General features: G+C 32.5%; 2 protein-coding genes and 1 long non-coding RNA gene across 3 annotated transcripts; all 3 read left to right on the forward strand.

Annotated features, from left to right (window-relative positions):
• Positions 1-381: 381 nt before the first annotated feature.
• LOC124361406 lies at positions 382-33,111 on the forward strand. The gene is made up of 6 exons (XM_046815456.1): positions 382-681; positions 4,132-4,198; positions 5,891-5,973; positions 8,346-8,455; positions 12,735-13,132; positions 32,917-33,111. Exons 1-6 carry the CDS (start codon positions 610-612, stop codon positions 33,066-33,068), a joined length of 882 nt encoding a protein of 293 aa, XP_046671412.1. The 5' UTR covers positions 382-609; the 3' UTR covers positions 33,069-33,111.
• Positions 33,112-40,335: 7,224 nt separating this feature from the next.
• On the forward strand, positions 40,336-45,833 carry LOC124361407. The gene is made up of 3 exons (XR_006922301.1): positions 40,336-40,528; positions 44,551-44,589; positions 45,674-45,833. It is a non-coding gene; the product is annotated as an uncharacterized LOC124361407 (long non-coding RNA).
• A 12,466-nt stretch (positions 45,834-58,299) lies between these two features.
• On the forward strand, positions 58,300-70,256 carry LOC124358988 (CDGSH iron-sulfur domain-containing protein 2 homolog). Its single transcript, XM_046811286.1, has 3 exons — positions 58,300-58,503; positions 66,580-66,665; positions 69,436-70,256. Exons 1-3 carry the CDS (start codon positions 58,407-58,409, stop codon positions 69,631-69,633), a joined length of 381 nt encoding a protein of 126 aa, XP_046667242.1. The 5' UTR covers positions 58,300-58,406; the 3' UTR covers positions 69,634-70,256.
• The last annotated feature ends 1,833 nt before the right edge of the window (positions 70,257-72,089 follow it).

Consider the following 72,089-nt stretch of genomic DNA (forward strand, 5'->3'; position numbering starts at 1 on the left):
TTTAAGTAAGTAGGCCTACTGCGCTTAGTTACTGTGTCTGTATGACTATACTGGGCAAAACAGGGTAATGTTTTACTAAATGCAAACAACAATTACAAGTAATTAACATTTCAGAGAATTGTTGGTACTTTTTATCTATTTAAGCCTTAGCTCTTGGCTATGCTGGCTTGTCTATGTCACTTTGGCTGTTATTCCTGTTTGATGGGCTTCTCCGGGATTTGAACCCGTGATCTGTCAATTAAAGAGTCGTGACTATATTCAATACCTACTGATAATGATCTACTAAAACATTTTACCGTACGGTATTTTTAACTTAAGATTACACATGTTATTGTTTACCTTAACTCATGTACATGCATTAATTGTTTGTAAAATCAAAACATAACAATTTGCTTTACAGTGATAAAATGTTGTTGAGCTGTAAATATGATTGGTTTCTCCAGTCGGCACTCAGAAATTTTTTTAAATACAGGCACGTTTAATCTAGAGACTAAAAAGAGTACATTTATAGAGGTTTATGCGGTTTAAATAGTTAATAGTATAAAGCTTGTTGAGTTTTTTTTAGTTGTGAATATTTTGAACTAAATTTTTCAATATTGGCATGGTGCGATGCAACCTATATCATCTTTCTTTGGGTTAGAACTGAGGGCAGCAGTGAAAATTATTTGCAAAAGCTTTATAGTAAGTAAATAAAACATTTAACAAACATTTAACATTACTTATACTACATAGATATCCGAGGTGTTAGAAAGTCTAGGAACTCTTTAATGGTTTATAAAAGTGAAACTCTGGTCACCAACAAACTATATTTATACACCCCCTCAAAATCTGCCTGCGATGATTCGAAGGATACGGTACATCTAAATTAAGCCGAATTGGATTTCATATCCAAGATATAAATGCAATTGAAATGATATAATCAAAATTATGCTGGGGAACTTGCACAAATGTAAGCTATCTGAAGTTCTTGAATGTTAGATATTAGCTAAATAAGTGATTTTAATTAGTGCGTATAGTTCTAAAAAAGGAAAAAAAATAATTTATTCTATAGAAGAATTACAATGACGAGTCCTAAGCACCTGGATTTTCCTGAAAAGTTTTTGCTAGCCCTCCAAGTCCTCTAAACCAGTATATCCCAAAGTCATGTACTTTAATTTCTGAGGTTATAATTTGTAAAATAATTGGTTCACCTTCTACATGTAATATTTATCTTAATGTTAGAATTGCAGGATAGAAAATGTCTAATTTATAACCAAAATTAAAAGAGTTTATAGCTTAATGATTAGTTTTCTCAAATCTAGTGTAAATCATACAATATGAAATCAAGATTTGACCAATTCCTATTTGTTTGTACTAAAGGGATGCTGGATAATGTATTTCTTTGGGGTATATGATGTGCAAGAAGGCTAAAATTGGTTTGTGACGATCCTATAAGTTTTTCACTTAATTTTTACGTATGTTACATAGTATTTTATGTTATGATTATAAATAATAAAGGAATGTAAGGAGAAAAATTATCATCAGTTGGAAATGTAACAAAAATATACCTCTTAGCGTCTTCCTATGGATGACTGATCGACTACAACTTCGACTGCACCACGACACTTCACCCCACTGACAGGTAGCGAAAGCTACTAGGGCTCTGACCCTAGAGACACAAGGCAAAAGCCTAACCGGCAGTGGCCTTGAAAGATGTGGGGGATCCACCCCTCCACAGTCACAGCGACTTGGACTTCACAACATAACCTCAAAACCATAACTAACCTCTTGCCATTGTTATTGTTTTTGGGGGTTTATTTATACTTTAACCCTATAACTGGCGGTCATTTCTTCCTGTAGTGCCGGGCTGTTTTTGAACTTCATGCAAGGTTTAAAAAAAACAATTATTTTAAATATATATATATATAGGCTATATATTGTAAATATATAGTGTTTTACACTTTTATCTTACACAATTGATAAAAATGTGTAACACTGCCTTTTTTAACTATATCATATAAAAATTAAAACCTAGAGAATACTTCTAAATAACACTTTGGCTCCCAAGAGTGGTAATGTATTGGCCAATGGGGCATAGTCAGATTTGTAAGCTAAAGGAATAAATATCTAAATAGAAACTGCTTTTTGGCGAATTAAACATTTTCAGATCTCCTTCTGAAAGTGAGAATGGCAATCTCATTTTGTGGTACACCCAATGGTGTATTTAATGAAATAATAACCCCCCCCCAAGCAATCCGTAGTAAGATACTCCTTTATTTGTACTCGCTTCCCAGATTATCAATATCATGGTTTTCAAATTAAATATTGTTAAGCTTTGTATTTGCATATCTGGAAAACGGTAACGTATAAGTTAAATTACCATCGTTTGCAAACAGCTTTAATATAATACAAACCCTTGTTAAACATTTTTTAACACTGATAAAAATTCGAAATTCTAGTTTATACGTCTCTTTTGGAAGTTAATGACTCGTCGTAAAAGTACATCCTATTAATTTTAAAATTTACTTTTTCTGTGATCCATGTTACCATTTTTGGTATCGGACGGACTTTATGATGGACTGTGAAAAATACTCTTTTACTTAAATCGTTTAAAAATGTCCAAAGAGATCATACTCTATGAATGTAATCTTGATATTATAGCCTATGCTATGTAAATGGTTTGATAAAACGAAGAAAAACTACAGGTAAACACTAATAATTAATGTTTTTGTCTTTTATATTACTCAACTTAAACATAAACACTACATTTAAAATTATATAGAATAAACACGTTCCGACGTTTCGCCCACTCTCTTGCCTCTGTCTGATAGAATTCAGCTCGATGACCCAAGGTTGTCGTGTCACTAGAGTCCGCTAGTTATTTTGCGTCTCACCATGCCGGAGAGCATTTCGTATCCTTTCCAGAATATAAGACGTATTTATCGTGTAGGCGTTTCTGTCAGTTTATTGTTTCGTATTACAATGGAAGTCCTGTTACAAGTCCAGAGATAATAGTTTTCGTAAATATGCCCCCAATATCGTCCTGACCTGGACGTCGCCGTCAATTCAGCTTTCAAAAGATTGCAACTGTTGACTCTGCCAAGCCTCTACATTTTAGAAACGACGTCATATTGTATGCTTAAATGCACCTTGACCAACGGACGGGATGTTCACTCGTACGAGACAAGAGGCAGAGAAAACTACCGAACTAGGAGACACAGGACGGTAGTTCATGAACGTTTGCCCTCACAAGCAGGAGTTCATCTCATCAACAGCTTGCCAGATGAAATTAAAAATTCACCTACGCATAAAAAATTTAAAACTCGTTTGAAACGCTGTTTAGTGTCCAACGCTTTTTATAGCGTGAACGAGTTTATGACATATAACTGGGAGACCGCACAATCAGAAGACTTGCTCTCGAATTGAGGTGGGTAAAAATTGGCGATGAATGGAGCAGAGTGAGTGTCAAAATGTATGTATGAATGAGAGTTCGATGTAACATGTGTGTCAAAATTATTAGATACTTGACGTTTGCTATACAAATGTACTATTTGTCTCCGCAATAAATACTTGACTATTGACTATTGACTAATTCGTAATGCCACTTTAAAGCCAGGCCTCACAAGATTGGTGCAAATAAAATACAAATCCCGGCCTTTGCATAAGGGGAATTTCAGTTCCTGTGAGAGACACAAGATATCAGGAGACCTCACCCTGCGAAGCACTCGACATGACCTAGAACTTCACGTCCGCAAAGTGAAACTTGAGATTGGCAGTATAAGTTTCTCTGGGCCAAAAAGGTTTAGCGACCCTTCTAGTATTCTCAAAGGGTTGTCTTGCCTTAAATTTAAGCATAATTTGAAAATTAGTTGTATGAATAAATACTTAGGTTCATTCTCATAGTTAAGTACACTGTCACCGTTATAAATAATGTTTACTTTGAGTTAATAAAAGAAACAATGCATGAACTTAAAAAACGCTTGAAAATAAAGGCATTTTTATTTATTTATTCTATCTATAGTCAGTAAGAATAGAATAACACACATAACATAATGTAAGATTATAATCAATGTTTGTAACAGATGACACCTTTTAGCACAGGTTGATAGTAGGCTAAGTTAAATTACATTTAATATTTTATTTTATTTACAGATATTGAGTTCAATAACCCTTGCTGTAAATCTCTATCAGCTTGATTATGAAGGGCCTAGACAAGAGTGTAAGTATATCGCACCAATTTCAATATTTATCCCGCTATGATCTGATAAAATATATTGTATATGACGATTATATACAACGTTCTTGGTCTACTATGAGTTGGTGATCTCATCTAAGGTAGAAACAATATATTGAGTTTAGCTCCAGTTTCCCTTCGTCTTAGTGCAGCGTCTGGGATCTGACGTTGTCAAAGACTTGACTCCTAGAATCTGGAGTCATGTTCGTATGAATAGATAAAAATATAAACCACGAAGAATTTCAAAATGAACTGTCTACATCTTACAAAGAGGTCTCTGGTGTCGTAACGGTGTAGAGTTCATTTTGAGCCGACGTTACTTCGTCGACGTTTTTTAATCTTTTCAGACGAACATGACTCCAGATTCCAGGAGTCATGATTCCAGACGATACACTAGCATGGGAGTGAACTGGAGAGAAACTCAACACTCACGTTGAATCAACCCTTCCCAACACAAGTACGTTATGTTTAATATATTGGGAGTCAGTTTGGAATGGGAGGGGGTTTCGGTAAACGGTGAATACGAGTATAAAAAGTTAATGAATTGATTATTTTGTCAACTGATGGATAGTATATTTTTGTTACAGTATTTTGTCGTAACCATGTTATCAGGGCTGTATCTATCAACACAACGAATATCTTAGGCTAAAAGCAGTGGTGGTTCATGTCTCGTTTTAGGGTCCGAGCATTTATTTAATGCTTTTTAAAAATTAACACAAAAATTAATTTTAATAACCTCTTATCAACATATCGTCTTTTTAATTGCTTGATAGTTTTAAAAACTTCCATTGTTACTTTTTTACGATATACTCGTATATTTTATTATTTTCCGCTCTGTATAGTATAATATTGCCATCAAGTATGCTCGGATAAGATAGTAGTGTTGTTAAACCTAGTTTAAATTTACTATTTTATTGGCTATCAAGTTTGGTTTACAAAGTAATCTTGGATGTCAGAATACTTTACGAGTTGTTTTAAGTTAAATATTTCAATGTTTAATGACTTCAACTTCAATCTTCCCAAAATGACTTCTGAAGTAAACTTAAAGAACTCAGTATTAATGTCATGTTTATCCTTTCCAAAACACAAGTGTGTAATCCTTTTGATGATTTTAAGTTATCTTCTTGATATCGAAATTGCTATACTTTTAGACTTTTTATCAGGTAATCTAGCTGTTTTAACATTTTACGATTATATTTGTTTACGAGTGTATGGACTGTACATATGAAAACGCAAAATGGACCATTTGAGTGAAATACAGGACTCAAATTTAGCGCCTTTAATACTCTGTAATATAGCAAAGCTTTTGAAAAGGGGAACTATTTAGAGACAGTCCAGTATCGTAAAATATATCCTGCTCGTGTCTTGGCGAGGAACCCCTCCGGAAATCGGCAATTGAGCTGTCCGAGCCAAAAGCTTTAGTAGTTTCTTCTATAAAGGTGGCCATATTGGAACAGTGCCAATACTAAAAAGAAAGGAGGGAATACTAGCTGTTGTTGGAATTCCGGTAAGCCGTACAGAGGCTCACGAAACTCTTCTTACAATTCTGAGCGAATTAATAATGTCTTCATTATAGTATCATCATCGTTTTCTAAAATAAATGTTATGAACCTGATATCAGTTATTGTGATACATGTAAGAAGTAGTGAAGTTTAAATGTAAACTAACATGTTTCAGCCATACTTGCGTTAGGAGTGGTTTTCCTGTTCCTGACCCTTCTCACTGCCTCAGCTTTCTTGGGACACTCAGGGGCAGATCGAGTAAGTGTACACATTTTCTGATATGTAGTTCTAAAGTTAGGTGTGCAGAACATTTCTGTTGTCAAACATTTTTGTCTTGGTATAGTAATGAAACATTATACTTATTAAACAATCTCTAATTATTTTATTATTCTTCCGCCAGTAAGCGCAAATTCCAGTGATGCATACAAAACCATTTTAAATTTTATCAAAACGAGTTTAGAATGAACAAATCTTACATGCATGTATAGAAAAGTTATAAATAACTCAAATATTGTACTCATCAGATTTCCTCCACCACTAAAATTAATGTAGGCTTACATAGTTACAGAAAATGTGTATAATGGTCTTGTAACTATGTCCCCTGCTCTAGGCTATCGTCAACCAGCTTTCCTCAAGATTCTGTTACGGCCACATTTGCAGAGTGAGAAATGTACGTAAAACAAAATCATTTATATCGTGGATATTGTTGTCCACTAGCTAGTCCTTACCACCATCTATCTAATGAAAGAATTGCCTCGCTGATACTATAGGCCAAGTACCTTTGGAATGGATGATAAAGTTGTTACTGTTTCAGGATGAGCGTTTCGAATAGTTGTTTTAGTCGTCGTCCTCTGAATTGTCCTATACAAGATGAAGGAAGACCCCCGCTGATACTATAGGTTAAGTATTAATACTAGTGTTGGAATGGATGATCAAGTTATAGTTGCTGTTTCAAGAAGGGTTATGTCCGGTTGTTTTCTCACTCTGTTTTCTAGTCTTAGCCGTAGTGTCGTTCACGGGATTGCTCTGTACATGGTGAAGGACCTCACTGATACTACAGGTTAAGTTTGACAACTACCATGGCAATGGATGATCGAGTTATGGTTTCTGTTCCAGGATGGGATAAGCTGGGTTTTGCCTTCATCCTGTAAATTGTTCTGTACACGGTGAAGGAAGATCCTCGGTTATACAAATTTGATCACTACCCTTGGAATAGATGTGTAACAAACTAACAGGTTGCTGCTTCAGGATGGGTTACGTCTAGTTGTTTTAGCCGTCGTCCTCTGAATTGTATATCAAGTATGACCACTACCGTTGGAATGGATGTGTAACAAGTTAACAGGTTGCTGCTTCAGGATGGGTTACGTCTAGTTGTTTTTACCCGTCGTCCTCTGAATTGTATATCAAGTATGATCACTACCGTTGGAATGGATGTGTAACAAGTTAACAGGTTGCTGCTTCAGGATGGGTTACGTCTAGTTGTTTTAGCCGTCGTCCTCTGAATTGTATATCAAGTATGACCACTACCGTTGGAATGGATGTGTAACAAGTTAACAGGTTGCTGCTTCAGGATGGGTTACGTCTAGTTGTTTTAGCCGTCGTCCTCTGAATTGTATATCAAGTATGACCACTACCGTTGGAATGGATGTGTAACAAGTTAACAGGTTGCTGCTTCAGGATGGGTTACGTCGAGTTGTTTTACCCGTCGTCCTCTGAATTGTATATCAAGTATGACCACTACCGTTGGAATGGATGTGTAACAAGTTAACAGGTTGCTGCTTCAGGATGGGTTACGTCTAGTTGTTTTAGCTGTCGTCCTCTGAATTGTATATCAAGTATGACCACTACCGTTGGAATGGATGTGTAACAAGTTAACAGGTTGCTGCTTCAGGATGGGTTACGTCTAGTTGTTTTAGCCGTCGTCCTCTGAATTGTATATCAAGTATGACCACTACCGTTGGAATGGATGTGTAACAAGTTAACATGTTGCTGCTTCAGGATGGGTTACGTCGAGTTGTTTTACCCGTCGTCCTCTGAATTGTATATCAAGTATGACCACTACCGTTGGAATGGATGTGTAACCAGTTAACAGGTTGCTGCTTCAGGATGGGTTACGTCCAGTTGTTTTACCCGTCGTCCTCTGAATTGTATATCAAGTATGACCACTACCGTTGTAATGGATGTGTAACAAGTTAACAGGTTGCTGCTTCAGGATGGGTTACGTCTAGTTGTTTTACCCGTCGTCCTCTGAATTGTATATCAAGTATGACCACTACCGTTGGAATGGATGTGTAACAAGTTAACAGGTTGCTGCTTCAGGATGGGTTACGTCTAGTTGTTTTAGCCGTCGTCCTCTGAATTGTATATCAAGTATGACCACTACCGTTGGAATGGATGTGTAACAAGTTAACAGGTTGCTGCTTCAGGATGGGTTACGTCTAGTTGTTTTACCCGGCGTCCTCTGAATTGTATATCAAGTATGACCACTACCGTTGGAATGGATGTGTAACAAGTTAACAGGTTGCTGCTTCAGGATGGGTTACGTCTAGTTGTTTTACCCGGCGTCATCTAAATTTTATATCAAGCGTAACTACACGATGGAATGGATGATAAAGTTTTTGCTGTTTCAGGATAGGCTATGCCCGGTCCTTTTGTCACTCTGTTTCCTAGTCTTAGCTGTCATCCATTGGATTGTCCTCGGGGTCCTGTCCATGCAGAAAGGAGACCCTCATCTGATGTGGTAAGCGGGACACCACAGCTGATTTTGCTAACTCAGTAAAATCTATAATAAGGTAGAAAAATGAAATTGTGTTTATAGTTTTAAAATGCATTGATGTTTAACATTATAGATTAACAGAGGTAGTCATGAACAGTAAGTAGTATAAAACGTTACTGTTATTGGCTGAGCCTTAACGTAGTCTATTACCCGAGGGACTTGAAAAATTAATTTCAATCTCTGTATGTCCCCACGTTATCTTGAGAATGAACTGACCTATAGACTTGAGAATTGACATGAATCTTATTTTTTGTTTCAAGCAACATCGATGGTAACTATGATGGTAACGAGAAAATCGAAGAATAAATGAACTAAGTATAATCGCATGACATTGTAACAGGCAATAGTAAAACATTTCTTTGTTTGAAGTTTATTTTTGACGATGGAAGGATTGTGAAGGAAACAGGATTTTTCCGGACACTTGCCATCGTTCAGTGAAACAAAAAATCAGTAACACTACGTTTCGGTATCTGCAATCTGATCTCTTCTTCTGGTTAATAAGTAACCTGGTAAAACATGTACCCTAACTATCAGAAAGGAATTAAATATAAACTTGAACCTTGCATGTAACCTCAGCGAAGCCTGTTTTATGGTACAATGTGGCGTAATCCTACATCGTCCTTGTTGTGGTAATCAGAATTCGTGGAATATGTTTTCCTAAAAACAAATTATGTCCCTTGAAAAATTAAAAACTTAACGTTCCGTGGTTAAGTTTGATAATAGTAATAATATATGTTTTTAGGGTTTTGAATGAGTTCAATCTTCCAAAATTAATACGGATATATTTAGAAAACCCTCTAAAATGGCGATCTCTTCGCGGCATAACTGTCCAGTTTAATATGTATGTACTCGTAATGGCCTAATAATACTGTACAGAGACGTACCGAATTCACGACATGGTTGTTTTAAGGTTTTTCGGTCAATTCAAAAAGTAAGGATGTAATAAGTTACAATTCGGCACGTGTCTATGTTTCTTTTTTATGTATGTGCACGTATTCAATACCAAAGTACTCGTTTGTTACCTCAAAGTTGCTGTGGGAAGCTTCCTAGACTACATCAGGGTTACGAGTAACGCTTGTCTAGAATTTAATGTAATAATGATGTGGAGCAAAGAGATGGAACGACGTAACGCTTGTCTAGAATTTAATGTAATAATAATATATGGAGCAAAGGGACAGCAAAATATGCCGAGATAGTTTTCTTCCAATAACCTCACAGTAGCTTATCTCACAGATGTTAAAAACATAACATTATCCACAGTTAGGCCCTAGTCACTTCCCTTGGTCCCTCAAACAAATCACGTTTTAGAGACAGAATTTTACATATTTTGTCCGACATCTCAGAAATTGGTGGTCTAATTGGTCTAGGACGTATTTTATTCAATTTTTCAGTTAATTTGACATAAAATCCAATAATTTTAACAACTACTAATAGGCTATTAACAACAAAAACATCAGTTTCGCTCTATTTCCGTCCTTTCGTAGAAAACCGGTCAAAATATCTCGCTAGACATACAAAGCGTTTCCGAACATCTTTATACGAATTTTTGTCATTATTTTGATGAGAGAAAACCACCTGTGCAGTTTGCCGGGTTACTCGTGGGACACCCTGTATAAATAAGGCGGTGGTTGGTATATAAGGTAGTCTAGCTGACAATTAGTACATAGAAAAATGTAGTTGAAAATACATTCGGCCAATCTTCCGTGAGAGAAGCAGAAACATGTGTCAACACCTGAGTGAAGCCCGGATTGAAAATCAGTGAGAGCAGACGTGTAAACCGCTCGGATGGCCAAGGAGGTATGTACAGTGAACTAATTTCACAACAATCAAATTGTACGGTTTGTCCATTTCAACCTTGTTTGGTCTACGTTTAGATTAGATATCGATATCACCTGAGGCTAGATATCGGCTTCCAGATATGGAAAACTAGTGCAATCGTTTCTGTTTTACTTAACAACGGTATATGTCAAACAAAGTTATGTTACCCTGATGAAAAAAATGAGGCTACAGAGCACAGCAAGGGAGACGGAACCGAAGATTTACGAAATGTCACCCTGAACAGAACTTGTCTCGTTCCAGTCTTATAGGTAAACCGCTTACAAAAAGACGCTGGGCGATTTTAGTTCGCGCAGGGTGGGGTAAATACCCCCCACCGATGTGATGCCGGCCTCTCCCAGTATCCCCATCACTCGACCCTCGCCCGTTCGATCTAAGAAGAAAGAAAGAAAGAAATTTATTTCTTAAAGAAAGTAATATATACATCTAATATTTTTCTTGTTAGACAGTCAAACCAAAAATAATCTTCTAAATATTCTTTTAAATGTAAACAAAATACAAAACAAACATGTTAAAAACAAAATAGAATATAACAAAGCCTTTCTCGTGCTCAGTCTGACCTTAAGACAAAACACATAACAATATTTAAAACATACCATACTATGTTGTAACAAATATAAACAATAATAGCATTTATTAACATAAACTTTAACTTCCTTTAAGAAAAATACAGGGCCTCCAAAGCAGAGCTTGTAATGAGATCCCATCCTTGAATTTAAAATGGATATTTTTGATCGGTTTTATTATTGTATTTTCTTGATGGACTCACTATACTTAAATTCTAAGTAGAAATATTTATATAAACTTTACAAAAACAAAATATAATGGTCAAAGTTGTGCTACATTAATAAAAGAAAAGAAAAATACATGGGCTATAACATACATATATACATACAAATCACATACATACTCTAAGACAACACGCATACCTACATCTGCATTAATTTTATACTTAAACTTAAAGGCACTGTACATTTCTAGGATAAAAATGGAATACTGTCATATGCATATATTATACAAAAACATTTTAAATCAAATAACATAATTCAAGATCATAAAAATTAAGTAAGGAAGTATGTGAAAAAATAAAATAAAATAATTTATGTAATAGTTACAAATAATTTCAATATTATCTAAACTAAAAAGCCAAACTCTCAATTTAAAAATAAATTCTGTTTTTTTTTTAATCGAGTTCCTTATTAGCATAAGGCACGTAGTTATATAGTTCAGGTGCCAAAAATGAATAAGTTTTGTTAAAATAAGTTTTTATGCCCACTTCTATCATAAAACACATTGAGCACTTTGTATACATATAAATATCTCAATGGGAGTATTTTTAATTGATTAAATAAAGGACGTGATGGATCTCTAATATTGCTTTTCGATATAACTCTTATAAAGTGTTTTTGGATTGTAATCAAAGGTTTTAAACTTGAAATACAATTCCCCCCCCCCCACAACATACAATGCCTTACTGTAATCTACTTCTTACAAGTGAAAAATATAGACTTTTCAGTAGCTCATTATTAAAAATATTTTTCTTAGAAAGTAAATAAGTCTTATTACATTGATCAATTTAGAATTTAAACTTGTTATATGTTTTTTTCCATGTAAATTCTTTGTCGAGTGTTATTCCTAGATATTTAATCTGTGCTTGCTGTAATACTTCACAGCAATCTAAATTGCAAGTTATGTTATCACATAGATATTTGTATATTATTTTCTTTTGAAAATTTGGATAACCTCGTAAACAAAACTGCATGTACCACCACCATTTCAGAGCTTCTAAATCCTTATTCATAGCGCATTAGCGCACTCTATATCAGATCGCTTGTTTTCTGTATAACACAGTGCTGTATCATCAGCATATATCCTCTGACCTGACCACTGCCACTTAGCGGTTAACCTCACACCAAAACGCAAGCTCCCTGGTTACATCTATGGCTACATTAGGCTGTCGAATAATTAATATTTTACGATTGTATAGACCTACACAGCTGATAGAACAAAGACGAGGAGATGCCTGCCCCACTCCACACCACTGAAGGGGGCCCCACCTGCACATGGCTGCTTAGACATCTGCTTCCGTGCAGGTTTCTTTAAGAGCGGTTTATCTATATTTACTCAACAACCGGCCTTTATATTTGAACGATAGCCTACTATAATAAGCTAAAAACATTTTCTTAACACGAATAAATTAAAAATAGATCCTAACAATTGCCACGGCAATGAGTGAAATAATTTATTATACTTAATATTATATATATATATATATATATATATATATATATATATATATATATATATAATAATATATCATATATGTCATATGTAATGTAATTTTTGTAAAATTCTGTGCATGTCTCCTCTTTGGATTTCTTCGAATAAATTGTCACCTTTTTTATAGGACCGTGTGTCTCCAGAATCGTTGTGCCGAGTCCCTCTGGACCATAGATTTGGGATATAGGATTGTACCCACGAACCACCAAGTGAATACGTTTCTGGAAAGGAAAAAAGTACCACACCCTTACTGGTCTATGGTGGAAGGACGTGTTGCCGCTGAGGCAAGGGAATTCGACACGGGACCCGTGTGGTTCACTTCTGGACCTCACCGAAGAACACATTCATCTAGAGACAGAGGGGTTTTCGAACGAAACTCTGACCACGACGATTATGACGATCTGACTGTGACTAACAGTCCGGCGGACTTCTGGCAGAGATTCACCGAGAGAGATTACGAGAGTCAGGACCCATCTTCGGGCATGTCATTGTTCCTCACCCTCATCTTCTACTTGGCGCTCTTTGGTAGGTTTATAAATGGTAGAAAGAGAACAGGTGTGCAAGACCGGCGCGGTGGCGGCCCAATTTCGCCCGCCACCGCGCATGACGTCATCACAGAGCACATAGCGCTGCAGCTGCCACTTTCTGTGGTTTATGCTTATTGTACGACTCTAATTCAATATATATATATATATATATATATATATATATATATATATATATATATATATATATATATATATATATATATATAAGTAGATATGAATGTGAGGGTTCTAGCTCACTTTTGGGACAGTCAGAAAATCAACGTAAAATACTGTTTAAAGGACAATAAACTAATCTGTAACTCACGAATGAAAAATTAACCGAATCTATAGCTGTTTTACTGTTCAATGTTTGCTTCTACATTTATAAGCTGTTTTAATGAAAAAATCCAGAAATCTTAATGAAAAATCTATAAACGGAAATAATGAAATTTGCTAACATTCGCTCAACAGAAAATAAGACGATTTTTACTGAATTTCTCTAATATCGTTCTTAATCACATCATAGGCTAAAAATTTCTCAGAAACCACAACCACATAACAAATCGCGTTTGTAACAGCATTTTGAAAATCCATATTGATAATTATATCGTTCTTTGAACTAGAAATATTTGTCAAACTCTTTGTTGTATCAATGACATAAATGGGTCTATTTGCTATAAATTCTTTGGGGTTGTAATACATTTCCATATTTTTGTAGTAAACTTTCTTAAAATCTTGATACATCTGATACATGATTCTGAAAAGACCACCGGAAATGTTTAAATTTTGTAATTCATCTGGATAATAAGAACCGTTCAATTTTACTCTGATATTTTTTACATCCAAACTATCAAACTTTGAAGGATTTTTTTCTTGATTATTCTGTCTATCTGTTTGAAAACCAATGATAACGAACTTGGGATTGAAGATATTTCTATAAATATTTGTGATATCGAACGAATAAGTTGTTCCGGAAATACCTTTTTGTTCAATACATTGCCAATCTAGAAAATTAAACGTGATGTTTTGAGATTTTATAATTTCATCAATCAACCTAATTTTACTCGTGGTTTTGTAATCAATCATCGGAACTCTAATGAAAAACTCGTTAATTGTAATTTTGCCATCAACAGGCATAACATTTCCAGTTGCAGTCTTCAGAATCACATCATCGTCTTCTGCTCTTATAAAACTTAGATAAAATCCTCCTTTATAGATCGGAATAGTAACATTTTCAAAAAATCCTAAGCCGAAATGTGCTAAATCACCGACCGCTTCAAATTGTCCAAATTTAAAAGTTGATTCAAAACTGTTTGAAAATACATCACTTTTGGAATAACAAATAGTTCCTTTAATTGTGCTTAATTGGCCACAGTTTTCGACTTCTTCTATCAATTTATTGTGTTTTCTTACTTCAATCTTAGAAAATAAAAACGGTATAAAATTATCGATTAATCTAACATTATCAGTTCCAAGATATGCTTGACCATCTTGTTTTGTTAAAGTTCCAGAAATATAAAACTGGAAGTTAGACGAGCAAAAGTTATCTCCAAAATCAATATTAAACTCAGTTCTTTTATTCGGTTCATTCAAATGTTGTTTACTAATTGGATAGAAATTTTTAAACTCCGCCCTTTCAATATCACTAGCATACTTTCTGTAGTCCACCATTTAATAAGAGAAAATTTAGAAATTTTAAACATCGTGTATCATTTTTTCATCGATCTAATGTACGTTTTTATAAGAAAAGATATAAATTAGAGTCATTTTTTAATGATCTACTTCGTCATATTCAGGATTCTCTTCCTTAAATTTTGCAATTTCGGCCACATATTTCAATAAAATCTGCACAGGATAGTAACCGCTATCTATAATATTGTTCCAATCAACTGTATCTTTATTTTCATCCAAAAACTTTAGACTCAAGTGTTGATAGAGACAAAGAACAGACATATGATCTTTTAATTGATAATGTATATTTTCTTGAATGAACTCTGGGGACAGAGTTTGATATTTAGCAATGTTATACCAATTCAATTTGTTTACGTATAATCTCATCATATCTTCGGATAATTCATATTTTTGAGAAATGTCATCCCAATGTTCTTTTTTCAAATCTCTTTCGTGTTGCATGATAAAAAGATCGAAAGCACTGTAATGTCCCGCCATCTCTATTTATTAGGAAAAAATTTCAAAATCAAGTTTTTATAAATTGGCTCTTTTTTGCGTTACATTCAGCACATTTTCCAGAAACTCTTTTAACTCCATTGATGTTTGCATAGTATTTTATATCATTTGTTGCAGTTTTTGCCTTACACGTCACACAATATATGAGCGCCATTTATTTAGGGAAAATTTATCGTGCATAAAACCCTACGCGAATACCTATTTCAGTAAGATCTTCCTCCATATTATTAAGTTTTTTTTCTAATTTTTGAAATTTGACAGCATAAGAATCATTGTATTCAACAAATTTATGACCAATATTCTCAAAAGTTTTCGTAGCATCTAAACTAAACTTATCAAAAGACTCTTTAAAATTAGTAAGTTTTTCATTAATTTCACCAACATCGTCTACTGATCTTCTATTTCTGGCTTCTAACTTGTCATAGACTTCTGTTGTAAAATCTTTAACATGCTGTTTATGATTCTCGTAATTTTGTTTTAGTTCATTAAACATTTTAATAGGATCTTCTAATTGAATCATTACAACAACATCAAATGGATTAATTCCTTTACTAACACCGCTAATTCTTTTTCCTTTAAAATCTAAGGCATTTTTAACATTCGGATCATGTAAATCAACAATATCGATGTTTTCTGATAATTTTAGAGGTTTTAAAATTTGTTCTTTAACAACAACATCATGTTTGTCAATACCAGGTCGAACACCGACAATTCTTTTTTTATTAGCCAAACTAACATAATTCTTTTCAACTTTGATCGCTTCAGTAATTTTATCAGCTTTTTCGATATGAGACATTAAATTGGTAAATAATTTTTTTACACCATCATCAACTTCTTTTTCCAATGTTTTTATTTTATCAGCAACTTCATTTGAACTCATGAAATTTGCAAGTTTGTTATCATATTCTGCTTTAAAATCTTCAATCTCGACAGCAAACATATCTGAATCTGGAAGGTTTTGTAATAAATTTTCTAACTTGTTATCAAACTCATTCCTCAAACTATCAAAATTCAAACTATTATCTACATTTTGAATACTTTCGATTTGTGTTCCAAACACGTCAAAAATATTTCGTGAATCCATATTTATTAAGCAATAATTTGTTGACAACTTCTTTAAAATCTTTACCAGTACTCAGTTCATTCAAAACAAAAACACATAAATGACCACAAATTGGGGGATCTTTATAGTCTTGAATCTGAGAATCATTGTAGTAGACGCTTGATTTTTTCAAATATTTAATCAATTCTATAGGTGGTTTGTCCTCAATTCTTCCATACGAATCAAAATAACATGCATTCTTATCATTTTTATAATAACAAATCCAATGCGTTCCACTTCCCATAATCGAGTCTAAATTCACAATTCCACATTCAAATTTCTTAACTTTTTCAGGTAATGTATCTCTCATGAAGATTCCTCTAAAATGTTTAATATTTTTGCAGATTTCTTCCAATTCCCCGAATGTTAAAGGTTTAAATTTTTTTTTCAATGTTTGATTTCACGTAATTCAAAGTTTTTTCATCTAATCCAGATCCTGTAACATCTTCCAACTCTTTATCTAACCAATTTAAAATGTTTCGAACAATAGGAATCACATCCTTTTTAACGATTGGAGCAGCTTTACGAACATAAGGAACAACATTTTTAACAACTGGAATATTTTCTCCAAAATCTAATAAATCTTTCAAAAGTCCACCATTTTTAAGTTCTTTCAACTGATTATAAGAAAATTCTATTCTGGTTCCTTTATTGTTTTTCTTATGTTTTTCGAGTTTATTGTATTGTCTATTTGTTAAAAATATCTTATCTTCGCCATTTTTTAGTTGATCTATTTTAAATTGAATACTAACGGGTATTTTCTTCTTAAAAGCGGATTTTATTTTTTCTTTCTGATTTTTGCTGAAATTTACATTCACCTCCATTTATATAGTTAAAATTTCAAGTTCTCTTCGATTCCCATTCCTAGTTTTCTCTTCAAAAACATTGCTCCAGCTGTTGGAAGCGCAACAAATCTTTCACCTAAACTAGCATCTTTTGATAAAAATCTATCCATTGCCTTATCTTGCAAAACTTTATCTGCGATATGTCTGGAATTTGTGTCTCTATGTTTTGCATAAAAAATATCGTGTTCCATAGCAGCTTGATCTAATTTATTTATACCAGTATCTCCTCTTTTTAGTCTTTTTTCGAGTTTTGTGCCAGGCCCCAGATACTGATAAGTTGGTACGTGTAATTCAAAAGGTAAATTGTTGATAAAATCATTCAAAAGTCCACTACCCTCAATCATAGATGAACTTATTGCCGGCAAAACTCGTTTTAAATATTTAATTCCATCAGGTTTTTCAATCATTTCATCAAGTTTGTTCGAAATAAAATCTTTAATCGCTTTCTTTTCGTTCAAAAAATTGTTGTTTCCAGCCTTTTCTTGAGCATAAATATAATTAATAATTCCATCGAGTTTTGTCAAATCGTCGATATATCTGTACTCAATCTTATTATCATTGTATTTTCTTACACCTGATCCTTCGATTCGTTTTTCCCAAATTGGTTTAATCAAATTGAGATATTTTTTACCTTTACTTGACTTTGGTTTCTTAGTTGATGGATCATTATTTTTGTAAATTGAATCAGATTTCCATAAAATTTCAGTATACTTTTTCAAGTCTTCTTCAGAATATAAACCGTCTTTTGGAACATCAGTGCCTGTTAATAATCTCCATAAACCTTGAGTTCCTTCATATGTTTTTTCATTAATAATGATATCATTATGCTCAAAATTCACGGGCAAATTTCCAATCATAAAACTTTTCTTTTTTCTGTCCCAATACAAACCAAATTTATCATCCTTTGCTCTAGGAAGAAATTTTTTACCAATTTCACCAATTATTATATCCGTTGTTCCAGGACTTATTGGTTCAACTATGGTAGAGTCTTCAATGATTCGAGGTCTAAATGGTGTTGAAGATGGTAATTTTGGCAATTCAAACTCAGATTCTGGTATCGAAATATCAGCAAATTGTCGTACAACTGGAACCAATTTCATTAAATTTTGATTATCGCTTAAAACATTTTCAATTTTGCCCTCAACATTTTTTATTGCAGAAGTTACAGGTTGATTAATTTTTTGAATAAATTCTTGTTCTTTTTCATCAATTCGAATCTGTTCTTTAAATTCTTTGATTAATTTCTTTTCGATTTGATCAAGTTTTTTCGCTTCTTCAGAAGTTACGTTCGCCATTTATTTAGGAAAATTTTGAAACGTGGAACGTAAAAACGTGAACGTGGAACGTAAAACGTGAACACGGAACGTAAAACGTGAACGTGGAACGTGAAACATGAACGTGAAACATGAACGTAAAACATGAACGTGAAACGTAAACACGAACGTGAAACACGAACGTGAAAACGAGAACACGAAACGTGAACACGGAACGTAAAACGTGAACGTGGAACGTGGAAACGTGAACACGAAACGAGAACACGAAACGTGGAACGTAAAACGTGAACGTGAAACGTAAAACGTGAACGTGGAACGTAAAAACGAGAACACGAAACGTAAACGTGAACGTAAAAACATGAAAACAACTAGATTATCACACGTTTATATTGGAAAATTTATTCAAATATTTACCACTTTTAGGCTTCAAAGTTAGATTAATAGTTAAAAATCCGTAGTCTTCCTTCCAAATTTTATCACACAATTCATTAAAGTGGTTAAAACTCATATCAGATCCCACATAATTGTTATAAATCTTTCTCGAATAGTGATCGTCTTGCTTAAAAACACACAACATATTCAAATTATTTCTAATAACTTGTTTATCAACCTTTGAAAAGCATTGGGAAAGATAGATACAAGATATGTTTTTGTGACGGGACATTACGAAATATTCCTTAATAACGTCTTGATTTTCTAAAATACAATCATCAAAAACGATTAACGAATTGGGTTTACATTCGCTTAACGGAACTATGTCCTCAGAAGCATTATAAAAATGTGATATTTTTTTGTTTAAGTTTTTCTCAATATTTTCAAATCTTTCTTGTAATTTTTTATAGGCGTCTTGTTCTAAAGATTTACTAAAAACATACAAATTGGAATAAGGAATCAACCTATTGTAGATAAAATTCAATAATAAAGTTGTTTTTCCACATCCACTTGAACCAACAATTAACAATCTGATTGGTTGATCTTTCTTACTTTCTTCAAACGTTTGAAGTTTTATCTGATCTTTTTGCTTTAAAAATTTCTCCATTTAAATAGAAGATTTTCATCTTGAAGCAACGCTTGCGAAAATGAAGCTGTTCAAGTTGACTTCAGAAAGCTCTAAATTAGTTTTAAACTTGGAACATCCTATACACTTAGAGGAAGAATCAAATTATTTTATCGGTTTAAGCGGTTTTTATTCTGACAATTTTGTAATAAATATTAGTGAAAGTTCTCCTTATTGCATAGGATTTAGTGAGAAGAACATAACAAAATACTATGGTTTAAACAAAGGATATTATACTTTCGATCAAATAAAAAATTCCCTTAAAAATTATCTGAAAACATTCAAACAATCAGAAAAATCTTTAAACTTTGACGAAAACAAGTTTGAAATGCAAAAAAATTATCTCTCTAATAAAATTCAAATAAAATCACCAGTAAGAATAATGTTTTCAGCAATTATTGTAGAATTGTTAGGGTTTGTTCAAGAAACTATTGAGCCAAATCAGGTATATTTAGGAAACAAAACGCCAAAATTTAGACCGTTCGATGTAATTGAAGTGCACTGCAATCTCGTTGAACCTAGTTTTGAAAATCAAACCGAACATTTACACAAAGAATCTGAAATTTTGTACACTTTTTTCCCAAATGTTGCTTATGGATCAAAAATCAGTGAAAAACCAAATGAAATCGATTATATTCCAATTAGAAAAAATATTAAAAGAATTCAAAAAATCGTTCTAACTATACAAGACTCTGAGGGAAATTTATTAAATAATGAGAGTAAAACAACAATATATTTAAGATTGAAAAAGGATTAAAATGGACCCCCAAAATATAAAAAAAGCTTTGAAAACATAGATTCTGACAAGGGTATCGAATCGCGACTCTTACAAAAATTACATCCAGACACTGTTTTCATTAATGAATCTGGGCTTTATTCTCAAAATAAAAATTACTAGTTAAATTTCTTTTCTATCTAAATGGAGACAGTTGTAGACCTACTCAATAATCAACTAAAATTCAATAACAAACATATCTTTACGATTGTTGACGAAAACAATGTGATCTGGTTTAAGGCTAAAGACGTAGCAAAAATTCTAGAATATGAAAATACTATGCAAACGATCAGAATAAACGTTGACGAAGATGATAAAAACTTCTATTTTAATCTAAATATAAGGGGGGCTATAAATAGCTTACCTTCAAACTTCCAAAATAACACTGTTTTCGTTAATGAATCTGGACTTTATTCTTTAATTTTGAGATCGCATAAACCAGAAGCGAAATTGTTTAAAAATTGGGTTACGAAAGAAGTATTACCTTCCATTAGAAAATATGGTGAGTACAAACTCAAAAACGAAAATAAGCAGTTAAAAGATGAAATAAAACAGTTACAAATTAAAGATGAAATGAAATCATTGAAAATAGAGAATCAAGAATTGCGAATGGAATTAATGAAGAGAGATATGGTATGTAAAGATTTTGATAAGAAAAAACACCATGTTTTTGTGTTAATTAAGAAGAATCACATGTGGGAATGGCCTTATTACGTTATCAGAGCTCAGAAACGAGAAATACCAAACCGATTAAAACATCTAAAAATAAATTATCCTGAATTAGAGATTTTGTTCATTGATGACGAACCAAATTCTATCAATCTGTATAACCAAATGAAAGAATCTTTGAATATTTTATACAACGGAAATCATTTTACTACAAATATGGCAGAATCTCGACTGATTTATAGAATATCTAAATTACACGATGAAAATGTTTCTAAATTTTACTAAAAACTCTCGATTTATTATATTTTGTTTGTAAATGTTTAGCATAACTAGGTAACCATCGTAGAATTTTTTTTCATATTCACAAGGCGTTTCGTTTTTATAACTTTCGCTGAAAATTTTTTTAGCACAATCTTTGCAAAAAGCATCTTTTCTATCTTTACTATACTGCCAGTTATTAAATTCAGAAATATTTTTAATTTCTTTACAAAAGTAACACTTTTTCTCTTCTAAAGTTAATTTGTTCATTTTATCATATAATTCCTTACAATAACAGTCTTTTCTATTCTCTTCTTGACACTTTGTACATTTCTTTTGAGACTCCACTTATATAGAAAAAATTATTACACGATGAAAATGTTAAACTCTTGAATTATGATATTTTGTTTGTAAATGTTTTTGATAATTATTTAACCATTTTATAGTTCTTCCACATTCACATTGAGTATCTTCATAATATAATCTATGGTGATTCTTCTTTACACAATCTTTACAATATGAGTCTTTCTTATCTCTACTATAGTGATCACTATTAAACTCTGAAATTTTTTTAGTTTCTTTACATTTAAGACATTCTTTCTCTTCCAAAGTTAATTTTTCTATTTTATCATACAGCTCTTTATGATACTTCCTATAACAATCTTTACAATTATAAATAATTCCATCTTTTCTACTCTTATCTTTATAAAATTCTTCAAAACCTTTTAATTCTTTGCACATTGAACATTTCTTTTGGGCCTCCATTTATATAGAAAAAATCTTTGACTTTCTCAATTCATATTCATAAAACTTTACGGTTATTTCTTCATTATTTAAATCTTTTATACTATAAGTTACAGGATCTGTGTTATTAATTTGATAAATCACAAAGATTTCTCTTGACCAATTGTTCTTATATTTGTTCGAAAATGTTTGTTTTTTACTAACAATTCTTACATGATCATTGACTTTAAATTTAGTTTTCGTGTGAATTTCAGGTGGAACATACTTGAAAACGGTCTCTAATAACTCCTTTTCTGCATCCTTATCTACGTCTTTCGGTTTCATTTTGATTGTGCTGTGAACTGTATCGTTATAATTGTTTACGATTTTTTGAAGAATATCGATCCATTTAAAGTTTTTATTAATCTCAAAAATTACTTTCATTCTCTCATTTTGAGTTCTGTTATATCTCTCTACAATACTTGATTTCTCTTCGTTTTCAGTATGATAAATCTTAATGTTGTATTTTCTCAAAACATCGTTAAATTCTTTATTTTTAAACTCTAAACCCTTATCTGTATGAAGTAGGTTTGGAGGTTTGTGATTGATCCTTATGGCATCTTTTACTATATCTTCGAAGGCTTTTGAAACATCTTTACCGTTTTTTCTTTTGATAGCTCTTGACCAAGCATATTTTGAGAAAGTATCAATAACATTTAACATATACTTAAATCCATCATTTTGATCTGAATAGTTAGACATTATAACTAAATCTGCTGCCCATAAATCGTCAATTCCTAATGTTATAATTTTTCTCTTTTTAAACTTTTTTCGTACTGGTGCATGAATTTCTCTAGCTTCAATCTCTATCTCATCTTTAGTCTTCAATTCTTGCTTAACAGGTTTTGGATTTGGATTCTTTATAAACTTACTCTTGTTTGTCTTACATTTTGAACATTTTGCTGCAATTCTATACAATCCGTTTTGAGTTTGAACGATTTTAGAATCTATATTTTTCGTTTTTTTCTTGCATTTGTGGCAGTGAATTAAATCATCTTCCATTTACATATCAAAGTTTCCAAGTTTATTTAATTCGTCTAATATATCAGATTTTGCTTCATAGCCATACGGTACTGTATCGATCTTATTTTCTAGGACAATTCTCTTATCATCTTTAGCGTTCAGTGCCAGCTTGTTTATGGTAACAGTGTACAACTCATGTTTATAGCTTTTGATGACTGTCATCTCCCTAAATTCTTCTTTATCTTCGAACAAACATCTCTTCAAGTTTTCGATATTTATTGTTTTATTTACAACGCTTCTCTTAATTCCTTTACACCTAACTGGGTTTTTATCTAGATATTTGTACGAGTACATCTTTGATCTTAAACCACAAAATTCTTCTAAAACTTCGCTATTTAACTCATCTTTGAATTTCCCTATTACCTTCTTATTTTTAGTAGTGAAACATTCATGATCTTTTGGATAATCACTTGTATCAAAGTCATCTATATTTTCTTTAATAATTTTAAAAGGATCTCGTTTCAATTCTAGAAAATAACTGTCTGTATCCATGTAACACAGATTCAAATCTGGATCAAACTTCTTTAATTTGTTGTAATAAAACTCGTACATTAGCAATTTTGAGAGGTCGAGAACTGAAAATCCTATGTAAATCGGTTTGTTAAATTTAACCTTTTGTTTGTACATGTGACTCGCTATACAGTTGTCGTCAAAGATGTTAAAGCATTTGAAGTTCGTTTTCTTGGCCTGTTTCATTGAAAATTCTTCATTTCCTAGTCTAATATCACATCTGTTTCTCACATTTTCCATAGATTTTCCAAAAACTGAGTTGTTCATTAACTTGTAAAAGTCCTTCTCAAAGTCACTTGTAGCTTTGGTTCTCATGTTTGTGTTAAAATCAATGTAATCTTTCATAAAAGGCTTCTGATCGAATGCAATAACTCTATTCACATGTTTCAAAATCATACCTTGTTCCAGATAGAATTTCAAATTTCTCGAATGAACAACGTATTCAGTTTTATCCAGTAGAGTTGTGCAAAGTTTGTTTTTAAAATGTTCTGGAGCAAGAGGTAAATCCTTGTGATGTTCGTGTAAATTTGTTGGATATTCTAGATCGACTTCAAGAATATAGCCATAATCTTCGTCGCCAGTGAGTTCCAAAATTGTTTCTTTCCATTCTGCTGTTGTATACGTTTTAGGATCCATCCACTTGATTTCGTTATATGGTAAATTTTGCATAAGTCCATACCCATAAAGGTTGTTTGCATCGACGTACAACAAATAGTTTTCGGGCTTTGTCTTATCAAAATCTTTCAAATATTTGTTATTTGCTTTAACATATCGTTTAATACATTGAGAAATGCCTCCGCGAATACCTTTTTCGATCATCAAATACATATTATAATCACTAATTAACTGTAATTCTATCTTCGTTAATTTTAACATAGCGTCCCATGCAAGACTGGGAGCTGTTAGATAGTGTGCTGGATCAAGTTTATAGCAATTCAAACAAATATTCCTAAAATTTTCAAAGATATCAGCGAGCAATAGAACATCTTGAATGTTATAGAGATCAGAGTAATTTCCAAGATGTTTATCTTTTAATTTGTTCCAAACATTTAAGTAGTGTTGAAAATCTTTCTCAGATATGCTCTCATCTGTCAAAAGTGAATAGAAATCTTGAATTCTCAATTCTTCTGTGTAATCAAGTTTTTCAATACTGTCGATAAATTCATAGGGAAATATTCCTTTTCCAGATAGAATTTTAAAGATTTCTTCTTCGTCATTTGGTTGTCTATCTAGAATTGCGTTCAGACCATCTTGTATAAAATGATTTGTATGTTTGAAATCATCTTTTTTGAGGTTTTTAGCTAACTTTTCTATAGACGATGCCATAAATCTGAACGTATCTACAAAAGAAAACTTGATGAACTTTCTTGGTTTATCATCTTCAAACTCATACCCATATCCTGAATTTACTGAATAATTTATGTATTTTTCATCGGTGTTTGCGATCAAATCAACATTACCATACTGTTTTGCCAATTCTTTTATGTACAAATGAGCATCGTAATTTGACATATTGTGGCAGAAAACGGGAATATTTTGAGGAAATTTGAGATTCAAGTTACAAGATAAATGAGCAGCACCTCTAAATTTACCTGTTAAATGACAATGATCTCGTACTTTTTTTCTTGTTTGATTTTGAATTTTTTCTAATATGCTTTCAAAATCCATATAAATAACGTAAGGATGAGAAAATTTCTTTTGATAATTAGTAAATGATGTTGTTTGACCTGGAAACGGCATAATTGGCTTACAAACTTCGTGTTGCTTGCAAATTTCTAAATGATCTGTTAAATCTCCAGATTTGTAGAAATGGCTTAAACATCTTCTGCATAGAAATTTTTTATTTTTACACTTAGATAACTGAGAAAATACAAGTTTGTTTAAATCTGTTATCAAAACATAATGAGATTTTTCATCTTGTTTAACATACAATAAATCGATTTCTAACTCGGCATCATAAATTTCTGAAATTTGTAACGGAACAATATTGAGTTTTTCATCAAAACTATAGACATTTACAGACATTTTCGGATAATTATACTTTGCTTTACTGCTTCGTTTTTCAAATATTTGTATATCTTTCAGAGACATTGGATACTCGAAACCTGAAAATATCTCGTCATTTACAAATTTCTCGTATTGCTTTGCTCTGTCAGCATTCTTTTCAGGTTTTTCAATAGCGCATCGGATAGAATAAACAAAACAGAAATCATCTTTATTTTTGATATTTACACAAGCTTTCTTATCTTTGATTTTCTTTGGCAAATCGATATATGATCCTGCGTTCATTATTTCGTGTTTATTAAGGCTCAAAACTAGTTGTTTGCAGCTTTTAAATGTCCATCCAGAACCCTTATTTGGATGATTTGTCTGTTCTCGATGTGTTAATTTATTAAATTGCTTAGTAATAAAGTCGTTTACATCAAAGATCTCGTCTGCTTTTATAGTAAAGTACATTGGACAAGTTTGTGTTTCACCGTTCACTAAAGTTCGTTCGTATTCGCATTCCAAAGAGAGATATCCTTTACTATTTTTCACAGTTTCTTGAAATTTTTCGATTAAACTTTTAATTTCTGGGCGCAAAATAGAAAGATATTTGTAAATTGACATGAAATTGTCGTTCAAATTTGTTAAAATGTATTGCTTGAAAAGACCATGTATTGAGGATAAAACTTCTACATCAATGATATTTTCAGGTTTCTCATTAAGAGTTTTGTCAATTTCTTCGATAATTTCAGACTTAGTTTTATCGTTTGTTTCAATGGACAATTTCTCAGCGATTGATTGAATTTTTTCATCTTTAAATAGATTGAGATCTTTTTTACTTTCCTTAAAATTTTTCTTTAGTTCACGCAATTTTTCTATATTATACATGTTTTGGTGATCGGCAATTTGATTCTCTTTAGCCCAAGTCCTCAAATAATTTAGTTCTTTATTATAAATTTCTTTGTTCTTCAAATGATTTTTCGACTTATAATGTCGGGTAAAATGATGTTCGAAAACATCTTTTTTGCAGTACGGGCAGGATATCTTTTTCCTCTCCATTTAAATAGGGAAAATTTGAATCTGCCAAGTTTTACTTTTTAGTAAAATATCTTTTTATTAAGCTGAAAAATAGCAATAATTCAGTAGATTTCTAAGGATTTTTATCAAAATTTGATAAAAATCAGCACAATTTATGGTTGAACAGCCTTTGATTCTTCTATTTAAAGAAGAAAAATTTGTTTAACTAACACTTTGAAAAGTACAGATTTTTACTACAATTTGATACAAATCAGCACAATTTATGGTTAAACAGCCTTTGATTCTTCTATTTATATAGAAAAAATTTCATTTAGAGATTTTTTAAATTTCAATTTTGTAGTGATTTTTCGAGAAATATCGTTCACATTATCAACTTTAAAGCTAAAAATTCGCAATAATTAGAGAAATTCAGTAGATTTTCAGGATTTTTCAAAAAAACTCTAGTATATATGCACCTTAAGAGCTGTGGTTTTGACCCTAAAAACACGTTTTTAGGGTCAAAACCCCGGTTTTTTGTGTATTTTGGAAGTATAGTGTTGATTTTTCACCTTAAAAGTGTAGAAGTATTAATTTTTTTCTATGTAAATGGCACTGTTACAAGAGTTGAATAAGGTTGGTGATTTAACATTCAAAGAATACAAGAAATTAATAGAATTAGAAGAAAATAAGAAATACAAAATTGTGAATTTGGAGAAAATGAAAGATAAATTCGGGTTTACAATAATTGCCGAGTTGGAAGATTGTAAAGTACACTTGCCAAACAGATTTTTGACTGTTTTGGATGAAAAAAAGATTAAAGAATTGAACAAAAATGAAAAATTACACTTGGTTGTTACTGGAAAGAAGACTATTAAAGATAAAGACTGTGTTACAATTAACTTCGTAGAATAAAGATTTCGAAGATTTCTGGATTTTTTCATTAAACAGCTTATAAATGTAGAAGCAAACATTGAACAGTAAAACAGCTATAGATTCGGTTAATTTTTCATTCGTGAGTTACAGATTAGTTTATTGTCCTTTAAACAGTATTTTACGTTGATTTTCTGACTGTCCCAAAAGTGAGCTAGAACCCTCACATTCATATCTACTTATATATATATATATATATATATATATATATATATATATATATATATATATATATATACATAGGATCACTAAAACATGCCTGTGTAGCTTTTATATGAGTACATGCTTCATAAAGTATTGTTTTGCACAAGAATATAACAAATATAACCTCAAACTGCACAAAAACATGTAACAATAAACATAAACATCAGCTATGGCAATCGAGTGAATTCTTAGGAAATCATCTGCTCCTTGAATGCAACTCAGATACAACTCTGCAGTGGCACACTTATTTCTCTTTCACCTTATGTTTCATTATATAGCGAGTGCATAGGACAGTAATATGATATACTTGAGGGGGGGGTAGCATTCATGCCCAACATTTTTCACATTATTACTCATCTCCGTACGAGATGAAGAGTCCCTAAACCTTTCTATTTATGTTCTAAAATTTAAGTTCCAAATTTCTGCGAGGGATTCTAACTATTTTTTCTATTATAACCGTACCAGCTGTTTGTATTCCAAATTTTCTAAGTATGTTCCTTCTAAAACAAATTTATTCGCAAATAAACAAGGTGTGCGTATAAGACCTAAGGACTTTGTCTCAATGAAAATTGAATGAAAATGCTCAAATATCAAGGTTTATTAAAAAAAAAACATTCCTATTACACAAAATTATAATATTATAACTGTAACTCCTGTTTTACTCCTACCAATCTCATAATTAGGGGAGAGTGGGGTAAAACCGGGTGGCTAGTCTTTGACGGCTTCCTGAATCCAAGTTTTTTGGCAGAAATGAATGAAAATTATTACTAGTAATCTTAGACTAGTTATGTATCAAAATATGGCCGTAAATATCAAATGACACGAAAGATGTTTTAATTACTTAGTTTATAGTAAAAAAAGTGAAACTACCCGGTTTTACCCCACTGGTAAGTATATGGTACACATGGTAAGTATATGGGAAATATGAAAAACTACAATTTTTGATATACAGATTTATTATTGGAACTAAATGTAACAGGTTTGGTTTGAAAATAAAGTAGCTACTTTTTTGTATATATATATGAAATTAATTTCTTATGTAAAAAAATTATTCTATGTAAAAATAAAAACTTGTTCAGTCCTTTTTAAGTGAAATTGAACTGTCATTTTACTTTTGCAAGGGTTTACACAAATCACATATAAAGTTATCGTCCTCTTCTTCTGAACCACAGCATTCTTCGTGTGCCCACCCTAGGCATCCTGAACACTGTATCCAGCCTTCGTTGCTTTTAGAATTTGAGTAAATGTCGTTGCAGTAAATACAGCCTAGATCTTCCTGAAACCCATCTTCACTAGATAAATCTTCTTGATCAATATTTCTCTTAGTTGACACCTTTGCCTTTTTGTTTTGTTTTTCAAACTTGCTCTTGTTTGGTTGCCCATTTTTCTTTTTTTCTTTTAGTACCCTTTTACCTTCGAAAAGTTTTCTTTTTTTCACCATTCTTCCCTCATTTTTCTTTTTCTAATGCGACCTCTAACTCTCTTTTGTATGGCGAGGAAGTTAAAATAGCAGTTTTCCCCTTTCGTTTATCGCTTCTTTTGGTATTGTTTCGGTCGTAGTGAGGTGGTGGGATGATATCTTTTGGTGAAACAATGAAAATTGGTTGTTCAGGTGACACTTGACATTGGCCAGATTTGGGCATGGGATCTAAAGTCTTTGAACAACACGGTTCATCAAAAGGGTGAACAACCTTGTCTGGTGTGGTTTGTGAAAAACTATCACTTTCAGTTAGGCCTTCTGGTGGTGCTACAGGTGGGCCTACTGCCTCTAAATCAGGAGGTTGAGGACTTAGGAGATTTAAAGAGCTAGCCTCTTGAGGTGTCCTGTCTGTTGTCTCTGCTGGTGTAAATAAAAAATCCTGATACACATCCCTGCCAAAAGGATAAATTCCAGTCTTTTTGAATCCGTTCACAGCGGTCTGCATGTTTGCCACCTGGAGAAAAGCATTGCCAAACAGTTTAGACACTTGGTAAATCGTCACTGGCCTGCCTGGGTGCTGAGCTAGCCATTTTCGGACTTCCTGTTGGTAAAATGTACTAACAGGGGCCATGAAAGTAACATCTAAAGGCTGCATGCGATGTGAACAGTGAGGAGGGAGGCATAACAGAACAACATTTTTAGCTCGGGCATAGTTTATAAGCTCAATACTCTTAGTGTGAGTTGAGTGACCATCAAGTATCAACAGAACTGGTTTTTCTTGGGATGGGTTGGAGGACTCAACAAACTTTTCCATCCAAAATAAAAATATTTCAGTTTGCATCCAGCCACTTTCGTGGTACTGAGCCATGGATCCTGGAGGTGCGTCATCCATTAGCAGTGGATTTTCCCTTTTTCGTGGAAAAATAAACAAAGGGGGCATAAAATTCCCTGCCGCACTCATGCAAATTTCAACTGTCACCAAGGTTCCTCGTTCAGCTGAGGCTATGCAGCCTACTTGTTTTTTACCTTTTAGGGCCAATACTTTTGAAGGCTTGTTGGGTACTGTCGTTACACCAGTTTCATCTACATTATATATAGAACTGAGAGAAAATTTGTACTGTTTGTTTAGGCCCTCCAACAAGTCAAAGAATGCTGAAACTGATTGTCTATTAAAACTCATTGCTCTTGCAATGGAGGTTTTCTCGGGATCTCTCAGAGAAACCCTCTCCTTATGCCTCGCTAAAAACCCATACAGCCAGTCTTTACCTGCCAGTTTTGTCTCATTAGAAAATTTATGTTTAATTTTATTTTGCACAGCAAGCTCATAAGCTAATCTACGGACATCAGTCAATGTAAGGCCGAAAAGCCTCTTTTCTAGGAGCAAAATATGTTCAACTAGTAAGTTTTCCTGTTCCTCAGTGAAAACTGTTTTGTAGTGTCCTAATCCACCTTTAGAAGATGCCTCAGTAGCTGATAACTGATTTTGTTTTGCCTTTTTTACTCTATCTTCTAAAGTAGACTGAGGGACTTGAAATAACTTGGAGGCCTTAAGATATCCCATATTGCCTAAAATTACCTCTTTTATGGCTGATTCTATACTATTCTGATCCCATGACTGCCGTTTGGTCTTCCTGATGTATGTTCTAGGCATCCTTCAGCATCAAACTGTGACAAAAATTGTATTAAAAACAAAATAGGTAATTGCAATTTAATTGTTATGTTAACTAATTTATTTATTTTGGTAATGTAACAGCTGTTAAGTTCTGATCTAAATACAGATGTTTGTTTTAGATGTTGCTCTTTAATAGAAATAATTGACATGTAGGCTAAAATCAGTTTTATATAAATACAATTATATAACATTTAGCTGTTGGTGCGCAATGCTTAAAACGTGGGGTAAAACCGGGTACCACCCGGTCCTGCCCCATCCGTCATACCCGGTTTTACCCCACATGTCGATTCAGAGAAAAACGTAACTTAGCTTCGCTAAATCAAACAGATTTGGAACGACTTTATGTCTATGTTTACTTCAATAAATAAGCTACACATTAAAGTACTTAATTTTAATAATTATCAAGTAGTAGGTCAGCAGTATGCAATCCAATTTCACCAAAAGTTGAATCGGCAAAGTACTAAAATGCGAAATCACACACAGCAACTGTATAAAACGTCAAAGAAACATGGCGAGGCGTCCTCTGCTTCTCCTTCCACTACGGATATTAGTTCTGGCATTAGGCGATACGTAGCAGCACTGGCTAGGCCAAACGTGAGGTACCCGGTTTGGACCCTACCACCCGGTTTTACCCCACTCTCCCCTACCTGGTTTTGGACTTATTTATTTGTGTTCAAATATGTTGGGGTAATTTTCAACGTAATTCTGAATTGTTTCCGATTGGAAAGTAGCAAAGAGAAATTACTTATTTTACCTTTACAGTTGTGAGTGACGAAAAAAGTACTCTTCGATATCAGAGTTCCGCATCTCTGCTATTTATTGTATTAAACTATTGAAAGCCCATGAAATACTAAAATTAATACAATGAATCTCTGTATAGACTACACTATTTCAGAAATATAAGTGGTCTTGAGCTTCAGGGCTCTGCCTCTCTGTCCTTAAATGTTACTGAGCAATTTCTGAAACTCTGAAAATTAAACCTATGCCACCGAAGTCTTTATATAAATGTCACTCATTCGGTGATCGCTTGACCATACAATGTGCCGGATAAGATGCCGATGACGGGAACATCTTCCAATGACCATAATGTATTTCAAGAATTTCGAGGATCAAATATTACATGGGTTACGACCTTGTTACCCTCTAAGAAATGAGTGCGAAGGAGCATGGATGATCTAGTACAGAGGAACTTGTATAATTTGAAGCCCAATGGACCAATCAAATACTTAAATTAACCAAGACTTCGAATTATTATGCCGACTTCATTATTACGGTCTAGTAATTTTATGGGATTAAAAGTTCTAGATATTAAAAATGTCCGAATTATCCAAGTTCGACTGTAATGTGGATTGTTTTTTAATTCACTTCAATCATGTGAATTAGCCGCTGAAATAGTGCGAAATTATTTAATTTAACTACTATTAGTAGAAGCACATGATCTATCTTAAATCTTCTCAAATATAGAATCGATCGAACAAATATTTTGTCCTTCGATTGGCTGGACGTTAGCGAAAGCTATACCTCGAGAAGAAATAGAGCTTATACACTTCAAAATGTGGGTGAAACTTTATTTCCTCATAGGAAAGATTTTGTTCGGCTATTGTAACCGTCCCTTATTGAATTTAGCTGAGCGTTGGTGAAGTCTTTCAGTCAGGAATGGCGGAGTTTTTTCTGTCTGTCTGTCTACACTTAGGATAACTCGAGAATAAATTGAAATGAAGAGAAAGATGTGCATGAAACTTTATTTATTTACATAAAAGATTGAGTTCGATGATGGCGAATGTCTTTCAATGGGATTTGGCTGAGCATTAGCGAAGCTTATTACTCAGATGACTGGCGAAATTTTCTTCTGTCTGTTCACATGATATCGAGTAGGGACTTTTGGAGTTTTTGCATTAACTTCAGTCTCTCATTGCTACGATTGAGTTAGATGGAAGTGCATGGGCTTTATTCTATCCTTAGCGTAGCTTGTAACGTGCACCGTGGTATGGTGGGAATTGGCTAGATATTTCCATTGCGTTAGTATAATGATGTAAGGCAACTAATGAAATTTCCATTGTGAATTTCCAGTATATTTCTTCATCTGTGCTACAGTCATCTGCAGCTACAGCGCCCAGCTGTATGATGAGTACAGAATGTATAACGATAACTACGCACAGGAAGACGTAAAGCATGAAGAAGAAGAAGTACAGACGCAGTTAAGGAGGGAGAATGTACAGTAGAGCTCTGTGTCAATAATCAATAAAATATCAGTGCAGGTTGTTACTAAGTTTTATTTTTCCTTGTTATTTATTTAATTAAACAGTAGTTGCATGTAATTAGCAACGATTAATATATTTGTATTTTGAAACGCTAGGCAATTTTCAAAAAAGGATAGACATATTTTACTATGATGTTTTTCATACGGTGATTGTGTGTAAATAATAATAAAAACATGATGAATACAATTTTTAATTCTAAAAAAGTTATTTAGAACGTAATATAATAAAACACACATTTACTGCTTTCAATTTTACTCTAAATGTTTGATTTTTAAATTTTAAAACATTTTTATAATCTACTGTTCCTTAAGCCAAAATAAAATCAAAACCCTGCATTTCTGGAGAAAAACCTGGAAAACATTAGATCTAATTTACATAAAAACTAGCAGTTGCCCGCGGCTTTGGGCGGTTTTGCAATTGTGTGAGCGCTTCTGGGTCGAGTGAAGTATATTTTCGATGCAAATGTTGAGTTTGCCTTCTTCCCACGATGAATAAAATATGCTAAAAAGTGTATATTTTTGGTCATTTTAATTTTACTCTGGTCTTAGTATTTTTTGTTCAAAGCTGATTTTTCCTCTCTTCCGATCAAGAAAAATATATATACAAACACAGCTCCGTGAAGCCTACTTTTGTCAAAAGACAACTAATTTAGGTTTAAATGTAATAGTAAAAGTTAGACTACATTGTCTCTTACATCATATGGACTGCTAGAAGGTACCCGCTGCTTAGCATGCGGTTTAGAACGGTAACAATATAGTATGTTAATTACGTTTGCTTGTACAGAATCCTTTAAAAAAAATCTATTTATTAAATTCTTTACATCGGGTTTGACATTTTATTTTATTCAATGTTTTATAGGTGTATGTAGAAGGTTTTTTCAATAATAAAATACCGCATATGAAAAAAATCTCGTTTAACGAAATCATTATTTAACCCCTGAAAACTTTTTTGGAAGATTTGAAATGAAAAAAGATTAAAGTTTGATTGCACTTGTAAATATTTTAAAGATTTTAAAATCAATTACCCTAAGTAGTTCTTCGTAGTAACTAACTTAGCCTACAAAACTTAATTTTAAATAATTAATTTCAAAACAAATTTCTTGACATGAGAGTCAATGTTAGTAAAATAATGTAAGGTAACACGAAAGGCCAACCATAAGCTTGATAAAAATTGCTTCCTGTTAGGATTAGAGCAGAGGAGCTAGGCATAAGTAGTGGACGGCGCGGCCGGCTTGGTGCAGATGACGTCACGGCCTCACAGCCAGATGCGCGTGAGCCCTACCGTCTAGTTCTAGTTACCGTGCAGTTTAGTAGGTAGGCGTTGCAACGTGTGTACGACCATAGCTGGTTCGTATGAATTATATTTCCGACGCCAATGTTGAGTTTACTTCGTAAGCACGACCGATAAAATATATAAACAAATTTATATTAAGGCCTTTGTACATTACATATCTAATACTTATTTTTGCTAAAAATGTACAGTTAAAAGTATGTTAACAATGGCGCTACACATTTGTTTCTTTATAAAACTAAACCCAATATTTTTAGTGTTTTAAAATATTTATATCTGTTAATTAGTGCATTAGTTCAAAAGCACGATCTAGCGAACTTTCATCGAGCAAAGTTCTGGCCGACAGCTTCAAATGGAGTCGTTGGAGTCAAATTCTGACAATCATATGTTCTAGGGCATTCATTTTCTATGGTAGATGAGTACTTACCAATCGCTGAAATCTAAACGGCGCGGCGGCGTTTAAACTCACGCTCTCTGAAACTCATTATAAATGTAAAAAAAAATGAAAATAATAAAACAATTTTTACATAGAACAGTTGATTACATTTGACAGGCTCAATTAATATTTCACAACCTTTGAAAAACCAAGATGGCATTTTTCGCTATTTTTAAAGGCCAGTGGGGCATAGCCCAGAGGGACTTTCGGAATAAGAATAGGCACTTGGAATGCATTCAAAGTTAATTAAAGGGACTTGTGATGTAATATAATAGGGTCCTATGATATTTTAAAAGTGAAATTAGTCATATAGCCTATCACGCATTAGGTACCCATTTTACAGTGTTCATGATTAAGAGGACCAGAAGTTAAGTTAAAGTTTGCCACGATGTTGCAATAAGAAAATGTTATTACTTTTGTTATGCTTTCAATCTATAAATGTAAACCGAACTGAAAATATTGGTTAACCCTTTGCACGCCTCAGTCCCTAAGAGGTGGACATGGTGTATTACAATGTTTGCACAGAACAGGTTGAATTACATCGGAAAAGCATGTGTCCGTACATCACAATCAGTCCACTTCTTATGGACCAAAGGTCATGTTCTCTACTACAGCTGTAATATAGAGGGTGCCAGATGTCTGTTCCACTCTGACATGTTATTCCGAAGTAATACAACAACAGGTGATCCTTTAAAGGGCATTTTAAAAGGACAATTTTTTTTAAATTATCGTTTTATTCGCTAAAGCGTTGCTTTCATTTTTCTCTTATTGATTATTTAATATTAGTAGGCATAAGGATTTAATTTCAAACTTCAAAGCCTTAGATATATTTCTTTAAATTTGCTTTGGCTTAAAAAGCACAAATTTTACTACAAGCAAACTTTCCATGCAGATAATAAAGTAGCATTAATTCCTAGGCAAATTTTAATCATTATCTTTCTAATATATATATATATATATATATATATATATATTAGGTGTTTGAAAAGTCTGGGTACGGCTTAATAATTCTACAAACCATAGCAGATAACATCTATTAAAACTCTTGCCACAGTGTCCATTGGCTATGTAAACTATTTTTCTTGCTATATACCAAAAATTGACATGCCAAAGCTCCATGGGGGGACGAACCACAGAAGGAAAACATGGAAACCTTAAATTATTTTTAGAACTTAGTTCATCAAACTGTTCTTTTTTTTATTCAAAAATATCTGAACGAAAATAACATACAAGCAAAAACAAGAATCTCATTGGTTGTCACAAACAACGTTAGCTCACTGGAAGGTAATTGTTTGGGGTTTGATTTAAATAGTCATGACCGTCACCCAGCTGATAATTGCCAGCTGAGTTTCAGCGGGCAATCATCTCTTACCCTCTGCGGCAGTTGAAAACAGACTTTCAAAAATTTATTTCATATTTATTACTGTTGTTTTACATTAGTAAATAAGATGGCATAAAAAATTTTAAAACTATTTACAAAAATATTTTACAGGAATTCATCTATATTCTATTCGTTTTCAAACATAATAGTTTTTGTAAAGGGTTATTTTATTTTGTTATTTCAAGAAACAGATAAATAACATTTCCCCCATCGAATAAAATTGTACAATCTTTGTTGATTATATAGTTTTTAGAATCAGCCAAGATGGACGTGACAGAACATTATATATATAACAGAATTATTTACAAAAAAAGTGTAACGGCCGGTATACGTTACGATGGTCATGTCCATAAGAGGTGGCAGAGGAGTTTAAAGCAGATAATGTGGGTTTAGCCGCATCGGCCATACATATGGACAGAGGAGTGCAACGATCACGGCATTTCACAACAAAATATTCAGAGTTGTAGAGGATATGTACCTTGTGGGCCATAAGAACTGGCCAGAGGATTGCAAATTCACAAGTACTGTCATGCGGACGGGGAGTGCAAAAGGGTTTAAAATAAACATATGGTCGTGCTGTTATATTACAATGTTTTACACAGAATTCAGTCGATTACATAAAACTGGCGTCTTGTAATTCAAAATACACTACTTTAGAGACCAAGATTGGATAACCTCTTTTGCTGCTTTAAAGATCAGTGAGGCGTAGCCCGAAAGGATCTTCGAAGTAAGAATAGGCCTATGTTCGTCCTAGGGATCCTAGGAATTTCCATGTAAAATTTCAGTACAATCCGTTTTATAGAGTTTATTCGTGAAAGCAAAACATAACAATAGGCACTTTTGTACTTATAATATTAGTAGGATAAGGATTTATTCAAAACTTAAAAACTTGAATGGATATTCTCATTTGTATTAAATTTGTTCCTATTGTGCATTTTAATTGCGCTCATACACATATTTTACGAGGAAAAAGACGATTTATGTTTTCTGGCCTTTTTGACAATTATTTTTACTTGAAACCAATTTGATATGTAAAGTACTTTCGGTACAGGAAATAAGAAAATATCCTCGGTCCGACAAAAGTAAGTAAATATATTTTTAACACTTAAAAAATTTAAATGTGGGTTATGTTATTCTATAAAGTAAAAGACTTCAACTGCATTTGTGCAACACAGTTTTTAAATGAGCCCAAAATAAACGGAGTTGTGAATTGTTTAATGTTTGAATGGCCTTTATAGTTAAACGAAATGGTACCAAAATGGCCAATGAACTTAGCGAGATATTTATAACATCAATTTGGTACCCGGTTTTGAATTTGTTTGAGAGTTTCTTCAGTTCTTGGTGATCTTAAAATTCTTATGGGAATTACGTGTAATCGATATATCAGAAATGGTTAGATATACAAAACATTGTTTTAACAAGACGTTTAGGAAATATTATACGCATGTAATAACGCACCTTTTCTCTGCGGCCATAAGCTACGGAATTGTGAAGTAAATATTTAGAACGGTCGCCATGTTGGAACAAAAAACTGGCGAACGTATAAACGGGAGTTTCGAATTGTGGGTGCTTTTATATTCTGGTGGTCATGTTATATGAAGTTATGAGGACAATAATGCAATAGGATGAATTTGTATAAAAATATACCTAACAGGTATGATTATTTTTATAAACTTGTTTAACTCTAAAACAAGGAGAAGTACCCCATACCACGTGCCGTAACAGACTTCGCTAAGATCGCATGCAAAATTTAAAATCTATAAGTCATTTTCATCTTCCTACACACATTTAGATAGACAGACAATATACAGAAAGAAGTTGACACGAAAATGACACATCATAGAATTCATTCTTGTAGAAATGGAAGCTTCATGCAAAGTTTAAAGTCCACATATGAATTAATATTTCTCAACATATCTTTACATTCAGAATTTTTTTCATTAAATCGGTGTATATTAAATTAAATGTTTAATGTCAGTTTAAATAAACAAAATTCGATAAAGCAAGACACTATAAATTGATGTATTTTCTGGGATAATTTGGCTACATGTATTCAAATATGTCAACATGTTTGAATCTTTTATGGGTGTTTGAGTTGGTTTTACACATTTATTTCCTCTGCTATTTTTTCGTTGCCGTCATGGTCACTCATAAGACCAATGTGAAAAATGGTCGCTAACGCTCAGCCAAATCCCATGGAGTGACATGCACCATGATCGAACTCAGTGTTCCTCGAGATCGATATACCAACAGACGGACAGTCAGACAGACAGACAAATATTACTTTTTCCTACCCACGAGTGACAGGCTTTGCTAAATCCCAGCCAATAAACACCACGAATTGTATCTCATAAAAAATTATTATTCAGAAGTGATCAAATATAAAATTGAAATATTTTGATAACATCTCTGATACAAATTTAAACATAGGGTACATTTTGGAAAACAACTATTTAATTTATGTGGTATTAATAATTTTTATAAGTATCTTTTACTACTCTGTCTATAATTAAAAATTAAAAATTTTTAAAGATAAAAAGAAAAATTATTTATTAAAATCGAGTAAATTACATTACAAAAGTGAAGAAGTGTAACAGATAAAAAGAGGTAGTATTTCGGTTATTGTAAATCTATTGCTTTGTCTTTACTCAATAAAAAAACAAATCTAATGGGTTATCAACCATGTAAAACGCTTTAAAACTGGAGATATTTTATGTTTTGGAGTTAATACATTTTACACCACACGTTTTTATTAATTAGTCAGACGTTAGTTTCAATTTTTTTTGCTCTCAAAGCATCCAGTCGATGAACTAAAAGCCTAAAAATGAAGTAGCCCTGTCTAGTTTATCGTAATAAAGTATAGGCCTACTCGCACACACGTTGCTTGCGAGTTTTCTTACGCAAGGCATATTCCCTTATTCTGCCAATTCTCTGGGGGCCACTGGTTTATGGGAGGATCTTATCAAATTAGGTTCAGTTCAAGGTCGATTATACTGATAAAAAGTGCTGCACTCAAAGACAAAACTTGAATTCTCTGGTGTCTATTTTTCAAGCCCAATGTCCGACGTTCTTTAGTTACCCATTACTTCTAATAAATAAAAATCCTTGTTTGTTTCACTTTGTTTGGTAGTAAATGAAATCAACAAACAATATAAATGTATTAAAAACTGCAGTACGTTATTGAATTGACAGGGGATTTGCATGATTTTCATTACACTTCAAACAACTCCTTAAGAATAGATCGATTTAGGTCGCAAGGAGTAAAGATATTGAAAACGAGAAAGGATATTCTCACAAAGATAATTGACATTCCAAGCTATAATGACATTTATCTAAGAGCTATTAGACCTTTACAGGTGTCTAGCCGAAAAAGATCGCTCTTAAACCCGCTTATAGAAAACTGTTAATAATGTTTTTAAAAATATGGTATGTTTAGAAATACTCAAACTTTAAAGTAAAAAGCACGTTTTCCCAGTGTTAACTCAAATATTGATGAAGTATTAAGACGCCTTTTGGGGGTATTGATTGTTAATTTTGGGGAGTATCATATCCAGTTGAAGGATTTTGGTCACAGTTCAAGGACTGATAGTCCTACCTCATAATCCTACAAAAATTGTGTAGTAATTATTGAAATAAGAGTACAGACAGAAACTAAACATAAAGTCCCTACTTTCTGAAGCACTTTTAACCGTATTTAACAATCTTAGTAAGTTTTGGTCTTTAAGTTATGGGTATTCTGAAACGTTATTCAGTTAAATTCAGAAGGGGCGCTTTCAGAATTGAAAACGTAAATCTGAGATATCAGAGAATTTTCAAAGTAAGAATATCGTCAGAAACAAATTGCTGTAGAAATTACAAAACATATAATTGAATTTTTTTAGATAGTATTTTCTAAAGAGGCTCATTCTTATTACTCATCCACAAGCTTACTTATTCCATTTGGATATAAGCAGACGTATCATAGGTGAATCACCTTCTTCAAAAAAGTCAGTACATTGACCGGGGGGGAAACGCTTACTGAGGGTGACATCAGGGAGGTGAGAATCACGACCAGGGGCGAGTGGCTCTGCCTTGACTCCTCAATTACGCTAGGCATAAGCAGTCGTGACGATGTATTGAAGCACACATCTCGCGTGGGTTCCTGTCAGACCAACACCAGTTCCGTGGTCGGCGAGGACTTCCAGAAAACCCTTACTACACAATGGAGAATGCAGTATGTTCACGTTCCGAAATAGACTGGAAGCGAATCGTTCCTAAAACTACTCATTGGTGCCAGGATGTTTGCTCCTTGTTCTGACCATGATCGTGATCGCAGTGAGTAAAAAATTATGATTTTTCTCTTGAAAGTCATTAAAAAATTATCTAACAATTTCACATTGGCACTTCTGACTTAAATTTCAAGAAGACGAATCAAACACTAGCGCTTGAGGAAACATCTCATGTTTCCTTTTTTACAGATCCACTTTTACTTTTAAGATTTAAGTCTCTAATTAAATAATTGAGTTCAGACTAGTTGTTGGCTTATTTATTCTTTTAAAATAAAATAATCTAATAAAATTTTAGATTTTATACAGATATAAGTCTCACAGAAGGCTTTTCGCTTTCAAATAAAGCATCACCAGACCTGCAAAAACTGCACAAAATGATTTGATCTTTGTAAATATTATATAACATTAGATTGTTTGATTTCCATATTCATAAAAGAGAAGTTCACCAAATAAGTAAGAGCATCTAAACTATTGGTTTATTTATATGTTTATCAATGTCATTATCGACAGTTTGGGACTCTGTTACACAGTATTTAATATCACTATTATATAAGTTAGCTTTGATGAGAAATGTTGATTCAGCACGAATGTTGAGTTCAGCTCCATTTTTACCTTTTGCTTAGTGCTGCAGCGTCTGAAATCTGAGGGCGTCAAAAAAAAGTTCACTCTGTAGTCAACGTACTTCCGAAGAGATCCATAAAACGTCGGGACGAAAAAGCTCGAAACTCACTCACTCTTGATATGTTTCCATATTAGAGATGCATAAATTACAGAATCAGTTGCAGTCCACATTAACAGATGTTCTCATTGTCTCATCAGGTGCACAGTTGAGTGCATTACGATGTTTAGTCCTGATCCCTAATCACGGTGAAGCAACTGGGTTTTCTACACGTAACGTAGCTATGGTGGAAAGGATTCATTCGTGAAGAAGAGTTTTAGAAAGTTCAGTTTTTTAATGTTTGTTCTCCGTATAAGGTACTTACTAGAATTTAAAAATTCACAAAATAATTTATAATATTATGACAAATTAAAAAGATTTCATTAAGTAGCGGAATACTGCGAAACCCCAAAGGAAAAAAAAGCTTTTAAAACCCGTAATGTATGCGTCCCAACAACGGAAACTTTTCACTCTTTTACTGGACTAAGATAGCTTACTAATTCCATCTTGGTATTTTTAGTATGTTAATCCTACAGAGTTTATAGAGAAATACTTAAGAAGTTAAGGAATCATTACATTCATGATATGTACGTTATTATTTACTCTTACAATTATACATATGAAACATCACTTTAAAACCTAGGGAGATATGGAACAAAATTACGATCAAAAGTTGCCGTCAATGATCCAATAATTCCAATAAACATTACAAGTTTTCACTGCGATGTTTAATAATAAAGCTACAATATAATCTCTCAACACTTGCAGCGATTTTGAAGACTTTAAAATTTCGAACAATAAACAAAACATACGAGTAATTTGTCAACGTTTTTAATTTGTGTTTTTTACATTTAAATAAAAGATAAGATAAAGAAGTTCCAAACTAAAGAGCCCCAATCTTCTTAGGTTACTTTTATCCAATGGGTTAACGTTATTGAGCTTAGGAAATGCGTAATATTACCCTTATAGTAAGCTAATTGGCATGTTCTCAAGCCAAAACGCCATATAAGATAACTCTCAACATAGACACTTTTGAAGTTGGTTTCGTGATATCCAAAAATGTGTTCAGGAAATTCGTTACAAGTTATTATCTATTATTGAATGCGTGGGCTTCTTTGAAATATACAGCAACATCTGTATAACAAATAAATAAGAGTAAACAATAAATCAGTAACACCCAAACGCTATTATGTTATGTAGAGATTAATATAACAATTCCTGCCTTTGAAGCAAAAATAGGAATTTTGTTTAAGGTTTGTTCTTGATGATAGAATGTTTGAAAGGATAACCAGGATTTCGGCCGTTTGCCATCTTTATAGATTATAAACGGTATAACACAACGTTTCAAAATTGGAATCTATCCTCTTCGTCAGGTGGAGGAGGTATTAATACATACAAAAGTACAAGTATAAATTTCTACAATATAAGTTACTACAATATAAAGTACATTAATACATATAAATTTTGTATGTATTAACCTCCTCCACCTGACGAAGAGGATAAGCTTCTAGTCCTCGAAAACGTACGTGTGTTATACCTTATATAACCTACAGCGATGTCAAACGTTCGAAATCCTGTTATCCTTTAAAAAAATAGGAAATTGTAATGTTTTTCACAGTTATCAGACAAATTAGTCGAGTGTATACTAGTATGTTCGCAACTTGAAATTTTCTGTTTCCTCTATAAAATTTGTTTTAGTGACACCTATTTAGGATCTGTATTTCCATTATAATGGAATTGTGGCTAATTTTAACGGAGTTAATTTTAAAAAACATTGCAAACAAAATATAAATATTGTTAAAGAATAACGGGTTTACGGATAGTCTGGAACAAAAAAAGTGAGCTCGAAATCTGTCAGCAAATATGCACGCACTCCTCTTCGTGCGAAATTCTAATACACAAGATTAAGATTACTGGGAAGTCTAACGTAAGGGTTTCTCTTGACAAGGTTAGTGTAGCCGTGTTAAACACAGTTTTTGTTATATTTGTTGATTCCTTGGGCTCAAGGCGATATTAATTTTGAATATTCTGAAAAAATGAAGAATTAAGAAAGACTTCCATTTCTATATGTGTCGTTAAACTGGAAGGAAACAGTTTTTACTATCTAAAGAGGGTTGAGCTGAAGTATATATACTTTTTGCAATGATATTCAATAAACCATATTAAGTAGAAACAGATGACCTACTATTTATTTCAACTTTGTATGCCACTGTACGTATTTATTACACTGTTCGATGTCCAGTATCATAATCTTACTGTATCATGTTAGTTATACAGTAATTTCATGTTTATTATCAACCTCACCTCCACTGATGAAGGGAGATAGATTTCAATCCTCGAAAACGTTGTTATACAGTTTGTAACATACAACGGTGGCAAATTTCCAAAATCCTGATATCCTTTCAAATGTGTTGCTGTTTCTTGATTCCCCAAGATTTAAGAGAATCGGAAATAGTGGACCCTGGAAATTTGAGTTCAGTAACACACCAGTATAGCCAAAACAGGATTTTTCATGTAGTTCGATTACTTGGAAGCACGAGTAGACTCGGACTTGGACTACTTGTGGGAACTTTGCTCTGTATCCACTGGTCATTTGGCGTTAGCTCAACAATATATTTAGAACTATATTGTTGAAATATATTAATTATGTTTACTTCCTGGAAATATAAATAAAAACTCAACATTCCAAATAATCCACTTTTGGAGTTCTAACTAAATTTGCTGTGTAGGCCTAATTTTCAAAATCGTGTTGGAATGTGTGTTGATCAATTGTTTCAGTGAAACGTATGTTAGGAAGTATTCATCGGAATACGGTGGGGGGGACTGCAAAAGGAGTTATTTACAATTTAGTAACTATTAAAAATCGGGATGTATTTTATGATAAGAGGTTTACCATAGTAAAAACTATTTATTGTACTTAGGTATTTAACACTTTAAAAGGTAACTATAAAACTATTTACTATATCTTATTTTTAAAAAATCATTCGATTTCGAGTACCTAAATCAAAATGGAACATGGAAAAGTGAGTGCTCAGTAATTGTGAGTACTCTGTGAATTGCTTAACGTTGCCAGAACTTGGCGCCACATGCGAGTTTTTGAAGTGCGCATGCGCGTAGGTCAACATTGCTGAGTCTACTGCACGACTACGCATCTTCTATGGCTGCGCATGCGTCACGTAAAAACTCATATGTTATTGTCGAGCCATAATCGAAATCGAATGTGACATATTTCAGTATGTAAAAATTGGCCAGTAAGATAAAATGAAAGTTTTTCATAGCTGCTTCTATGCAATCTTCCACAGTTCATGTTTTAGTGAGAATTTTACTGAACACTATACTAAACAACTAATTATATAGTATAAGATAATTAATTAGATATCTTGTCCTGTACTAATCTCAGAATGTTTCAGTGGAGATGGACATCTTCAGACGAAGAAAAAAATAACGAGGTAAGTGAAACTGCATTTTAATTGTGCCATGAGAAATCTTTTCTGAAACAGTGTTTACAATGATTTCGTCCCAATTATTTGTAGTTCATTGAGCTCTTACTGGGTACTTGTATAGTTATAGAAATGCTCTGCTATTGCCTAAAAAAAATCCTAAACCTTCATAGGTTATATATTTTTTTAAATCAGCCCATAAAGGTATAAAAAAGTGTTCTTTTATTATGTGAACAACATTATGTGGTAATATATAGACTTAAGCGGTTACATTTAGGACATTGGTAATTACGAGGAGTCACAATAGAGCATTTTAGCATTTATAGATTTCAAAAAAATGTACTCGAACACTGTTTTATTATTTTAGCAAACTTTATAGGAATTGTACATTAGTAAGGACAATTTAAAGATATAATAAAAGATATAAAAAAGAAAAAAACTAGTAATCTTATTAAAAATGGAGTTCCTCAAAGCAACAGAAATAAAATCGGAATATTGAATAGCTAGTAATTCTGGACTGAAAGTAAGACTGGGCAGTTCTATAGGTCTAGTCTACTGTGGGGAGATGACTGGGGTTTGTTCCTTAAGTATCAGAGGTTCTTGCTAGCCTCAACAAGGGTGTGCCACCTCCTGCATGCTTTAAACTGGAGAAGCTGGTTTAGAGCTGGCCTTTATTTCTTCCGGGGGGGAGGGGGGGGACATGACTTTATGATTAGTGCCCTAATTCTTCCTCATGGATCTCGATTTTGAGGCCAGCCCCTCCCTCCTAACCTCACCCACCTAGAATGTCCTGTCACTCCAGAAGCACCGCTAAGGTTCCTCCAGGACTAAGTTGCAATTTATAAGCTTCTTGTCCTAAGAGAAACAAAAATTATGCCATATTAGGATGTTACTTTCTGCTGGATGAAAGTCATGTATTGATCATAGTTTCAGATAATATTACAAATTGTATTGTGTAAAAAAGGTTTGTGGTTATCCTTGGAACTTTTGATTTAAAATTAATTTCGTATGCGTACTGATTGAAATTACTTAAACTGAATCTCTGTAACTCTAAACATAAAATGTGTAATGATTTCTGTTTTGTTTTTTGCAGACTGACGATGAAGTACGTAAACGTTTACTTTGGAAATTATACCAAAGATTCGGATTTTGCTCAAAGGTTGAAGTTTCAGCGGTCATTTTATAAAGGTTACTTTGGAGAAAAGGTAAGTTTTCTCTATTCAGCTTATTTTTATTGTTGCTGTTGTAAAGTACATGCCGATTAGTCGACCCAATTCACCACAATATTTGTAAGTAGTAGACAGTCAGCAATCACTGTGATTTCATTTCACAGGGCGATGCCAGTGGTGGTGGTCTGATAGTTTTATCTTACCCTTATCTTTGTTGTACCCACTTTTGCACGCTTGCCTCCTGATATTTATTTCAATACTTAACTGGTACAATGAAATTTATTAGGGTTTTTAAAAGGTTTTATGCAAATTTACTACAATTTAGCTCTCCTGATAGCTTATTATTACTTAATGCAAATAGTTGGCCCAATGATAAATAATGGCAATATTAGGATTTTTAAAATAACCTTTAAGGGAGTAATTGATTCCTCTCGAGGTGCTGGGATTTTTTCTCTTCTTGAGAGTTGCATATTTATTTCATACCTTGCTAGCGTAGATGTTTAATGTATATTATTATTTCATACGCTGTACTAGAAATTTTTCACAGTAAAATTATTTTACAGTTGGGACTTTAGAGTTGTATTCGTCCTGTAAATGTAAGCCTTTTAATTCTTGTGGTTCAAGAAGTTACCTTGAACTTTTTAACTTTTTCACAGTTTCTTTGTTTGATTTTGTTGTTTAATCTTTTGTGGAGTAGTTGTTGTCAAAACAATTCTATGGTGGATGTTGCGTTATTTCTTCCGGGGGGACATCCCGCATCTTTAAGATTAGTGCCCAAGTTCTTCCTCAGTGTCTGAGGATTACAGATCCGTCTCAACATCAGGGAACTAGATGATGGCTAGCAGCGATGTGGCAACACCGCTTCAAGTGTCACTCGGACTATTTTGGTACTGGCTGCTCTAGTTAGTGATGTGAGAAGTCGAATGTATTGATCATAGTATTCAAAAGCACCCCTTGTATTGTGTAATAGCTATGTGTATTGGAACTTTTGATCTAAACAGACAAGTGGTACTGATTGACTTAACTGAATCTCTTCCCGTATAATCCATTGTTTCTTAGTTATTTGGATTTGCCCTGCAGAAAGGTGAGTAAAATCTTTAGCCAAAGATTTTTGTGCTTCCTACAAAAACATGAAGTTTCAGCGGTCATGATTTTTGAAGGTTCACGTAAGTCATAAAAAATACATTTGTTGGTTTGTTACTTCTGCTACTTCAGTCCCGTCTGAAAGATTTTTATTTTACTGCTGGATTTGGCACACAATGATCGTATGAAAAATCCTATTAGTAGCCAAAAAAACCCCAATTTAATATTTGTAAGTATTAGACAGTCAGCAATCATGAAAATAAACATTTCATTTCACAGGGCGATGTTATGGTGGTTACATGATATGTATTTATTACCCTTAATATTTGTTGCACAATTATAGCATTTGTCATGATATTTGATTTATTATTATACATATGTAATGAAATGTATAGGGTTTTACATTTTTATGCATAATACAATTTAGCGCGCGCTTCACCACACACACACACACACACACACACACACACACACACACACCACACACACACACTCACACACACACACAACACACACACACACCACACCACACACACACACACCACCACGTCTAAAACTCTCCAATGTATACATATAAATGAATCCGAAGTTTTCAGCTCTTGAATATTATTTTGAATACTAGTTGTCATTCGTCCTAACGTAAATTTAATTCTTTTGTAGGTTCAGAGTTACCTTCGATTCTTCCATAGTATTGCATGCATTTCAAAAAGTATTCGATTTTAATCTTTTGAGGTATTTTCCGAATATGTGATTAACCGGGCTGTATTCGAATTACTATTCGATTCTCCCCCATCACTAGGTCCAGTGAAGGGCCTACTGGACGACTTTAACAACAATTATATCTTACAGATGTGCTTCAACTAACAATGTATAAACATTTTACTATGCTTACTGGATGTCAAGTTTTGTTTTAAAGGTGTCCAGGGAGGCCATTGTGGGCTCAGGGTAAGAATTCGGTTCGAATAAATAAGAACTATGTTTACAGACAATCCCAAAGTTATTGTTATTTTATCCCTCTGAACGATAACGAACATCGGCCGCTGTTTCGAACATCCTTCAAGCTTAATGAAGCAGATGTGCGACTTGCACTTTTGAACATCATAAGGATAGCTGAAGCCGATTGCTGTAGTGGTTCGTGAAAAAGACTTTTTCGCTGGCAAATCATTTTAGCCAAAAAAAAACCCCAATCATCACAGCAACATGGTAATTTTTTTTTATTGTTATTGGCGTGCATTTAGGAGGTAAGTAGTTTTACTTAATCGGTCCTCGGATAGTCACTTGTAAGATATACAGTAGAGTGTAACATGCGGCTGAAAATTAGTTTATTGCACTAGTGGCCACCTATCTCCATTTGTTATACATATATAAATACATGCGCGCGCTCAGAGGCGAGAGAGAGAGAGAGAGAGGAGACACACACACACACAGAGACACACACGAGAGAGACACCACAGAGAGGAGAGAGAGTGAGGGGAGAGAGAGAGAGTGAGAGAGAGAGAGACACACACACAGAGAGAGAGACAAATGTTTACAGCATCTATTGGTCAAAATCTAAGAAATTTGCGTTGGGTTGTTGTAGAGCACAAAGTTTATTCGACTATCCATTTGTGAAAATCCGAATCTACCAATATATTTAGACTTACCATCTAACATTTACTGGGTTAGAAAATATCTTCTAGATATCTCATGCATTTTCAAACATTCATTTAGGCTCCATTAATTTCGAATACAAAATATCAATGGATGGTATTCGGAATACTATTCGATTTTCTGGAATAACTGAGCAATGACAAAACTCAAACATTTATTCTTACAATGTCTAAAGTCCATTATATAAGACATTTTCAATATAACGGGCTTTTGTTTTTTAAAGGTATTTGCCACAGCATATGATGGCCAGGGTAAAATTCGGGTAGACACGGCATCTCGAATAACTGGGATTTTCTCTTTCTTCAAGTGTCAATCCTCCAAAACATGTCATCAAGCTTCAGTTATATGATTACTTTTTAGAGTTTGAAACCTGATAAAGAGATCATGTGCGCTAGTTCTCTAAACTTCGTATTTGAGCTTATCATGCATATAGCAGATGTGCCAAAAGCGCTCATGATTTGACACATCTGTAAAAGGCTTGAGAGCAATTTTTAGGTTAGATGAAAAAGGTGAGTTTCGAATTTGTAGCAAATTTTATACTAAATGGAACAACTCCTTAATTAGCAGCCAGATTTTTAAATTGGCGTATATATAGGAGAATTATTTTACTTATAATATAGTTGACTTTAGGAGATTATATATTAACATGTTTTCAGTTGTGGATATATCTCCAGTTTGTTATGCCTAATACAAACAAGACAGCAATTGGAGAAGATTTTTCGAAAATAGAGAGGACGTAAGGAACATATGACATCCGGTCCCATTTGCCTATGAGAGACTAATGTACTGGGTGGACAGGCAGTAAAGAGTCCAGAGTAGAGTAACTTTTAAATTAAACCTACTATATCGAAATCGAAAAACATATTCTTTGTTATATTCGTATATGTAAATAATTTAATCAGATATTTTTCTGGTTAATCTCGTCCCAAACCGAAATTACAGGTTAAATATACTGTGTAGAAAAAGAAAACTAATGCAATTTACAAAAAAGAAAAATGTTAACTGTATTATTTGGAATAAAACTGATCAAGCAAAGGGATATTGCTTCTTGTCTAAAGTCCATTATTTAATGTGGGGTTTGCAAGTGATTGTCACTTTTCCAATGAACTTTGAAAATTATCGTGAGGTTATTTTAAAAAATTACATGTTTATCATTACAGCACATTACGTGATTACTTAGTTGGGTTATTCAAGTGTCCGAATCTAACATTAAAAATCACGTCCATCGGTTTGATCTTTTTATCGGTTTGGACTTATTGGAATTCTTATTTGCTAATTCTACAATTCAATCTCTTATTTCGAGTTTTTTATCATAAGTGAGAAAATACCTACATTACTGAAAGGCTACAGAAACTACTTTTTTATTAAGAGTTGGAAAAAGTTAATTAGATATTTTAATACTAAAAACAATTTAATTAATGTGTCGCCAGATGTAAATTGGGAGATATAAATTCAATTGTATTTTAATTTATAATATATAATAATGGTTGAAATATTTTAATATATTTGGTTATATGTTTCTAGAGACAGAATTGTACCATCAATAATGTACAGATTATAGTTCTATGTCGTAGAAGTGTGATAGTGCAATATTCCGGTCCTTAAAGAATTGCTATTTAATTTGTGTTTACAGGAACCAAAGGATATATTAAAGAGACTGTGAACTACAGACGAAGAGCAAGTGAGGGTAGTTGTCTACAACAAGGACTGTACAGAGGAAAATCTGTTTTTTCAAGAGAAATATCAAAGAGAAATTAAAGAAACTGGAAAGAGGGCCGGGTTAAATAGTGGTGTAGAATGGTAAGAACTAATGCAATCAGTCTAAAAACTGGAAAGATGATTGTGTTAAAATGTTATTTTGCACAGTGTTACGCGACTAGTAGCGACCAAGGGGCAAAATTTGCTCTTTCTTTGAACTTTTGACGTCGATTACATATCTGAGAGGATTTTTTGATCCATTAAGTAAGTGAACTGCTTTCTTTACAGAATGATAAAAATATAATCACACAGTGAATACAAATTAAAGCCAATCTTGGGGTTAACCGTTATCGAATCGTATCTGTCATCTGTGATTTAACATAGTTTTTAAAACTTCACTTTTACTAATATTTCATTTACACAGTAAAAATTGTAATTAGCAATTTGACATTACCGGAAAGGATCCGAAAAGTCTACAATGAAAAACTAGAGAGATCCTTGGTGTTATTCAATTGCATTTGGTTACAAAATCAAAACTTTAAAAAGTTCAAAACGAAGATGGTTATGAAATTGTATTTAGTTTTGTTTCATAAACCCTTCTAGGAAAATGTAATCAAAATTTTGAAAATTTAATCTCTATTGCCTAGTGTTTTATTCGTACTTGGACCTTGGAGGAAATGCCACGTTCATAATTTTAGAAAATCACCACAGAATGTAATTATTAGTTATATCTTTTAGGCGTGTGCTGATATCTGGCCATAAACTACTCGTAATCTTGGAAAATATTGGTAATAATTCATTTATAAGCAAGCTGAGTACAATAATATGAGATTTTTCATGGCATATTAACAGAGAATGTTAGCTTTTTCATACTGTAAAAAGAAAAATATAATAATAGTGTTGGATCGTTTAAAATTAGGTAACAAGATTTAATTTCAGTGAACTCTTGTGTTTTGGTATATTTACTGCCATCACAGGACATTTTATTTGTTAAAAAACACTGCTATGGAACCTTTACTCATATGATCAAAAATTTGAATATATTGATTGACAAGATACAATCTCGTAAAAAGATTCATGTGTATCGACTTTGCCTAGTATTTAGTTTTTGTATAGACAAAACTATGATGGTGCATGTCCTTATTTTCTGTAAGATTAGTCTGTCTGTCTGTCTATCTTATCCGCAAGATCCGAAATCTCGAGGAGGAGAAATGAGCTTTTGATTAGAAATTGTCCATGCAAATCTCACGAAAAGCCCGATTACGCAATCGCTGGTATGAGCGTTAAGGATTTAGGTACTGAGATTATATTCTAGCCAGAAATGCATAGAGAATAAACTTGATTTGAAGGGTTGTATACCAAAATAACGTTTTATAATAGTGTTAGGGGGTTTGCATGGAATTGGATAATGGTCACATTTTAGGGAAAATCACCAGTTTTGGTTTTTCAGTAACAACAATTTTAGGGGGTCTGGATATCTCGACAAAGGTCTGCTATGGAAATACAGGTTTGTTGCGCGGAAAATATTTGTGAATGTACGGAGATTTGGGGACATCAATTCCTTCAATATCGGAACAAAACCTTATTGGGGGGAGGAGAAACTTGAATCACCGATGAAAGTCGCCTGAAAGAGTTTGGAAAAAACTTTGTGTGGGCAATGGAAAATCCCAGAACAGGAGCGAATGGTAAACCATACTTTGCGGTGGTATTGTCAGGTTTGTGCAACACTTCACCGGGCTTGTGTTAAATCACATCTACCATTGCAGACATCATATGTGGGGAGGTGATGGCAATGCTTAATTTCTTCTGTTAAAAAGTTTATTAGAGAAATGCCTGTAATTTATGTATACCACAATAAACACTTTTTATGAAAATGATCCAAATTGTTTATTATTTGATCCAACCTGTTCTTGCACTTATCGTATAGTTTTACTGAGTTTACAATTAATTGTCCTCGTTAAATTCTATGTTTGTCCATAAAATTTAGTAAACGAAACAAGTAATCTTAAAACTTATTAAAATTTAACTATAAGTAGCGAAACTATCCTACACATGCTATTAGTAAGTCAGAATAAAATATTCGTATGTAAATTAACTTTTATTTAGTGGGGAATAATTCAAGGGCTTGTTGCTCTCGCATAGTTATTCTAGAAGTATAATTTTGTTTGTTCATCTTTAAGACTCATTAAGTGCATGATTTTATCATCAGTGTAAAATTCTAAAATTTTTTAGTATCAAATGGCCATATGTGACATACAAATATTTTTTATTTATCCCCGAGAATTTTTAAATTATTATTTTTAATTTCATTTTTTGTAGTTTAAAAAGATTTGTGAATTAAAATTGTGGAGGGTTCCGTAAGGCTGCCTGAAAACGGAAACTTTGTATGCATACAATCATAATAATCGGCAACCACATACAGTAAAACTATACATTTTATAAAAAATGTTGTATCCAATTTTTTCATTTGTAGGAGAATACCAATTTTTGTCATTGCAACTCTAAATTTACATTTTCAAAAAATCTACTTCACCAACTAATTCTGTTATAGTGAGATCTTGTAGCAAAATGTGACGCCCAGCTAGTACCACTTCTGCTAGGCTAGATTAAGCAGGTATCCCTTTCCGGTTTAGTAGGAAGAAGCGTTGCATTTAATAATTTTTTAAAACCGTTCAACATGCAAATTTTATCGTTATCGTTCTTGCTAACAGTGGTGTACGCAAATTAAACGTTTAAAATGCCGTTTAATTCACGTCCAAATATGATGGGACGATATCGATAAGGTTTTTGTCCATTTATACAATCGTAAACACTTTTCAATATTAGACACTCAGTAATTACGAAAACCTTCGAAATTAAAAAATACCAATGTACATATCAAGCCAAAGTTATGTTTGAAACAGTTTTATCTTTTAACGATTGAGTTGTATATTTTCTAAAACTTTGAAACGTCGTTATCTTAAAACCTAGAGCATATCGAAAAATTAGTAAAAAAATAAAATTTGCTTCGATATTTTATTTAATAATAAAGTGCTAATTTTTGTTTATTTTATGTAGAGAATACCCGATTGATAAAAAGTTGTACACAATTTTGCAAATTACCGCCATCTTGGACCTCTTCATTTACAATACATAATTAGTCCTCGACGGCCCGATATTAAACCAAGCACTATGTAAAATAAATTAGCTTATCGGTTTTAGTCAAGAAGTGAACGTCCTAACAGTTTCCATTAACCAGTTAAAGCAATGAGTAGAAAGAGTTATCCCGTTAAAACATGTTAATTACTCAATTTCTATTAGACCTAAAAATAGCATTCGACGAAAACAGGCAAAAGGTAAGCAAATCTTACCAATTTTAAGAAATAGAGCCACAAAGTAAACAATGTTTCTGTTTTTCATTGATTGATAGCTTGTGGTCGCAATAAAGAAAATATTTCAAATTCTCAGTATTTACTAAAACGCGAAAGTTTTTTGAATGGGACAGACTAATAAAAAGAAAGGAAGTTGATTAAATGTAAACGTTTGCCAAGGTTATGGAAATGCTAAACCATCAAAATTTCAAAACACATTCCGTTGTGTTACAAATGTTACCAGGATCATGATACAAAAGTGTGTAATAAACTTTCAAAATACCCCCTTTTGCATTTGGGCTCTGATGTGAACGCACCCGGCTAACTACAAAGGTTGACCCGAGAAATAGAAAAAACTCCATCGTTCACATCCCCTTAAAAAGAAAACTTTTCGAAACCAACCATAATCATTTTGGACGAAACAGCCCAACACCAAAACCAGTCCAAAACCCAAACCAAAATTTGTCTCTCAAATAGTTTACTGAAGGAGTAACCTTTGCTCAAGCTGTACAGAATAATCACTGAAACTAGTAGTTTTTTTACTTCAAGGGGACAAAGAATCTAAACGGCCAACAAAGATGAATTTGAAGATTTGTCCAATATAATTCAAAAAATCATTTGAACGATTTCAGGATCAAAATATTCTTTCTAAACAAGCAGAACAGATTATTACGTTGCTTAATATGTTGACTACAATAGCTTATGGTATAAAATGTATATTATTCTCAAATCGCTTTAGGAGTGCCAACGGGTTAAACTCAGCATAATCAGAAGTCATTTTATTCATCACTCAAACCTTACTTATACATCTTAACTTATTTTAGAAATTAATTGTTTCACGGACAGAAGTTATTTTAAACTTCCTAACTACATATTATACTATATTTAATCATCCTGACAACACAGCCCATTGAGAGTAGTTCCATTTTAGTTAAAGAAACAATATTGAATATTATGGAAAATACCAGCTTTAGAGAGAACCAACTTCAAGCTTCCAGAATTGTTCTCTTGAACATGTGATAGGCTCTATTGCATTTTCAGCTATTTATTGTCCCCTCATCATGTTATAATCAAACAATCAATTTGAAACAGTTTTTTTACTACTTTGGGGACATAAATTTATAGCGGGAGGTGATTACAACGCAAAAAACCAAGATTGGGGTTCTCGACTGGCACTTATAGGAGAACGACAATTATTAAAAGGTTCCAAACGAAAATCATTATAATCATCTTGCTTATTACGGGGGTAAACCTACTATATGGCGAAAAATTCCAGATTTGTTAGACTTTTGTTACAAAACGGATTACTCAATAAAAACTGCATCAGGTATCAATCAAATCCTGTTTACCTTGATCTATCTTTAGATCACTCACAAATATTATACTTAATTTAAGCACAGAGTACAGTATTAAAAAAATGTGTAGAGAGAATGTATGTACAAATTTGCTGAGTTCAATTCCGTGACTCATTGAAATGAAAATATTTAATTTTGATCATTTAGTTAAAAAGTGTTCTGAGAATTTAGAAAATTCTACGACTACTTTATTGATTGTTTGCAATGATCTGCCAGAGGCTTTACATTCTTACACGGTATTCAAAAAGTTTGAAATATAGGAGTTATATTACCTAGAATAGAAGAGAAAATCGCTTGAGAAAAGAAGATTAAGAAGGTTCTATGGCAATAACAGTATTGTAAATCAAAATGATAAGGCGAACTTCAACAGGGTAAACTCAACATTCTGAAAATGTTATTGTTTAATATAAAATAACGTAAAACAATAAGATTTGAAAGAGTATAACCTAGTCTCTCTCATCAAACCGAAGAAGGCTACCATTCATCATGGAAGTAACTAAAGACTTAAGCAGCAGAATAGAGTTTCGCCCCATTTTAAAAAATGATGGAAACTTGGCGAAAAGTAACACTTGAAAAATTGGAGGAATTTGCAGAATAAATCCAAAAATGGTTTTCAAACCAAATGGTGCCATTTGTAAACAACGATGAGGAAATAGTGTAGTATTAGATTCTACCGACTACTTCAACTCGATTCCGTTAGTGGAAAATTCATACCGTCTGACGTTCACTTAGTTATAACTCACTACTCAATACTCATAAGTCTCCTGAAGCTATGCCTCTATTAACGGAAAGATAATAATGATATGGGAACCTCAAAGAAAAGCGAATTACATTCTTAAACATTGTCTTATTTGACGCCATGCTGAGACTGGAACACATACCGTTCAACTTAAAATTATAGCTAATTATTAAATGTTTTAACAAAACCAGGGGAGCCTATCAGCCAGCTGAACGCATACAGGACCAAATAAGCCTCTTACCTATTATTTCAAAAACCGTTTGAAAAGCTTTATTTTGCGAAGAGACTACAATCATTTAATTGATTAAAATCCTTAAGATCCTATAGTACGTGCTCAACAGTTTGGTTTTAGGCGTAAAACATGGGCATAATAGAACATGCCTTAACATAGTAGTTGAAATGATAACGGGGAAGTGGCTTGAAAATATAAAAAGTTCAATTCTTCATTTACCTTTTTAGAAGTCAGGGAAGTATCAGCGTTTGATAAGGTATGGCATAACTCTTCTATTATACAAAATTAAGAAGTTTTTGTGGCATTCTATTTTTCTTTTACTAAAATGAAACCTTTAAAACCTATATATTTTCAAACAAAAATATTGATGTTATTACTCAGCAAACATTCATAATAAAATCCTGAGTTCCTCAAGGAAGTACATTTAGTCCATTTTGTAACTAACTATATATACCGTTGAACCTCCCATAAAAATGAAAAATACTCCAAATTGCAACTCTTCGTAGATGATACTGCAGTTTTATCAGTCCATATAAAGAATTGTGTTCAAGCATATTTTTTCATTACTCAAAACATGAGCTTAAAACCGATATTTTCAATAAAAATATGGATGTTAAGACATGGAGAATAAAAATCCTGAGTTTCTCAAGGAAGTACACTTAGTCCATTTATATTAAACTCATAAAATGAAAATTATTGTTCTCTATATAGTTACATTGTTGAACTATGATCATTTACTCCAAATACCTTAAATATATTGAGCTACACATGCGCTTAGACAGACGACTTACATGGAGATCCTAAAAACATTTTATGAAAAGACAGCAGCTAAATTTAAAATCGTATAAAATGATTTGGGTTACCCCCTGGATTTAAATCAAAAAACTCAGCTTAATTCTTGAAGAAAATACATTGAAGTTACTAATATATAAAACACTGTTATGGACATGTGGTGTGCATTTATATGGCACAGCAAGCAATTCAAAACTCGAGATACTCTAATTGGTATCAATCAAAATTGTTAAGACAATTTCAAAAGGGCCTTAGTATGTATTCAATAAAACGTTACATCAAGTTTTGAACTTCCCAACAGTCAAAGAAGAAAATGTATAAATTCTGTCTGAACTTATCTTTAAAGATTAGATCACCTTGCGGTAAATGTAACCTTGATAGTTCAAAGATATGTACATACTTCACCGATCTGCTATCCTGGTACTATGTTTTAGGTTTTCGAAAAACGTTAGTGTTAGCAACGATTAACGTATAAATTGAATTTTAATTGTTAATGTTGTTTCTGCATATCGTATTTACTTATGGTTCTTACTACATTGAACAAGGATTATACGAGAAACAAAAAATAAATAAACATTTTTGTTAAAAGAAGAAGAAACTACTTGAACAGCATTATCTTGAAACATAATAATGATGTTAATGATTTTATTGCTTATAATTTATATTCAGTAGAGTTTTTCAATAGAAAGTATAACTCTGAATTTCAGAAAAATGTGTACGCTTGTTTCCGAAAGTACCTAAAATTAACTAACGTGTGCTGTGTCAAATACCGTTTTAAAAACCCTGTAAAGTATGGCATTGATGCATGCCAAGACGATAACTTTGAACCTGGCAATGAAGAAATGGATTTTGGACAATCCTCAGGTAAAAGATCCCCCCCCAGACGCAACAGAAAGGGTTGAAATGAAAACCGTATGTTGATTATAGATTACTTGCAGGAATGAAAATTATATTGGCCTACATAAAAAATGTGTCCTGTGTTCCTATTTCTAAAAATCAATAAAATGAACAATAAAAACTGTTGCCGTGTATACACATACAATCTAGTTTTTTCGCGCACTTGTACGTTAAAAAATTTACGCAGGTGTCACAAGGTTGTTTATAATGTTGCGTTTCTGTGACCCATGCATCACACAGAATTAATGTGGGTGGAGGGAAAGTGATAGGTCGCGATGAAACATCCCAACAAGTTGGTTTCGGATCCAAGCAATGTTGCTTGAAATTATACAAATACAAATAAACAATACATAATAAGTGAAAGTCGCTCAAGATTATATTTTCCGGATATGACCCCAATCTTCGAGCAAATTGTTTTCATGAGTCAAGCACTTGCTTATTCACTCCAAAATGAGAAAATACTTAAACTTGAACCTATAACTTCACATCAGATGAATTTAATTTTCATTTTATTCACAACCCAATATTACAGCGATTTACAGCTCTAAACTAAACATTAATCATGGCGGCGTTTATTTTTAAATTGACGTTTAGAACTAGTTTTTACTTGTCGAAGTTACACAATCTGCACATTTACTTCGAATTTTGATATAAGGTCTTTTCCTCTTTTCTCTGTGTCAAGAGGCAAAAAAAACGCTTAGGCCATTGGACTTTTGGAACGGAACAGAAAAAGGTTTAATTTTCAAAATAATTGTAGAACAGCGGAACGGAACACATTCCAAGACGGACGATAGAGACCCGAGATAGCTGCTCTACTTTCATGACTTTGTAAACTTTACTTGTAGAAGTAATTTAATAATAATGGAACCTGTTTCAAAATTGATAAAGGAATCTCTACCTAACTATTTATCAAACCTACCTATTCCGAATTCAATTGGAGGATGGTTCAGACTTAGCTGTAAGTAAATTGTCTATATTTGTAGTCTTGCACTTCGTGAAGTTCCTTCTTGCGAAATACTAAGTGACATTAAGCCTAGAACAGCATGCATTTTAACCAATTGTGCTGAGCTAAACAAAAATTAACTGGAAAATCCGTTACCACTTGAAAGAAAGTGTTATATATATATATATATATTTTATTTAGAGTAAAAGAAATAGAAATTTGGTTTACCTTTACATTTATGCCTGTATGGTACTGCAAAGCCTAACCTTTTATTTTTTAAAGATTTTTTTTAATTTTCTGCAGTCTATATAAATCACAAAACTTTGAATTAAAATATCAAAAATTTGTTATGGTGATCAAGAAAAGGGTAGGGTACGATAAGCGGATCCGGTTTTTTATATCGAAATTGGCAAACGATATTAAGCTTACTTAATCATAAACCACCGATATAATTAATCAATATTGATTAATTATTTTGAACAAATAACTTAAATAATCCATATCAACAGCTGTAAACACTTTCAAATAATACACGTAAGGTAATATTTCAATTTTACATTTTGATTATTAAAAATGGCAGTCAATTTTAGAAAACTACACGACATTGCTTTGAAAGATGATAAGACATGTGAAATTTGTGGGAAAGAAACAACTGTAACTATGAAAGGAGCAAATATGATTCAGTTTTCCTAATTTTGCTTATAATAATTTGTTTCATCACTGTGAATATTAAATCCATATTTTAATTTAAAACTTGATTGTTATTGAGGACTATAGATACTTTTATATCGATTGATAGTCTAGGATTTGAGATGCGAATATTAGGTATCGATGACTACATTCTTCGATATAAAAAACCAGGTCCGCTTATCGTACCCTACCTCAAGAAAATTGCTACTTATAATACAGAGTAAAAACAGTGTAAAATTAAACAGACCAGAATATAGCTTACTTAAAACAGCAACAGCTGTCAAAATTGAATACCGTATCGGACATATTTAGCTTTTAGTGGCCATTAAAATATATTGAAATGTGGTATGTTTAAAAGTGGGTACATTGAAAGAAAGCGCAGAATTGGATGCAGTATGATAAGTGCCCAACACTCAAATGATGGATAATATTGAATCACGATTAGAATAATTTAAATGATGTCAGAAATGTTGACCCTGTTAAGTAATTGTAAGTACTATACTGTTCATACTGAGGGGTAGGGTCCAATAAGCGGACCCGGTTTTTTATATCGAAGAATATAATCATCGATACCTAATATTCGATACCTAATATTCGCATATCGAATCAGACTATCAATCGATATAAAAGTAATAACAATCATATGTTTTAAATTAAAATGTGAATTTAATGATGTAACAAATAATAAATTAATATAACCAAAATCAGGGAAACTCATAACTTTAACTAAATGAAACAGAACGAAAACGTATTTACTAAAGTTGTGTCCACCATTACCTTCTTTTTTGCATCTGAAGACGACCATGTTAGCTCCTCTGACAGTTACATTTGTTACCTTTCCACAAATATCACATAATGGATTCTTAGGTACTAACCCAACATTCTGAAGCCATAAAAACATGTTTTATCGTCTTTTAAAGCAATTTCGTGAAGCTTCCTAAGATTGACAGTCATTTTTAATACACAATGTTACTTATGTGAAATTTAAAATATTACCTTAATTATATTATTTGAAAGTGTTTACAGCTGTTCATATAGATTATTTGAGTTAATTGTTAAAAATAATTAATCAGTATCGATTGATTATATCGATGGTTATGATTAAGTAATATCGTTTGCTAATTTCGATATAAAAAACCGGGTCCGCTTATTGGACCCTACCCATACTGAGTATTAACAAAATTATAATATTAATCTAAATTTCATATATTTCTTTAACATATAAAAATATAGCCTCACTATAACACAATCTTAAAAGTCTATGACGTAATTCAGCTCGACATTGTTATTCCAAATTAATCTCAACAATCATATATTTATTTCATCTCAAGGGATGTTTTTCTTATTTTGCCAGAAGTGCGGGATGTTTTTCTTAGTGCTCATACTGATGATCAGGGGTATTTTAGATTGATATTTTTCCAACCTCAGATCATATCCCGGATTGTCCACGTTTTAAAATATAGGTCATGATTTAAATTAGGAAAAATACTGTTTTAAAATAATTCCTGGCCATCAGTGCGGGCTCCGGTGGCAGCACTACGCACTTCTGGCAAAATTTAAAAAACATCCCTTGAAATAGTTCCCAAATTCAAGCTCAGATCACATGAGCGCTTATAAAGCTTATGTTTAACTTTGGTACTTACTAGTAACATATTTATGATAACCTAATCTAAACCTACTTATATTACATAATAACATTCCATAGTGTAAATTTCCATTCGTAGTCTCATTGCTTGTATGAAATGGACTTGGCTGTTACTGAAGTACTAAGCAAGTCATAAGTACTACTAAGTAACTTTAACAAACATGTTAACTCATCATATTTTTACATAAAAATAAGTTTAGAAGCATTAAAAGACTTTACTGATATTTGAAATAAATGTAACATTTTTGAAGGTTTACAATGACTGTGCAGCATAATAAGCAGCCACCACCATAATTAAATCATTAATATGTATGATTATCTAAACTACTGATACAAAAATGTCTAACCGAATTAGGTTATAGGTGTTTCAAATTAGAGTACAGTTCAGTTGTTTAAGTTAAATTTTAATGATGAATAAAAAACTTATCTAGGCTATGTGTAATTATAAAACATAACAAACAAAACAGTGTAACATTTAGTTACATTTTACTATTTTGAAGTATAAAATGTCTTACTGCTTGTGACAAAAATATCACATGTGCATTGCCAATTGTACTTGTGGTCCTTACTCAAATACAGTACAAATTGTTTCACTTTTGTAGTGTACGCATACACGCATTTACTGTTATATAAATAAACTTCAGAACATTGTGAAGACAATACCAAATACTTGATATATTGAGTGTAAACAGTTGTATAATAATAAAAAGCTTGCAAAACATTAAAGCGTTCCCTAATACTACAGAAACTTGAATAACCAGATCTAGGTTTAAATGTTAAATAATTTTTTTATTACCAGAGTCATAATCTGCGGAATATACAAATTACAAAAATATACAATAGGCTACTCTGGAGATTCAGTGTATTATATGCAATCTATAAACAATTTAGTAAACCTCCGCACAGAGGCAACAATCAGCCTGTGCCACTCTGGGAAATTCTGACTGCCGCTTTTAGGTTTAAGAATTTGATTTGGACTTAGGTTTGTTATGTGTAGGATGAAACCAAAAAAAGTTAAATGTAAAAAAATAAAAATAAACAACCCCCGGATTTGGGGAGAGGAAGGTGTTGCTATGATTTTCCAGTTTTTAACCCTTTGAGTGCCGCAGCGTCTACATAGTAGATGTTGTGAAATGTGCATAAATTGCCGGCATCTACCCAGTAGACGATTTTTATTTAATTAATATCACATATAATTCATTTTTGTTTTGACAAATAACTTATTTCACGGCAATCTACAAGTTTCGAACTATCAATTGTGATTGATTTTTATTGTTCACCGCCCCCTTGTAGTTATTTGTCATCAGAAAAAAACAGATGACGCAATAGTTGGTCAGCTGCTACTTGTTGCCATTAACTACACAGTTTCGTTCGTTGTGTGTTTACATTGTGCTAGTTTCGTGTGTTTATGCTGAAAACTGTTGTTATTACTATTCTGCAATTGTGTTCAGTAAAACTTACAATGCATTTATAAACTTCTTTTTCCGTGTTTAGTGATATATATTTTATTGTTGGATTGGTGATGAAGTAAAACGCAAGTTCCAATCAAACTATTGATTTTAGGTGAAGAAAGGTTATAGAAGTAAGGTTATATTGTAGGCCTGTGTATATTTTTATATACTTTTTATATAATTAGTATTTTACAGTCGTCTTACTTCATTGAGTGAAATAGGGTAATTATGATATTGTTTATAAACTTTTGACAAACTTGAACAAAAATTGCTTTTTGTTGTATTATTTTGTATATATTGCAGTATCTGGTTAAATATTAGGTAATTCTAAGCAATATATGGGTCAACCTCGATTTTTCTCACATTACAATATAATGTTCCAATAGTCAATTAGAAAAGGAAATGACTAGAATTTCTTGCCGGAAAGCAGTTATAGGGAGCAGGCAACTCATATTACAATATAATGTTCCAATAGTCAATTAGAAAAGGAAATGACTAGAATTTCTTGCTGGAAAGCAGTTATAGGGAGCAGGCAACCGCGAGAATTACCTATTAGTGATCAGGGGCACTGACGTGATCTGGGCTTCAAATTTGGAACTACTCGAGTTAATTTTTTTTCTAAAAGAGCAAGCAGCGCGAAGCGCTGCGCATCGGGCAAGCATCGTGCGTGATCTTCGTATATACTGAATTGATTCAGGCCAAAGGAATGACACAGATTCCTTTACCAGATTTTTACGGAGATTTTGTATTGGGCGGATTATATTGGTTTACTTTGCTTTCCAGCATGTAATTATGTGTTTAAAACTGTTTTACATACATTACCTACATTATATTGTAATATGTAATAACAATTTATCAGAAATTTTTAATAAAAAAAAAGGATCACGCACGATGCCTGCCTGCGCGCTGCTTGCTCTTTTAGAAAAAAAATTAACTCGAGTAGTTCCAAATTTGAAGCCCAGATCACGTCAGTGCCCCTGATCACTAATAGGTAACTCTAAGCAATATATGACCGTCTGGCGGTTGCCTGCTCCCTATAACTGCTTTCCGGCAAGAAATTCTACTCATTTCCTTTTCTAATTGACTATTGGAACATTATATTGTAATATGAGAAAAATCGAGGTTGACCCATATATTGCTTAGAATTACCAAATATTACTGTAACACACCATATTATGCATGATTTTTGTTCAGTTTTTCATGCTCTTTCATATGGTATAGCTAAAAAAATATAAAAAAATATTGTATAAATAAAATTTTAGTTCAAACTTGAAATTTATTTTTTTTTCATTTTTTACTTTTTTGTTATAACCTATATTCTTTTTGTGTAAATAAAAATAAAATTATAATATTATATGGAAAAAATACCTTGTTTTATAACACACAAACCAAAAAAAAATTATTCAAATCGGTTGAATAGTTTTTTTAATATAGTTTTTTCCCCACACGCTTGCAAAACAGAAGGAAATGCTCCGGCAATTTATGCGTATGACTTGGGAAAATATGCTGTGGCACTCAAAGGGCTAAAGTCGTTAGATTTTAACAAAATCGGTAATTCTCTACAATTATGGTATCAACATCAGTTTCATTACAATAGAAATGTATTACAGAGTGAATATTTTTCTTAATACTTGAGAATAAACCATTGGGTATAGTATGAGAAATCTAAGGTATGTGTGATGTGGTCCATTTTTGTAGTTATAACACGCAGAGTACAGATGTAAGCCACCTACATCTGTAGAAGGGCCTCATGCTCAAGTCCTGTTACATGCTGTAGAACTTTAGCAATTGATGATTGGAGGTTTGGTATATTTAATCACCAGTTTATTCTATCGTCAAACTTGCCACAGCTAGAAATCTAATTGCCCTTGGCCTGACCTAGTTGGCCTTTGATACAAGACTATTTAATCTGAGACATCTTCCTTGTAACTAAATATCTTCAATACCGAGGCTTTTTTTGGATAAATCTGCCAGAGCTGTGACCTCTTCTATGGCCACCTTTGAGTTGTTTGACGGGCTGCTGTATAATAGGACCATCACGACAGTCGAATCAGTAAACCAAATAATCTATTAAAAATAGGCACACAATCTAATCATATTTAATTACAATTAATTATTGCCAGTTCTTTGAATGTATTAAATAAAAATATTTTTTAAATTGGTTATAATTAAATGGAATTTGAGTAATGGCCACAAGTTTAATCTAATGTGTCAGACATGTTGATCTTTCAAAATAGTAAGAAGAAAGGTTTACACTGCTTTGTTCATAACATTCGATAAATGCACATAGATAGTTTTTAATTCATCATTAAATTATTACTTCTTTAGATATAAAACATACTTGTAAGTTGAAAACTAATGTAACACCTTGTAACGTAATTCGGTTTGACATTTTGGTTTTCCATTGTTTGATAGTTTAGATAATCAGAAATGTTGATGATTAGTTTTATTGGTTTAATTTAATGATAGCCTTTTTGTACAGTATTATTATTACTATGATGAATGTTAATTTTATTTTAATTCATTTTTATAGTTTTTAGAACAGAATTATTGTTTTATTAAATTTTTAAAGTGTGCTATTTGAGTTTTATTTAGTTACCTAAACGTGCAAGAGGCAGAAGCCAGTAATGGGTGAATGTGAAAAGACCCACTTCTTACGGTTACCATGTTACCGTCTCTGTGCTTATTGATCAATGTTAGACCACTAAAGTTTCATGGTACTGCTCAATGCTATAAGCACGTATAACCGTACGTTACTGCTGTGCTGAGAAGCTGTTGTGTTTTAATCTATAAACTGTGGGAAGGGTGTGAATAGTTGGATTACTCCCTTTATTTTATTTTACTATAACTCCCAATCTTACTAATAAAAATAAAAAAATAACAGCCTATAGTGGGCTAAGAACTTGGAAAAAAGTAACATCTTTCCATATATATGCCATGTAATTGTATGTTTCCATTTCTAGTTTTCCTAGTATATACATATAATTATGTTCTCTCATAATTTATTTAGATAATTATTCTAATAGTAACATTAATATAATTTCTTAGTAGTAAGTAAAATGTATAAATATGCTATAATGTGAAATAATAAATAATATGTATTGTGGGCAAATAAAAAGTATTTATATACAGTTTATTTACCTTTTCTTAAATAGAAGAAGAAAAGAAAATATGCATTGAGAAAATATAGTTTTCGTTTTTTTTGGATATTTAATGAGTGCTAATTAACCATTGTTGTGATGGTTAAAGAATATACAGAAAAACATTCATTTATATATAGATGATTTAGTTGTTTTTCACCAAAATTCCTTCCAACTTTTGATATTTTATACAATTATTAGACCTGTTTGTAACTTCCTGTAGCTAATGATTTACCGACTTCTTGTTATGTGGTTTTTACAGTTCTTTGTACAAGACATGTAGTTTTATTATAATTTGTCAATACTGCCAAACATTTCTTGTACATATAAGTATCAATTTAGATTTAGTTTATTTTATAGGCGTCATAATTTTTCAAATACCACAACATTATAGAGGATTTCATAACATTTACAATGATGTATAATATTTAATAATTTTATTTAGAGTTGTTATAACAATAAAAACACAAGTTGTTCTCACATGACGGAGAGGCCCAATCAATTCAGCCTGTTAGTACCTGAGGCATGTCACAGTAATTTGACCTTGAGAGGGTTAAAAGTAAAGCAGCAACTATATGGTGCTTTAAGGGTAATTGTGCTTTAAAAATCCTTAAAATTATTGAAGTCTTATTACAGACACTATAATCTTTCTGAACATGGTTTCAACATTATAAATTAACCTAAATGTCTTGAAAATGAAATACTTAAAAAAATTTCATTATTCCAAGCAACATTTAACATATATAAATTAAAAGTTAATATTCAATGCTTTGGATGGTTAAATTTACAACACTGCAGTCTTTGCATGTTTGATAATGATTCAAATTCTTGTCCATGTTACAAGTAGTAAGGTATTAAAATATAATTTAGTACTCCTGAATGGAGTAACAAATCATTTCATATACATTAAAATGTGCAAAAATTCATGGAGAATTATTTAATCAAGGTACACATGTGATTTTATTAACCATACCGCAAGACACGGACTTTGATATGTCGAATAAAAGTGCAGACATGCACTTTACTTACTTTACTGTATGCACTTTACATGCATACATTTTACATTACTATTAAATGTTTGAAAGTATGGATGAATTTATAAAAAAAGTCAATATCAGTTTTTAAGGTGAATACACGACTTATATTGTATACTATTATGTTTCAGTCAAAGACTGGGCCTCTCTGGTTCCATTCTTTGCAGCAGTTGGTGGAATATCATACGCTACCTATAGACTTTATCGGCCAAAATCTGTAAGTTGTCTAGTTAAGAAGTCGAATACGAAAAGAATAATTTGTTTAAGAAGAATTTTAAAAGAGTTTGTTCATTTTAGAAAGTTAAGATTTCACTTTAAAATACACTCCTTAAAAATTTGTATTTTTTATTTTAAAGTAGTACAGAAATTACTTAATTAACAGCAACAGGAAACGGTTATTAATCTACCAATATAGTTATTCAACTAGTTTAGTGTAATTAAGGGAGAGGATGAGAGGGGTGGATCCTTGCGAAAAGCCCTAAAAAATATGTATGTAACGGCAATCCAACTAGCTTGAAATATAGCAGTTAAATGTTTTATTTTGAATTACGAGGCGTCTTCAGAAAGTAAGTGCCGTTAAAAAAAAAGTAGAACAATTTTATTTCTGCATGAAAGCCCAAACCTTAAACTATTTTTCGACATAGTTTCCACCGATGTTCAACCACTTGTCGTAGCAGGTTTGTCTAGCAGGTAATTTGTCTGTACCTTCTACATAGAAGGTTCCTGCTGACGAATGTAGCCATGACTGTAGGGCAGTTTTCACTTCATCGTCGGTTTCAAAGCGTTGGTCGCCTAGCTCGCGCTTCATGTACAGGAACAAGTGGTAGTCAGACAGTGCCAAGTCCAGGCTCTACAGCAGGAGATCGAACTGCTCCCAACAAAATTCTATAACCAATGTTTGAGTGTCACCAGCGGTATGGAGCCGAGCATTGTCATGGAGCAAAACAATTCCGTTACTGAACATTCTCTCCGTTTGTTTTGAATTGTCCACCTTAGTTTTCTTAAAATATCAGATACGTTGCTGCATTAATGGTTTCAAACCAATCAGCAAAACACTTTTACGATCCCAAAAGATAATGCACATGATTTTTTGCAGACATTGTCTTGAATTTTTGTTTTTTCGGAGATTGCGTGTCACCACTCCATTCACTGCTGTTTGGATTCTGGTGTGACATGACGGTCCAAGTTTCATCACCTGTCACAATTTTGTTAAAAAAAATCCTCACCATCATCACTGTACCGTGTGAGTAAAGTCAAAGCACTTAGTGAGCATGTTTGGAACCCATCGGGAACACAGCTTGTGATAACCTAAGTGGTCCATAACAATTTCGTACAAAAGTGAGTGAAATTTATTGGTAATTTTCAGATAGCGTTGTCATAGTGAAACGTCTGTTCTCTTGGATTTTTTTCGTCAACTGCCCTTACCAGATTATCGATGACGAGAGAAGGCCTACCACTCCGAATCTCATCATGCACATTCGTTCGATTGCCACTGAACATTCTAATCCTTTTTCACACCATTCCTTAACTCATCTCGTCTTACCTGTAAACATCTCAAAGTTGACGACAATTTTCAGCCCGTTTTGCATTGTTTGCGTTTAAAAATCTTATTGCAGAACGAATCTCACAATCAGCGGGGTCACTAACTGTCTTAAATATTTTAAACGTTCAGAGACCACTGAAAACAGAATGAAGAACAATTAAAATGGCGTGATTCGATAGCCAGTGAACAAGGACTACTATTGTGCATGCACGGAACACCGATTGCAGCGCTACGTCAGCAGTAGAATGAAATGTTAATTACTTTCTGAGTAGGTCTATATAATTATTGAAATTGAGATTTATTCCCCCCCCCCTCCCCAAAGTGATCTGCTCTTCAATCAAATTCATCCCCTCAAAGCAAAATCCTAGTTACACCTCTGCTGTAAAAGTGTTCTTCATACAAAAGGTAAAGTAGAAAAGGCAAGTGGAAGGAAAATAGTACTGCATAGTACCTGTTTAGCATTAAGAATTATGTTAAATCATACAAATATCATACTACTTTTTCTTTAAAATGTATTTCATAATGTCTAAATTTTTCATAGTAACAAATACTTAAATGTTTGTTAATGATGTGATTTTTACATGCATTTAAAATGATCAAGCACTATCAATGATGTTGAGTGTAGATTGATAAAGGTTTAATACAGGGTGTAACAGCCTGGTAAATAAAGTGTTAGAATATACGCATGCAGTGTTCACTTTACATACAGGTCACAGAAACACAAACTGCCAGATTAACTGTTTTGAACGAATGTTTTTCCTATATAGTGTATGAATTAACCTTGTTAATTTTGATAATTTTCTCTTTATAACTAACTAAAATAATCAAACTGTTTTTTACATATGACAAAAGTAAGTAAAATATTTAGTCTCATTGAATCTAATTTATTTCTCCTTCAGTAATTAATACTGTTAGAATTGTTTTGACAACAATGTCAAATTTTTTGGTTACAAGTAAAATATTTGTTGTTAAGACATTGGCCAAGACCAATGTTTGGGCTGATTTTGACCAAATTCGGAATGTTTTTAAAGTTGTATCCAGGTTTTATTTTTTTTCTTGTATTAAATATTTATAGTTTTTACTATGAGAACCATGTTTTTATCAATATCTTCTAGAAAACTGCGTAGATAACTTTCTTTAAGTTTTAATTGTTAATAAACACTCCATTAATTGCTTTAAAAATTGGAACAAACTGTATACTTATAAAACTCTTTTATTTTTAATAAATATGAACAGTGGTATCAGACTGCATCTAAGATTTTTCATAGCGTATATAGAGAATGAAAATGTCTAGCCTTTGATAAAAGGACATACTTCATAAATCTTCACACAATTTATTTCATAGATGGTTATTATATGTAAGTACAATAAATTGTTATTGTTTACCTCTGTTCAGCAGTGTGGTGTTCATACACTGACCAATGTATTGATATGTATGCTTCAGCCCGTAAATCCAGAATTCAAGAAGACTGAGGCCAAGGTCGTAGACTGTGTGAACATTGAAGATCTCGGAGAAAAGGCTGTATTCTGTCGTTGTTGGAGGAGCAAAAAGTTCCCTTACTGTGACGGCAGTCATGGGAAATATAATAAAGATCACGGTGACAACGTGGGACCCTTAGTTGTCAGCAAACCCGCATCTTAGGATTAACAGTTCAACTCAGAATGTAGATCAATAAGATAGGACATTGAAATTGGCTTAATTTTCAAAGTAGAAACATTAATTATGGAGGTAATAAAGTAAAAGAGCGATAATGATATAATCAGTAATAGAAAACATTATATAAATAAAAAGTGCAATCAATATCTTAAATATAATGTGATATTCTTGTGAACAAAACAATAAAAATCTAGAATCATGGTGAAAATACTGTTGAAAACTAAATAATTATGATGAACAATATTCGTACATTAGTGTATTTTTAATCGATTATTTTAAGTTTAATTTAAATGATAATTAGAAACGGAACATAAAAATAAATATCTAAGGTGATTAATTTTGCCACTTTGTTTTTATTACCGATACTGTTTTAATGTAGTAGTAATTTTTCATCACTCATATTTTAATGTTTTTCTCTTTCTTGCCAAGTTGTTAATTCACTCAACAATATTCACTGTGATCGGATTGTTATGTAAATTACTAATATGATATTAATGCTTTGTGGTACTGTGCTATCTTGAATTTAGTTCTGTAAGCAAGAAGGTGGCTGGCTCATATTATGTATTTGGTTATAAACTTATTGTTTACAATAAAGAAATAAAACAAAACAGAATTGTCATTTTTTTGTCCCTAACATTTTTGTGATTTAAATAAAATGTTTCACATTAACTATAATATTAGTATCACAACTTGGTTGAATGTTACATAAACACACCAATGATATGACTCCATGATGCGGTCTAACGTCCATATAATGTAAGGGGAAGTGTATTCATAAGCGCCATGAAAAACTTGGCTCAACATTTTTGTTTATTCATGACAAGCATGTCCACTTACAGTCATTACAACTCTTGAATGATTTAGGATAGGAAGATGTTTGATCATCCTCCATACCCCAGACCTGGTGCCAAATCTTCCTAATGACAGTAACCTGGCTAGAAAGATCTCAGCCAGCAGATTTTTCAAAGTTAAAATTGAAAAGCTTGCGTCACACTAGAAGATTTTTTAAATGGACTAAAAAGAAGGATAATGTCTCCTACATTCAAAGATATTCATAATCCTAATTTGATATGCAATATTGTTTTAGTAATACTTAAAATATTTGTAAAATTCAAAACAAATTATGTGGGCATATGAAATGGATAATTGGTGCATGAATAATCGCCAATTGTTCACCTACTTTTTTTTGTCTTGATAGGACACTTGGTGATTATTCATGCAACAATCATCTGTCTCTTATGTCCCATCTTTATTTTTTAATTATTTAAAAATATATTAAAATACTATTACACATTTTTAGCACAGCAAAATTGGGATTGTGAATCTCTTTGAATGTGGGAGTACAATGTACATTCAACAATTTTTGAAATTATTAATTTACTTGTTTTTTTATTGTATTGGGTTGTGCTATCAATTGTTCAGTATACAATTTTCATACATATCACACTTATATAAGTTAGCTCGATTGAATTATAACAGACCAGACTTGAGTAAATCACACAAGTTGCGAAATCAAATTACAGTCTATGTAGTGTAGTGTCTAAAAGTGCCTGAATTTGTATGGTAACTATTTTGAAAAATAGTATTTTAGTGTCACCTTAAATACATATAATACAATTTTGTTTGTACTTACTTTCTGGATCGAGCTCACCTGTTTTATACAAATAAATAATTTTATACTATTGTACTGATGATTCCAGTTCTAAGCTATGTTTATAATTTCAAGTATAATTCTTTGAGAAGTCTGTTTAAAATTGTAGTCAAGAGACAGACAAGTGAATTAAATAACTTGCTTTAGACCTATACTTTCATGGGATTCTATTCTTGCTCTGACCATTTAATTTTTTTATCAGTTATTCCAATGAATGGTCCACAGTCTGAAATAGAGGGTCTATGCTGTCTGGCCTTTTATAAACATTAAGTTAAAAATGTTTACATTTAATTGAAACCAATCTAATCAAACAAAAAACTTCCATCACTTGTGTTGGTGACTTACTAAAAAATGTCACACGATCATTCCTCACAAATTACGATGGTTACTAATTTGTTAATTCTGCGTTTTCCTCATTGCCATCATGGTTGCCCATAAGACAAAATGTTAAGAATTATATTTGTACTTAAAAATTCATATACTTATGTTAGTATTGCATTGCCATTCAGTTTTGAGCTATTATTTAAACAGCCATATACATAAGTGAACTAATAAAGTTTTTAATTAGCTTAACCCTTCCCACGCGGAATTTATCTATCAATTTTGACTCATAACGAGTAATTAACTTTAACATTTTCTTTTACATTTTACCGACTCTAATTTTTTTTATTTAGTGGTGGCTATTAAGAATAAAAAATAATATAGTATCACAAAATAATCAGACCCCTATATTTTTTTAACAAATTTTACAAAAAGTCATCAGGATTCGCCATTGCATAGAACAATATAG

This window comes from Homalodisca vitripennis, chromosome 4 (assembly GCF_021130785.1).
Source record: "Homalodisca vitripennis isolate AUS2020 chromosome 4, UT_GWSS_2.1, whole genome shotgun sequence".
Classification (NCBI taxonomy): Eukaryota; Metazoa; Arthropoda; class Insecta; order Hemiptera; family Cicadellidae; genus Homalodisca; species Homalodisca vitripennis.

Bases quoted from the DNA above. Each gene is read 5' to 3' on its own strand.
- LOC124358988 (XM_046811286.1), top strand. From the start codon at position 58,407: ATGGAACCTGTTTCAAAATTGATAAAGGAATCTCTACCTAACTATTTA. The intron at 58,504-66,579 runs GTAAGTAAATTG...ATTATGTTTCAG, and splicing joins AGGATGGTTCAGACTTAGCT to TCAAAGACTGGGCCTCTCTG. The intron at 66,666-69,435 runs GTAAGTTGTCTA...TGTATGCTTCAG, and splicing joins GACTTTATCGGCCAAAATCT to CCCGTAAATCCAGAATTCAA.
- LOC124361406 (XM_046815456.1), top strand. From the start codon at position 610: ATGCAACCTATATCATCTTTCTTTGGGTTAGAACTGAGGGCAGCAGTG. The intron at 682-4,131 runs GTAAGTAAATAA...TTTTATTTACAG, and splicing joins TTATTTGCAAAAGCTTTATA to ATATTGAGTTCAATAACCCT. The intron at 13,133-32,916 runs GTAGGTTTATAA...GTGAATTTCCAG, and splicing joins CTTCTACTTGGCGCTCTTTG to TATATTTCTTCATCTGTGCT.